The 72,089-nt window shown below is 35.5% G+C and overlaps 1 long non-coding RNA gene across 1 annotated transcript; it reads right to left on the bottom strand.

Moving 5' to 3' along the window:
- Positions 1 to 35,083: 35,083 nt before the first annotated feature.
- Positions 35,084 to 63,272, bottom strand: Gm42264. Its single transcript, XR_881171.1, has 3 exons — positions 63,136 to 63,272; positions 56,703 to 56,758; positions 35,084 to 35,243 (listed from the first exon to the last, which is right to left on the bottom strand). It is a non-coding gene; the product is annotated as a predicted gene, 42264 (long non-coding RNA).
- Positions 63,273 to 72,089: the final 8,817 nt, after the last annotated feature.

Here is a 72,089-nt window from a genome sequence, read left to right as displayed (position 1 = left end):
GTATACTTTCTATCAAATTATCTGAGTAAATTATGAATGTGTATACATATAGAATATTTATTCCATATTAGATTTCTTTTATGTATATGATTTTAAGATTGATCACTTATTTTTCACACTTTCCAAAATTATGTAGTTTGAAAATTATATAATAGTCTTTCCTTGTTTGTATTAGTTGCTTGATAAAGGAAAGTCCTTTTCTGAATAAAAAGAAGACCTTTGGACAGACACAGAAATTCTCTATTTGGAAGACAAAGGTTCATCTCTAGACATACAGAAGAAGACTTTTCTCTAGACAGGGAAATGATTCTGTATATAGAGGGTAATTTTCTAGATAAATAGGGAAACTTCTCTTATTATGGGAAAGCATTTGTCTCTCAGTAAACACAGAGAAGCTCTTCTCCACTGACAGTTGAAGCTTAGCTAAAATTCTGAAAGAAACAAACAGAAAAAAATTACATCCACTAGTAATGACTATAGAGAGTAATCATCTACTTCCTGATGAGTATAGGAGTATAGTATTTCATAATGAATTTGCTCATTCTTTGCAGTCAGTAAATGTAAGTATTCAAATATATATTAAGTTTAATAAGTAAAACAATAGTGAAAGGGAATTCAAAAGTATCAAATTCCCAACCTAGGAATGTCATTACTGAAATAAGCACATATAATAGAGCTGTAGGTCAAAGATGTCCTATGGTAAACCCCCCCTTCCTCGAATATTGGTGGAAATATGATTATTTGATGTGGCATTTCCTTTTAGTCCTGAAATGCTTAGTTACTCTGTATAATGTGGTTCCATATAAAAAGGCTGAGGCAAATATATAGAAGAAAGCTTTGCCTGCACAACATTTAAGAAGAATTTAAAATCACATTTGACTTCCAGCGATCTCTTTAAATATTGCCTTAAAATGGTATCCATAGAACATACAGGAGTGCTAGAATCTTTTATCTTTCTACATATCATATGGGTAAAAATCCTGTATGGTTAGCAAATTGGAAGGTCAATAACATGTAAAATAAAATCTTAGTTGACAGTTAGTTACATGCCGTTTATTATGCATCTGACTGCTGATAAAGAAAACCACAGACATATTCATCAACACTCATCCTGAGGAAACAGAAAAGCATTAAAACTGTGTGGGTGACATAGAAGAACATTACTGCCAGACTTTTCTGTGGTCTGCTAAATTGTTTCTTCCCCAAGGTTAATGTATAAAATCTGTCTGCCTATCTTGTTCTTCTTTCAGTTTTATAAATCAGGTGCCTCACAGACAATGTGGTATAGTCACAATTACTCCAAAACTTTCATATGATAAGGACTTCATTTTCAAGCTCTGATTGTTTAGGGAAATTAGTGCTTAGACTAGGCACCCAGGGTCTGAAGAATCAGAAATCAGAACTTCGTAACAAGCTGTAATTGAAGTTGCTACACTTCCATTTCCTCCTGTATGTTATCTATTCTGTTTGTTTTGCATAATTACCTTGTAGATACTGAAGCTTTCTAAGATGATTTATATATTCTACTTTTTGAGAGAAAATGTTCTTACATATTAGTTAGTCTATAGTAAGTTTTTAAGGCATCTTTTTGTTTGTTTGTTTTTTGTTTTTTGTTTTTCGAGACAGGGTTTCTCTGTATAGCCCTGGCTGTCCTGGAACTCACTCTGTAGACCAGGCTGGCCTCAAACTCAGAAATTCGCCTGCCTCTGCCTCCCGAGTGCTGGGATTAAAGGCGTGTGCCACCACGCCCGGCTCTTAAGGCATTTTTTATTAGATATTTTCTTTATCTACATTTCAAATGCTATCTCCAAATCCTGCTATACCCTCTCCCCCTCTGCTAGTAAGTTTTAACATAGCTTTATAAATAATAGTTTCATTTTTAAGTGGCAATTATTATATAGTATGCATTGACCGTATCCAACCACCACTGTTTCTATAGCCTCGTTATGTACCCCACCTCATTTCCACCTGAGATTTATGTCTCCTTTTAACTTTTTATTTTAGTTACTAGTTGCCTTTCAAATCTTACTTATTAAACCCACATGCACATAAGTGCTTGGCTATCCATTAGGGCATGGGCACCATGAGTAGCCATAGCCTGAAAGACAGTAATACACTGAGACATGGAAATTCTTAATTTTAAGTGAAATATCTATTTTTCCAAGTTTCTGTTAGCTCCAAGGAGTTTAGTACATATTAAAATAATGTATCACATAATAAATAATGACAAACTTATATTCTGAAAGACAAATAACTTCTCTCTGTATTGCTAGGAAGGTTGAAAAATGTATCTAGCATGTCCTACATGCACATGACCTGTAGAAACCTGGAATTTTTACTGACACATTGAGAAGATATGCAAATCTGTGAAACTCTCAGGTTTCCCAGGGAGCCCATGAATAACCCACATGTTCTAAGGACACACTACAAGGATTAATGACAATTGTTCCTTGAATGATTGCCTAATGTAAATTGGCTAGATCTTCCAAACCACTAACTCACCGGCAAAGACTTTAGTTTGTTTTTCTTGAAAAGTAAAATTTAGTTAAAGGTTTTTGGAAATAATATAAGGTTTTAATTATTTATTTAATTCACTGTATGTGTATCATCATATCATAGAAGATTCCTCAATATCAGCTTATAACTACGTATAGCTGTAATACATATCAAAGGAAGTTTTAAATGACATAATTTAAAATCTAAACCTGATATTGACAGCAAATCAAAGCTTAAAGCCTATACCAAATGGGCAATATGCTTATATATGCTCACCACTGCTAATTTACTAACCACTCCTCTCCCCCAACAAAGTAGTAAGGGAAGACAAAACCAGTCTATTTCCTAGTATATTTATTTTAGTAATTTATATAATCACTCATTATGTTCTTAGTCTGTCTGCTTTTATCAGAAACTTTTTTCTAGGGAAATGAAGCAGAACTTCATACAATATTGAGACAGTAGAATTTCTAAATAACTTTGTCTTCTCTGCTAATATTTTAACCTTGAATTCTAGTCGTCAATTTATGTGCTCTTGGTTTGTTTTGGTGTAATTGTGACTGGGCTGCTTTTCTCAGTCCATGTACTTAACATTTCTACATACCTTTAGTTCTCAGCCCAATGTCCTACTTCCCTCTTCTTCATTTATTCCTGTATGTGGTGGTTTGAAAGAAAATGGCTATCCTATGTCTATAAGGAGTAGCTCTATTACAAGGTATGGCCTTGTAGGAGGAAGTGTGTCACAAGGGGGTACCTGTTGAAACCAGGTCTAGTGTAGTATTTACTTCTTACTTCCTGTGGATGAAGACGTAGAATTCTCAGCTCCTTCTCTAGCAGCATGTCTATCTGTGTGTCATTCTATGATATGATGATACCTTCCTGCCATGAAGATATTGGACTAAACTTAAGAACTATAAGCCAGCCACAATTAAATGTTTTCCTTTGTAAGAGTTGTTGTAGTCATGGTGTCTCTTCACAGCAACAAAGTATTAACTAAGACAATGTGTTTATTTTGTGTTTAATTTCTCTTAGAGGAGTTTTCTTTCCTTCTTCCATGATTCCAAAAACAGAGCTGTTAGTCTTACCTGGAGTTAAGGGGAAAACAGTGAGTTGAGAAGATAAAATACTCCCAAGTTCTCATTTCTTCTGCTTTATTTTGCTAAGAAGTCTAAATTAATTTCCCCAGTCTTATGTTTATTTGATATAAGAATTATAATTATAAGACAACAATGATAGACTAATACCAGTTTAATAATTTCAAAGCTTTTCTCCTTTACTCAGAAAAACATTATACATTATATGGTGTAAGTGATTCTTTATACAGTAAAAGAACTTTCTTCACTAGCTTTGTAGCATAAAATATAATTCTTTGATCTTTTTTGAAAGCATGCCTACAAGTACTTGTTCTATATAAAACCCATTAGTTTTATAAATATGTAAAAACCAAATGATAGTGCAGTCTTTTAAAGTAGCTTTAATGTCAAGTTTTATAAAACACACAGAAATCTAAATTTGTATAAGAAAACTTTAGAAAATTTGAAGGGTTTTGCACAAAGTATAAACCAGTTATATGTCCTACAATTAATTAGCTAATAGTAATTCAATGTGCATTATAACAAATTGATTTTCTTTTAACAAAGCACTTCAGTAAAAAAAATCTTTAGATTGAACTAACATGTGTGGTGTTACCATATATAAGCCAACAGTTTGAATATATCATTTATGCAATTACAGGCAATTCTTTAGAACATTGCAATTCTTTATGTGAGTATTTTGTACAACATTTCACCTATCAGCTAATAAAACTATTGAAGAAGCCTGTACGATACAAGAGACACATAAGCAAGAAAGATAAAAGGAGAGGTTAACACTTCTTCGACATCTGTCAACACTGTCTCCTATTACATTTGATCAACTCTCAAATAAATGCAAACACATGATATCATTTACAGTAATAAAAGCAAATGCCACATAGCAGTTAATTTGCTTTTATCTTCTCTGTACAGCACTCATCACAGAGCATCAGAGGCAAGGCTGATGCAGCTTAGCAGCATATCCTGGCCAGCCAGCAAAGCACTTTGGTTCAGGATGCAAAACTGGCCATTTATCCAGTAATCTATAGTTCTCTATTTTCATGTGTTTTCTGTATGAAACCTGGAAAAAGAATGGGATTAGAGAAACTACAAATTTGAAAGCAAGTGGGGTCTCCTGGAACAGGTTGAAGGGAAGTAATAAAGAGATAAATTGTTTTCCATAATATTATGGTCTTAAAAATAAAACAATCATTATAAAAGGTAATAAAAAATGTGGGAATTTTTTTCTTTCATGCATATTCATGTATTTTTGGTTTGCTTTGTGACTTATGAGGTTTAACTAAGGATCTCTGCCTGCCTCTGATTAATAGGTACAAAATTGAGGACTATGGACAGTTCTCTCATAGAATCAAACATTTTGTCAATATTTCAGAAGAGATAGGTAAAGTCCTTGTGTTCCTGTCGTTAGTCCATGACAGACTGATGTCATGCCCAGTCTTCTGAAGGGCAAGTAGAGATAATCCTAGTGCCTGGAGGATTATGAGTGTAATACCAAGAAATTCCCCAAAGATAGCATTTCATAGCTCTACACCTGAGCCTATATAGCTTTCTGACATCACTTCTGCAAGATTCTTTAAGCCTTACAAATATTGATGAAAATAATCTGTTTAGGGCTGGGCATTCAACTTTCACAAATTCTTAGCATCTATCATAGCCATGAATTTCTGACATCATTACTGGACACTATTAAAAGATCTTCTGTAATTAATGCTAAGAAATGTCTATAGATATATTATTTAAGAGAAAATTTGAGACCATATACTCTAAAATAATAAGTTCACATTTTTGGCTTAAGAGCTCTTCAGCCATGATTTTTATTATCTAGGATTTCAGTAACCAGTCATGAATTACCTACCATGTATCAGGCCTCTAATACAATCAGAGAAAGCTTGGATACTCCCATAACAGCCTGCCATAATTGCACAAGTGGATTCATCTTACCTGGCAAGTTGGCACTGCAAATTTTGTGTCCACAGCTAATTAATATCATTGTTGCCATTTGTATTCCACCAGTTTGTTTGGCATCTCTCTTGACAATAAAAGTCAGGAGAGGAGCTTTCAACTTTGGTTCAAGTCCTGGTTTGATTCATCTTGTCCGGAAATAAAATATTGTGGTGTCTTCTGAAAGAGTAACTTATCATTCAGTTCTGGTAAGCATTCAGAGACTTGACAAGAGACAGCCCTTTTCATATGAACGTTTGGGTCTTCTGTGTTCAGCCGATCATAAGATGGTGTCCCAAAGCTCATTTCCTTTTTCCTTCCCCTCCCTTCCCTTCCCCCTCCCCCTCCCCTCCCCCTCCCCTCCCCCTCCCCTCCCCCTCCCCCTCCCCTCCCCCTCCCCCTCCCCCTTCCCTTCCCTTCCCTTCCCTTATTTTTGTAATGTTAAAATTTTATAAACAGTAATATGTAGGTTCTTATGGTTTTTTCTCTTCTAACACTTTTTAAACTTATATAAAAACCTCTAAGTAATTTTAACTTGCATTTGCTTGAGAGCTAATGATTTTTAAGAACTTTTAAAAATGTTTATTTGTCATGTGTATTTCTTCCTTTAAGAGCTCTCTTCCCAGTTTTATCCTTTTTTTTTAATAGAATGGGTTTTTTTTAATGTTTTGAGTTTTTCATTTTTTAAAAAATATATTCCAAATATTAGTTCTCTGACAGAGACTTTTTCTTCTAAATATCAGAATACACTTTGGTGGATTGACTATTTAATTTACTGAGCAGACCTTTCTTCATTGCTTCTTTACTGTTTGATCAAGATCCAGAGAATATTGTTTTGTCATGAAGTCACACCTGTCAATAGTCAGCCTAATTTCTAGAAGGATTGGAATCTGATTTAGAAAGTCTCTACCCATATCAATATCATGTAATGTACATGTACCTATCTTGCTTCACTCCTAGGAGTTTCAGACTTTTGCAATTAAGTTCTCAGTCTTTAATGCACGTGAGGTTGTTTATTGAACAGGGTGAAACTTAAGAATTTAGTTTCATTTTGTAGGTTAATTTCAATAACTATTCCATTGTAGTCAGTATAGGATACATCAAGCTAATTTAACTTTCCTAAATTAGTTGATATTGGTTTGTATTTCAATATAATGTATATTTTAGAGAAATGTTTATAGGTTGCTGAGAAAACGTCTGTCCTGTAGTGTTTGGGTAAAATGTCCAATGGATATTTGTTACAGCTATTTGGTGTATACTGTTATTTGTCCCCAATGTTTATCTCTTTAGTGGTTTGTCTAGATGACATGTCCATTAGTAAAGGTTTAGTATTAAAATTATTTACTCTTTCTTTCATGGGTGGAATATGTGACTTCATGATGATATCATTTATTTTATAAAATTTGGTGGGTCTGTGTATGATGCTTGTATATTTATAATTGTTTTCCCTTCTTGGTGGACTGCTTTCCTTTGACCTTTGTTTAAGCAATGAAAGAATAGCAGCATCTACCAGTCTCCTGTCCTATTTGCAGCAATGCATTCTTCCCATCTTTCAACTATAAGAGAGTGTGTATCTTTGAAGTTGCAGTACATTTTCTGTACACAACAAACATGGCTCCTGTTTTTCAATGCAATTGATTAGTTTGTTTCTTTTGATTGGGAAATTGAGAATATAATGTTTAGAATTATTATTGAATAATATGTATTAATTGCTCTCATTTTATTTGTATGGTGATGTTCGGTCTTTTGGTTCGATCTTGAATAACAGTGTAAGTGTGATTCTGCTTTTCTTCATAATGAAGTTTTCTTCCCAGTCATCCCCTAAAGGCGGAATTGGTGCTCATTTGTTATTTAGCTTTGACATTTTCATGGAATGTTGTTCTTCCTCCTTAAATTATAATGGGTACTTGTTACAGAAAAAGTAGTCTGGAAAAGTATTTATGTTCTTTCACAACTTGAAGCAATCATTTTTGGTTTAATAGAAATCAGTTACTACTGTGTTAAGTCTCCCTTATGTGTAACTTTAACTATCTTTCTCTACCTACCTATAGGTATCTTTCAAGACTTTCTTTTATGTTACAATAGTTAATTAATTAAACCATAATATTTCATTGGGTGATTCTTTCCCATTATTGTCTATTTGGTGTTCTGTCTTCTTCTGCTTATAAATCTTTTTTATTAGATTAAAAAAAATCTAGTTTTATAAAAAATATTTTCTAAGCCATTAACCAGGATTTTTTTATTTCCTCAATGAAAAAAAAATCATATAGTTGTTCTTTACTTGGGTTTACAATAGTTTTGATGTATCCTACATATGAGTTTCATTTCTAATTTTATTGTTTTCAATGATTTAATGGACACATTTCTATTTTGTCTTCAAGCATTGATACTCTTCTTTTTAATTATCCATTCTGTTTATGAAATTTCCACTATGCATTATATTATATTCACTGAATTTTAAATTTCTACTTTAATTTAGTTTGGGTTTTCTTCAGTATTTCTGCCTCTTTACTGAATTCAATTTTCTTATCCTGATGTTTCCTCACTACTTCATTCAGCCATTTATTCGCAGTTTATTTCTTCAGTCCTAATAATTGTTATTTTTCTTTGAATCTCTGAGCAAAATTTTAATAATTCTTTTAAATTGTGTGTCTTGAATTTATCTAAGCTATTCTTGTTCTGAATAATGACTATGGATTGACATTCATGGGGGCATGTTTATCTTGGCATTGTGCCTATGATTTTGTTGCAGGACCTACATATGTGGTGAAATATTGTCGTTTTTGTGTTTTTCATGTCATTGTAGTCCACCGAACCAGAGTTTCAATAAGTTTAAAAGCGGGATGCCTTAGACATTCTTTAGGATGCAAGGACAAGGGGGACTGAACTAGTTAGTGGGTCTGGCTGTGTATAGTTGCTAGATGCATTCATTGAGATTGCGTAGAGTTTGCAGAGCTTATAGCATGAAGGCCTCTTTCAAGGTCTGGTTTCATGTACTACATGAAGATTGGAGTAGGATAGGCAGAATGCATAAAGATGCTAGCAAAGAAGTCCCAAAAATATTTCTAATCTGAGGTGTTCCAATAGATCAAAAATATTAATTTTATATTATTACTTTTAATTGAATTAAAACCTAAAAAACAAGCCAATACAACGAAAGGTATATTGCATATGAGTTCTGGAAAGCCTGGAGAGTTACAAAGCAAGCAGCAATGCTGTATGTGTTCCGAGAGTCTATTTGTGGTGAGAAGAGAATTTACAGCTGAAGAATGCACGGTTACAACGAGAGAAAGAACCCGAGATGCACAAAGTGTGAGTATGATATCTTTAGCTAATTGTGCTGTTTGAAAGCAGTTTTTAATGCAGTGGTGCAACCTGGACAAGCTGCAGGAGAGCATTCGTTGGAGTCCATAAATTTAATTGTAATTGATTATATGACTCTACTCTGAAAGCAATTAGAATGAAAATCTTTTACTCTAACTGAAATTACCAAGATAGCTTTATTTTATGAGACAGGATCTGACATTTCTTGAGCTGAAATTGAACTTGCTATGTAGCCAAAGATGACCCTGAATTTACACTTCTGTTATATCAGCTGCCTAACTACTAGGGTTATAGTTATGGACCACAAAATTTGGTTTATGTGGTGCTATGAATCAAACCTGAGGCTTTGTGTAGTTTATTTCTAAGCAAGTACTCTACACACGTTGCTTGCCTAGGTTGTCTTTCAAAAGTGCATGTGTTCTGAATTGGAACTCAAAATAAATGCTAGGAATTGCGTATAGATAGCAAATACTCTTTCTGACGAGGTCAGCATGTAGCACCATATCCGTTCTAAATTGTACACATTTTATTGACTTTTGTCAGCAATCATAATTTGAATTTCACATATTGTGGTGGGCTCTCTTGTAGGCTTCTGTGATAGAACAGCAAATTAAATTGAATTCTTATGATGAGGACTTTGGAATTTATCTGGAAAGACAGGCAATCAGGTTGATGTCTAGAACCTATACATTGTGTGTGGGGCTGACAAGGTCAGGCAAGACTGTGTGTAAGTATCTTAAAAGGGAGACATGTGGACAATGCTGGAATCTGAGGAAGGAGTGGGGAAAGTGTAAAATCTCAGGTTCTCTTCCACACATTGACCATTCAAGGCTATCATCGAACTCCCAAAGAATAGTAGCAAACACGAAACTGTTTTTATTAACATTATCACTCAAGGGGAGTAAAAACAAAACAAAACAAAACAAGCAGGGTTTCAGAAAAAAGGCAGAGATTTTGTAGCTTCTCCCAGCACAATATAATAACTTCTATTACATTCCTTTAACAAGAAGACAGAAATACAAGAAAATACATTGTTAAAATGTAAGTAAACACGCTAGGGTAAAACAGTATTAAGGGGGGGGGGTGAATGGTGCACAGCATTAAAATCGAACAAGCCTATGATATTAGAATTAAATCACGTGGAAGATGGGAAAAGCAAGATAAACTGAAGGATTCCATTGTACTTGAAGTAGTCAGGAAGGGTTAATGCATCTTAATGGACTTCAGGCATCAAGTCAAATCTATTGATAATATTTTTATATTTTCTGAGATAATGGCTATATTTACAATTATAAAGTCACAAGTCAACTACAAATCAAAAGAGAAAATAGTCAACTAGACAGTAGTGAGGATAAATCAGAGAATAAATATGGAAGCCGGAACATAACAAAACATGTCTGTTTCGTGATCTCATGGCTTTGTATTCACTCTATTCTCTAACTTTGTGTCTATAGAAATATTTTATAGTAACATAAATAATAAAAGAAAATATTGAGATACTATAAAACTAACTTTAAAACATGTTGCCATTACTTTTAATCGTTAATTAAAACCATACAATATAAAACTACAATTTTTATTTGATATTTTCTTTATTTACATTTCAAATGTTATCCCCTTTCCTAGTTTCTCCCTTTGAAAATCCCCTATCCTCCCCCCAATCCACCCACTCCTGCTTCATGGCCCTGACATTCCCCTATACTCGGGCATAGAACCTTCACAGGACCAAGGGCCTCTCCTCCCATTGATGACTGACTAGGCCATCTTCTGCTACATATGAAGCTAGAGCCATGAGTCACACCATGTGTTTCTTTGATTGGTGGTTTAGTCTCAGGGAGCTCTGAGGGTACTGTATAGTTCATACTGTTGTTCCTTCCCTGGGTTTGCTTCTTGGGTCCTTCAGCTTCTTGGGTCCTTTCTCTATCTCCTTCATTGGAAACCCTGTGCTCCGTTCAATGGATGACTGTGAGCATCTCCTTCTGTGTTTTTCAGGCATTGACAGAGCCTCTCAGGAGACAGCTATATCAGGCTCCTGTCTGCAAGCTCTTATTGGCATCTGCAATAGTTTCTGGATTTCATGGTTATTTATGGGATAGATCCCCAGGTGGGGCAGTCTCTGGATGGTCATTCCTTCGGTCTTAATGTGCATCTTATAGTACATTATTTTGTGATAATAGTGGACATAAGTGAATGTTCACAGGGTGCATTGATAAAAAAATGGGGGAATTATCTTGGAATATTTGAAAGTCTGTCCACAATATACATATGAATATGATGAGCATAGTCAGTAATTAATAACAAAAACAGGTTATGGAATGTTATGAAAAATATAACACATTTGCCTTAAAACTCATTATTTTAGTACATTCAGATTTCATTAGACATTAAAATAGAAAATCATGAGCCTGTTAGAAGGCCCAACAGGCTAACTGCTTGCTGCCAAATTGGTTTTACTCCCCAGGAACCACATAGAGGAATTAGAAAATTACAGTCCACACATTATCCTCTGTCCTCAATATGTATGCTATGTATGTTGTTGCAATGCACATGCCCACCTCTACCATATACACATAAAGTTACAATAAAAATAACAAAAATATATCAAAAGCTTAAATTAGGAATATATATGTAAAAAAGGATACATTTATATATGTGTGTGTAGACATGCACACACACAGACACACACACACATACACATGTGTATATATATAATTTCCATGAAAGAAGTGGCCATAAAAGTGAATGGACATGGATATATATATATATATATATATATATATATATATATATATATATATTCTGTTAGTGATGCAGCCTTTAAATTAAGTGTAGTCTAAAGCAGAAAAAAATATCTAACATCACTTGTACCATGCAAAATAATTTCTACATATCAACTGAAGCAGAGTTACATTCATTTCTACCATGGGTTGAATTTAAATTTATCTCTTAAAACTGAGAAGAAAAAAATAACCTTGTGTGGTTCCCTGTCCTTGGAGAACATTGTTAAGAATATAACACAATTATCTATTATTCTTTCAATTGGCCTCTTGGGCAAATATTGCAGTGTTTTGCTTCACGTTCTTTGTAGAACTGAGGCACCTAACAAAAAGAACAGTGGAATGAAAAACCTTCCCTAAGTATTCTTCAAGCCAAGTGAAAATGATTCCGTGGGCTGAACATTTGCAATTGCCTTCCGTTACAACCTCTGGAGAGCTCTTCCCTATCACTTGAATTAGGACTTTGGGCAAAGAGCCTGCTCAAACCGAGACTGCGATGATAGTTACTCTTGACCACGGTACATTGCTTTTTTGTCCCCAATGCCAGGCACTCCAGCAGTGTGAGCAGTCAGGGAGCACAGATAAAAATACAGATAATAAAACTGTGAGTGTTCCCTGAAGCAGATAAAAAGTACATGTGTTTTCTCCTTTTTAAGAATACAATATTAGAAAAAAGAGACGATAGCAGACCTTACAATATCTTTTTACATCAAAGATTTATCTGTAAATACCATATAGTTCTTGAACAAGACAATTTTCTTGCTGCTTTGTTGGTACATTTACCATTGAAGATAATTCGGGGACACATTTGAGAGTGTGACTGTTTATTTCGATCAATTCCATAAGTGTATCTTGATTACAGAGGTGGAGAACTGTGGCCAAGGCATTAATTTGAGGACAGGCTTGGGTACTTACAGTCACCATAGTGAACATCCTGTCATTATCTTTGTCTTTCCACAGCTACACCACTGAGAATGTGTATTAGGGGTTAAGGTTAAAAGCTAGGAAGTAGGTTTTCCTTTCTAAGTTTTATTTTAATTGCACACCAATTTTCACGGACTTTTCTCTCCAAAAGAAACTCTTTTCAGAGCAATCTAGGTCATGTATGGATTTAAAAATTGGACACCTATATATTGCATTTCTTAGATTGTAAATTCAAATTTATGTATAGCACATATCAAACATACCAGACATACAGCATCCATCGCTTGACAACCCAGTCCACATACGCAGGAACCATCTTCTCTGCTCTAGGGAGACATAGATCTAAATTATGCCATTACATAGCTGTCTTCTACCATACCTTTACAGACTCCATTATTCTCCCCAAATTCAATTGTGTTTTAAGTTTAATTATGTCTATATCAGTTTCCATTTGATTTTATTCATTCCTTGAATTCTTGGTGGTTAACTTCTTTTTTTTTTAATTAGGTATTTTCCTCGTTTACATTTCCAATGCTATCCCAAAAGTCCCCCATACCCACCTACCCAATCCCCTACCCACCCACTCCTCCTTTTTGGCCCTGGCGTTCCCCTGTACTGGGGCATATAAAGTTTGCAAGTCCAAAGGGCCTCTCTTTCCAGTGATGGCCGACTAGGCCATCTTCTGATACATATGCAGCTAGAGACAAGAGCTCCGGGGTACTGGTTAGTTCATATTGTTGTTCCACATATAGGGTTGCAGTACCCTTTAGCTCCTTGGAACTGCAACCCAACTACCCAAGGTGGTTAACTTCTAGAGTGAAGACATTAATTGTATGGACAGTAGGCAAAGGCACGTGCATATAAAATCTGAATCCAACATGTATTAAATGTGGAGGCATCAGAAGACACTTATTCTTTGGCTATTTCTTCAATAGTAAAACAAAATGTTGAAAAGCATTTTAAAGTAATAAATGTTTTATATTTGTCTCATAATTTTATAAAGGAAAACCTGTATGATCTATGAGTATTAACATTGATGAGCATCTATTATAAAAATTGTTCTTGTATATAAAATTATTAATGTATTTTATCTTACTCATTTTAATTGTTTTCTCCATGCACTTTAAGACACTGTTGTGTCATATTTTATTATGATTTAGTCCTGTCCCTAGTGCTTAGAGTAAATCCATCACAATATTTAAGACATCTATTTGGTTTATGGGTATAACAGTTTCCTTCTTCCCTCCAGGGTAATCATTCCACTGACTCTCTTCCACATCAGCAGGAAAGGATGCAGTTGTGCAGAGTCAGAGCATCAGCTCCCCCTGCCGGGTTGAGGTGGCATCTCGCAGCATCACAGCATCTCTCCCGTAGTTCTGTAGTGCATGGCACAAGTTCAAGACTTGGCAGGTGCTCACCCTTTTCTCCACTTACTCTCACCTCAGTTTAGCTTCTGGCAAAATAAAGCTCACACTTTGATTAGGTAAAGTAGAATAAGTAGGACAACATAGGTGATTTCCAAAGTATTATTATATGTGAAAAGTGACAGTCTCATAACATGAATTAGCATTGCTACTGAGTAGGATATTGGTTTTAGCTCTATGGAAGCACTACACAGGGCTACAGAGTAATTTTCTCCTCATTCTGTCCACTGGAGCTGTCATGACAGTCCTATCAAAAACTAATACTAAGAACGCCTGTTTCCAAAATCCACTTATCTTGAAGTATATCTGGACAAGAATTTCTTTAAAATCTTTTCTCAAATGACAATGCTGGGAAAATGAAATGGAAACCAATTCAGCTCAACATTTGAAACTGAACTACAATGAAGTATTTGGAAATTTCTGCTTTACTCTAGAACATTTTATATGCCTAAATACAGGAATAATCTGCCACTCCTAATTTATCATTCATCAGACTTGCTTACTGAGAAAACATGATCCATGCTTCAAGGAGCAAATAATGTAGACTCTATGAAGTCCTAGACGTGATCTATATATAAATGACATAAACTATTCATGCATTTTCATCGCTGTATTAAACAAATCTATTTATTGCTCCACACATGTAGAAGTTATATTATTTGAAATGTTCAAAGGCTGACTTACTTAAATAAATAAATAAATAAATAAATAAATATAGAATTGAAAGCATCAGATACTTAGCTAAGCTGATCTGTTATTTTAAAGTTTTACAAGAATTGATTAGTAACAATCATTTATTAGAACTTAGACTGGGACATTTGTGAAATATTAGTATTTTTCTACCCATAAAACTTTGTAAATATGTTATTTTACTACTACATCTCAAATATTAGTAAACTATAAAATTTATTTTCACTTTTTCATTTTTCTTTTTTATTGGATATTTTTTTAATTTCCATTTCAAATGTTTTCCTCTTTCCAGGTCTCCTCTTTGAAAACCCCCTATGCCACCCCTGACCTCCTGCCTATATGAGGATGCTCCTCAACCTACCCACTCCTGTCTTCCCACCCTAGCATTCCCCTAAACTGGGGCATCGAACATCCTTAGGCCCAAGGGCCTCTCCTCCCACTAATATCCAGGAAGGCCATTTGCTGCCACATATGTGGCCATGTGTATTCATTAGTTGGTGTAGTCATTATACACATATGTGGCTATGTGTATTCATTAGTTGGTGGTCCAGTTCCGGGAGCTCTAGGGTGGGTCTGGCCTGTTAACACTGTTTCTCCCTCCATGGGGCTGCAGACTCCCTCAGCTCCTTCGGTCCTTTCTCCAACTCATTTTAGCCCATATTTACTTCTGTCTAAAGAAAATACAGGGACAAAGAGTGGAGTAAAGACTAAAGAAAAGTCTAGCCAGAGACTGCCCTACCTAATGCCACCAAACTCAGACACTATTGCTGAGAAGTGCGTGCTGACAAGAGCCTGTTATAGCTGTCCTCTGAGATGCTGTACTATAGCCTGACCAATACAGATGAGGATACTTGCAGTCAACCATAAGGCTTAGCAGAAGGACCCCAATGGAGGAGTTAGGGGAAGAACTGAAGGAGTTGAAGGGGTTTGAAACCCCATAGGAAGAACAACAATATCAACCAACTAGACCTCCCCTGTAGAGCTCCCAAGAAGTAACTCATCAACCAAAGAGTGCAAATGGAGGGACCTATGGTCCCCGCTGCATGTGTAGCAGTGGATGGCCTAATCTGGCATCAATAGGAAAAGAGGCCCTTGGTCCTGTCAAGGCTGGATGCCCCAGTGTAGAGCAATGCGAGGGCAGGGAGGCAATAGTGCGTGAGAGAGCACTCTCAGAAGCAGGGGGAGGGGGAAGGGATAGGGGAGTTTTTGGAGGGGAAACTGGAAAAGAAGATAACATTTGAAATAAATAAATAACTAATAAAAAGAAAGAAAAATCTCAGCTCAGACAAGACAGAGACAAGAGTGCAAGAGTGTCTGTAGGCTGTCCTGCCTTTAGTTTATTCTATTTGGTGGATTCTAGGCCTAACAGAAACCTTTTCTTAAAAAAAAAAAAGTATTGAAAAGTATTGCCTCAAAGGAAAAATGTTATCCAATATTGTCCAAGCCTCCTCCACACACATAAACACATATATATATATGATTGAAGTAAAATTATATTTTTAAACTTCAAAAATTCCCTAAAGAGCAGTGGCCATTTTCAATCCTGTTCTGCTTCGTAGATTTTATCATTAATAAAATTGTAAAATCAACCCAGGATTTTCCATCTCTGCAATCTCTCTTTGCCAAAGATGTTACTTTAAAAATTTCCTGATTCATCTTCTGAATTTCGTTCTGTATGTTTACATAGATGAGGACTTCTGGCCACCCTGATATCTGTTTTAGGGTTATTATTGCTGTGATGAAATACTATGACTAAAGCAATCTGGGAGGATTTATCCCACTGTTTATAGTTGGAGGAAGTCAGGACAGGAACTCAAACAGAGCAATAATCTGGAGGCCATAGAGGGGTTCAGCTAACTGGCATATTCTTGTGGCTTGTTCAGTCTTCTTTCCTATAGAACTCAGAACCACCACTACAGAGAATATCACAACTACACTGGGCTGGGCCCACCGCACATCAATTACTAGTTAAGAAGGTGCCCCACAGGTTCACCTGAAGCCCCACCTTGTGGAGGCATATTCTTAATTGAGGTTCTCTCTTCATAAATGAATTTAGTTTGGGTCAAGTTGACATAAAACTATGCATCACAATATTAAATGAAACTGAGGAGAGGATATTCACTGTACCTCTATCTGCACGGATGCAGGAAACATAATTAATCTTTGAGACTCTCCTCTTGGAGTTACAAATGGGAAGAGCATCTCCGGCTTACTTTTAAACTGTGGACTCTAATACACATACCATGTGTTTTTAAAGCCACTTCTTTTCTTCAAGATTTGTTAATGAATATAAGAAAGGTTGAATGGTGGGAAAATTTTTTTGTTGCAAATGTTTTGTGTCCATTGTTATTATCAGAAAGCATGTGGATTATATTCTTTCCTATATTTCTTATGTGGGAATGGCTTACAGAATGATATAAACCCCACTTTCTTTGAGAGAAAATAATCTATTTTTAAAAAATTGATATGTAGCATGTTATCTGGAACCTACATAGTTTAGAAAACTGTCTGCTTCCACAAATTTGCTTTCAAGCTATTGTCTCGCTTAATGAATGACAAGATACCCTCCTTTTTCTAGGGGCTTAGATGGAAACTCTTTAAAAATGTCATGTGACTTAGAAATAAAATATTATTAGAGAGATTGAACAATTATATTAATATTCATAAACTCTTAAATATGTTATCTTCAAAAATGTTTATACCAAAAGTATTTGATGATCAGATTCCTTTCAGTTCATTATCTTGCTTTCAGCCTTTCATGGATTTTTGATGAACCTCATACCTGAGAAAACAGAACTTCTGTTGTGAATTCAATCTAAGAACCACACTGATGCAAACACACAAACACACACAAATAATAAGGTTAATCAGAAAAAAAGCTGCATTCAGATCTAAAATTACTGATTTGAATCTGTTTGTACTGATTAGTACACGGATTAATTCAGAAGCCAAGATGGCTTTGACTGTACTTTGTGTAAGAAGCTCAGTATTGAGAAATTATTTGTGAAGTGTCCTGAATCATACTTACTGTGAGTCAATTCTTCATCATTGCTTAAGGCCAAGCAAATGACCAGGATTCCCCTTCCCATGGAGAGTCATGATATTTTTGGTGCATTTATTCCATAGTTCCCCATACCATGCCACACCTAGACTTCCCACATTGCATAAGGATATTTACTATCTAACATTAATTTGCCATTGTAGTAATCTATCAGTATTCATTTTGAATTTAGTCTTAAAAGACATATCAGTTTTCTGCTTCACACAGACTTACCATAGTTCCTTTACCCCCTCTTAGTTAATTCCTCATTTCAGTGGTATTGTATAAAAAAAAAAGTTGACATTTCAGAAGAGTGTTTATCCAATAATTTCCTCAAAATTGCTTTTATAAAAGGCTTTCTGATTATACTTGCATTTTGCTACGAGATTGAAAGTGTTCACTAAGTGAACAGCGGTAACTAGATATGGCAGCACTGTTCCCACTTTAGTCTGAGTGTTCTACACCAGAATGTTATAGTCACCTTTTTAAAAATTTATTTCTATCAGATTCACAATGATATGAATTTAAAATGATTTTTCTTTAAAAAGAAAAATGATATCCTGGAGCAATGGAGCAATTTGTGTTGTTTCTTCCTGAGAAGATAGGATATATTTAATGTTCTCCAGTTGAAGAATAACTTGTTTTCAGTTTTATATTAGTCAGGGTTCTCTAGAGTCATAGAACTTATGGGTAGTCTCTATATAGGAAAGAAATTTGTTGATAACTTACAGTCTGCAATACAACTCCCAACAATGGTCAGCAGCAGCTGTGAATAGAAGTCCAAGTTTCTAACAGTTGCTCAGTTCCACGTGGCAAGTAGTCGAAGGAGAGAGAGATTCTTCCTTCTTCCAATGACCATATATATGTCTCTAGCAGAAGTTATAGCCCAGATTCAAGGTGTATACTACTACACCTTTAATTCCAGATGACCTTGAACTCGAAGATCTCCCTGTCTTAATCTTCTGGAATTCATAGTCATTATGCCTCAAGATCTCCACACCATGATCCAGTCTGAAACTTTTATCTCTCAGCCTACACATTAGGATCAATGGTGAGCCTTCCAATTCTGGATTCTAGTTCATTACAGATATAGTCAAGTTGACAACCAGGAATAGCCACTACAAGTTTTATGTTTGGAAAAATAAAAAAAAATAATAATAAAAATTAAAAAAAAAAGAATTCTCTATTGCTCTTGATTACTTGCCTTTTTAAGAATTCCATGTCACTCACTGACCACAGATAGTAGCACAACAGACTATGGTGAAGAAGCAAGGAGAAAGCTAGCATTTGGCATAGAATCTTCAGATCCATGAGAAGGGCCCCTACCTAGCAATTATGCAGAATTAAAAAAAAAAAAAAAACTTTAATTAACACAGCTGTCCTTAATGTTTTATACTCACATGGAGTCATGAAAACATATGAGGGTATTTTGCCAGTACAACGAGATCTGACATTTCAATAACAACTTGCAAAAGTGAGTTGAAAACAAAACACTATAGAAATAATTGCCCACGTGTAAAATAGAGGATTGGTGATTCAAAACAAATGTTTTGGTTCCACCCGCAGGCAAAGGGAAGTAATGGCTCTTCTCATTGTGGTGTTTGACTTTTCATCACCTGAAAGTCCTGGAACCCAGGTGGGTTCTGAATGCTGCAGCTGCCATGTCCTACTTTATCAATCCCAGACCATTATGGTGCTGAGCAAATGTGTTTGCTACATTTATCATTTCATTGTGCAAACACACTCAAAAGTTCTTTCTTGTGGCTTTGGAAAATGGATGTGTTGTTTTCCATAGTAAAATACTATGCAGTAACACAGTCTCTTCTCAGACAAAATGGTCCCATATGCATTCAGCAATATCTAGTCATATCCTACCTTAGAAAGAAGCAGAATGAGCATAATCCATAAAAATATCTTAAAGGTGCTTTGCTCCTGTATACACAAGGGAGGAAGCTTATAAACAAACCTGCTATCATCATAATTTGGCCAATAATTGTTCATTTGACAACACTAGGTATATTATTTTACTTCATCCAGAACACTTCTGTGACACAAATAAAGTGGATACCAAAATCAAGGATCACAGTGATGTGTTGAACTCAATATTTTATTTTTCAAATGTAGAAGGTATGGAAATCTTCACAGTCATTTCCATGCAAGAAATGAGTGGGTTTCATAGGGAATTTGAAAATATATAAACCATGTTTTTCTTTTTTCTTTTTGCCTGTCTGTGGCTTTACTACAGAAGAGTTTTCAGGTTCTCATGGATGCTACAGTGGCCTTCATATCAACACTCTTTATTATTTTTTTTAACTTATCAAGAAGTGGTATTCATATATTTTTGCATAACCTTAATAGTCAAAATAAAATAGACTGTCACTTTGAGAGTGATGGAACATGGAAGGTGTTGTGGGAGGGGAAGTAGGAGGAAGGAGGAAAAGGCAGGAAAAATAATGTGATTATATTAACACTAAAAATAAGTATTTTAAAATATACTTGTTTATTTTATTGAAAATAGATTCTTCTCTCATATAATATACCCCTACTACAGTTTCTGTTACCTCCAATCTTCCACGCCTTCCATCCCACCTCCCATCTATCTTATTCACTCCCCTGCTGTCTCCCATTAGAAAAGAACAGACCTCCAAGAGACAACAATTAAACAGGACCAAAAAGAAGAAAACAAACAAACAAAACACACAAAAGCCCTCATACCACAGCTAGACAAGGTAACCCAACAAGAGGAAGAGTCCCGAGACCAGGCAAAGAGTCACAGACAAACTTGCTCCCACAATTAGAAGACCCACAAAAATACCAAGCTAACAGGTATAATATAAAAGCAGAAAACCAGATCCAGACATAGACTGGCCCCATGCTTGCCTCTTCAGTCTCTGTGAGCCTCTATGTGCAATACTTAGTTGACTCAGTGGGCCCTGTTCTCCTGTGTCCTCCATCCACTCTGACTCCCACAATCTTTCTACCACCTCTTCCAAAGGAAGCTCTGTCAGAAAGCACACAGTAGATACCTACGATTTATACTCTCTCTGTATAATGTCTTTTTGAAGGTTTCTTCGTCCTCTCTGACTTGCTCCCAATGAAGCCTTTTTCATGATTACCAGTGCACCCTTATAGTTTGTGGAGAACAAACCTCTGTCTGAGCATCACCAGGGTGTTTTGGGATCTCCACAGTTTCCCTTTGCAAACAATTCAAATGAATACAAACCAGTCACTACACAGGAAGATTTGCCTAATTGCAAAAGATGGCCAGTTGGGACTCCATCTCCCCATTATTAGTATTCTTCATTCATATCAGCCTCACAGATTCCAACCTGTTTCCACTGCACTATATTCTCACACTCCTCCCCAAATACTCCCAAATTCCCATAGTTTATTCCTGAACTGTCTTCCCTGTTTTTTATCCTAACCTGAGATGTTGGTTTCTATACCCACCAGCCTGCAGTCCATCCACAAACTACTCTAATTCTCCCTTCTAGGGAGGTTCATGTATAAACCTTAGACAGCTCCTTTTTTACCTAACCTCCATGGGTCTAAGGATTGTAGCTTGGCTATCATCTAATATCCACGTATATGTGAATACATAAAATATTTGTCTTTCTGGGTCTGGGATACCACACCCAGGAGGATATTTTTCTATTTCATCCATTTGTCTGAGAATTTCATTATTCTACTTTTTATTAATTAATTATAGTATTTATTTACACTTCAATTGATGTATCCAGCCTCAGTACACCCTCCAAGAACTGCACATCCAATCTCCAGTCCCCTTTGCCTTTAAGAGGGTGCTCTCCCACCCGTCTCTTGAAGACAGTGGGGAAGAGGAATGGGAGGAGGAATTGTGGGAGGGCAGAATGGAAGGGGGTACCAACTAGACTGTAAAAAGTAAAAGTTAAAAAAAAAGATATGAGTTAACCATCAGAGCACTGATATGGGATGCTTGTTTTATAGACTCAAAATTTCTTAAATGGAGACAAAATAATTGGCAATAGGCTTTAAAATTACAACTGAAATAGAATTCACACAGCATAGTAATATGTTAAAGAGCACTTAATAGCATTTCTTGCTTTTGTGTCAGTTTTAAACTACTACCTCTGTCTAGTTTACTTTGTACATCACCATAAAGAGATCCAAATCTCATTATGTATTAATTTTCCTTTTGCCTCCCTAGCACTCATTTATATGATTTGTGTTGTTATTCTTTCTGGTGTTTGTTCTCTGTTCTTCTGAAAATGTAATGTTATAGTTGTGAACTGTGTGATCTTTTGGTCTGGCCACTCTGACTTGGAATAATGTCTTCAAGGTTCAATTTTGTCACACTTATCAGTACTAAATTCCTTTGAAAGGCTGAATTAAATTCTATTGCTGTTTATATGCACTCTATAGCCTCCTTGTCTTTATCTGTTTTTTGTTCTGTGTACCATTTATTTTTCACAAAAATTAACTTTAAGAACAGATATATTTTCTTAGTTTATTTGGAGTTATAGTATATCTCTTTACAGAGAATTCAGAACCCTTTAGCTTGAAAAACTAAAGATCGTGTATAGTGTAAAAAATAAGTAAAATTATCAAACCTTATATTCTGTTTGTACTTAAGGAAATATGAGAATTTATATTCAATCCTTTAAGCTCAAGTATTCATCCTAAATTGGCTTGATCAATACTAGAATACTGTAATAACTTGGTAAGATATTATACACAAATCTTATTCACTATCTGTATATGTAAATAAAATTTTGTTAGGACACACAAAAACATATTTATCTCTCTATATATTTTTCTGGTTGCTGAAGAAATTGCACATTTTAAATAGTGGTACTCCCAGAGTCAGTTTGCTTTCTTTTCTTTTTGTTCACCTTGTATATGTTTCATACTATATTGATTTTATCTATTCATTGATCATGCAGAAATGTTGGCAGTGTGCTTTACATTGTAAATATAAGCCCCAAGGTTCAAATTTTACTCTATTTTTTTTAAGTGAATAGGATAGACTTCTACACAGGTCATTTTATTTTCAGTTAGTCATTTTAATCTTCTTTGGGTATATATTTAATAGAGAGAGTGGATCCTGTTGTGGTCATTAAGTTAAATCCTGACTTTCTAGGAGTCCTCTTCCATGTCTGCATTTCTCAGGAATCTCATTTAACATATTTTCTTAATTATTAATTTTTAATTGTTACTTTAAAGTAGAATTTGGTATTAGAAATGTCCCTTCCTTCTAATTCATAGTCTTCCTGCTATCTTAGATGAAGCCTAAAACAGCCCTTTCCACTCTCACTGGACAAGAACTCTCAAATCTCCTCACATTTCACAAGCAATTCTCCTTCCTTTCAGCACACACTAGTTGTGTTTCTATTGGAACATGTGCAGGCCAGCTTTCAAAGACCTAAAAATAAATTCATCACAGTCTAATTCCTTTTGACTCCCTTTGTCTGGGCCTCAGTGTAGATCTTATATAGCAGCTGCTTCAGGTGCTTTCTCATCTGCTTGTCTTTTTTCACCTCAGAGGAACGATATATAATGCTTGGCTTGTATCATTCACGCTGGCAAAAACAAGTAGGGAACCTGTGCCACAGTTCCAGAGGTGTGGGGTATAGAGATCTCACACTGCAAGCTTGCATTTTGGGGGGAATTGCTGAGGGATTAATGCCTACAAATTGTCGTGCATATGTCAGTCTTTCTTTGAGTTTATATGATTTGAATTCTAATGGCACAACTCTTCTTGTCCCATTTATCCTATTATGTCTGATATGTGGAGATCACTTTGTGTATTATTTGGATTTTTTTTAATTTTACATTTTGATGTAACTATCAAGAACTGCATGTATTAGTAAAGAACTATAATTTTCTATACTTAATTGGAACTTCTTTTTAAATACAATTCATCTTAATTTAACTTGGAAATCTCATTAATTAGGTCATCTGTAGTAATTTTGTTTGTGTAGTATATTATTGAATTTGCAAAAATGTCTATTACAGAATATATTATATGTGATATGCATATAAAATATTGATACTTACATAATTATTTTATATATGCCTTATAAAATGTAAACTATGTATGTATTCATTTTTAATTATGCAATCTCCAATATTACAAATATATCTAGTTTGCAAACAAGTTTGCAATTTTCTCTTTATTGATTACAATAAAGTATTGATTCTTTGTGATGTTGATCCTAGATAAATATATTAATGTATATATTCACTAGTATGGCATGATAATAAAAAGCAAGTTTATTAGAAACTTAGAGCATTCTTTTTTTCATGTCAAGAAAATGTTAATTATGTTAATCCATATATTTGTTAAATGATCACTCAGGGTGGTTCTTAGGACTACAGCAAGGAATATGGGGACATATTGTTTTTCTTTCTTTTTTTCTTTCTTTTTTTTCTGGTTGGGGGTGAAAGGAGGATGAAGGGAAAATAGGCAAAAGGACTACAGGAGGAATACCTGTTGAGTTGTACATCCACTACACTCCATAAGTATCCCTGCTATTAGAGAGTTTCCCCATTTCTCTTTGCCAGACAGTGTGTGTAATAACCATTGAGCATGTCAGGTGAGCTAGTTCCTATGACTTTTTAGAGAATTTCACTATTGCCCTGAAGTTGATCACTGCCCATCTTTTTAAAGGAAGTGTATTTTTTCTTTGATGGAAAATGAAGTTTTTGTATCGTCTGTCATGATTCTGATTTGTTTCCGCTTTGCTCCTTTACATCCAGATCCACCTCATTTCTATCAATCATTAGAAAACAGTCAGCTTTCTCAGTGATAATTATAAAATAAAATGAGGTAAAACAGAAGCAAGAAGTCAAAATAGGACAAAACACGCCTGAGGAAAAAAGACACCCACCCCCACCTCCTCACCCCCCAATAAAGAAAGAAGCAAAGAAAACATCACAAGAAAAAGACAGAGCAGAGGCTTACTGGTTTATACACTTAGGATTTTCATAAAAACACAAACTCAGAAACCATAATGTATACACAGGAATTACTCTAGGAGAGAGAGAGAGAGAGGGAGAGAATGTAAAATCTAAAATTAAAAAGAAAGTCAGTGAAAGGATAAAACTTCAAGGATTCTGTGTAATTAGTTGTTGTCATTGATGATGGTGGTGGTGGTCGCAGTGGTGGTGGTAGTGGTTTTGGCTACCTAATGCTGGGCATGCAGGCTATCCTTAACCCTCAAGAATAATTTGTTTCCACAGTGTCCTACCCTAAGTAAAAACTAAATTTTTTATTTGCAAGTGACTATCAATTGGAAGTAAATTCTAGGAATGGAATGGGATATGTGTCTACTTCTCTTTTTAGTGCTTAGACCCTGTGAGGTGCAGACCTGTGCAGGCCCTGAGAATAATGTCTCCATCTATGTAAGTCAAATGTGTGTCAGTACTGTTGTGTTTAGAAAGCTTTGTTTCCTTCCTATCCTCTATATCCTCTATATACTTTGACTGTTAAAGCCATTTCTCTACCTCTTCTGCAGGGTTCTCTTAACCTGGCTTCAAAGGACTTGATGGTAGTATCCTGTTTAGGAGTGAGTGTTTCAAGGATTTTTATTCTGCATAACATCCAGCTGTTAGTCTCTGTACTTATTCCCATCTGCTATAGGAGGAAACATTTCTGATAAATTAACAAGACCTTGATCTGTGAACATAGTTGCATTTAATTGTGAATAATTTCCTTGCTATCTTCCTTTAGTAGGATAGTAGTGATATTTGGTTTTACTCCAGGTTTCTGGGCTATCTAGTCTCGGGCTCTTGATCATCCAAGCCACCATGAGTATAGAATCCACATCATGGGGTAGGCAGGCATTAAGTCAAATCAAATATTAACTGGTTACTTCCTCAAGCTTTCAGCAAACATTGCACTGGTATATCTTACAGGGAGGATGCCATCGTCTATCAAAGGGCTTTTAAAATGTTTTTTTGTTGTTGTTGTCATTCTGTTGTTCACATTTCTTCTTTGGTAGTATGAAGAGAACTGTCTAGCATCAAGAAACATTGCCATTGTGGCTATATATCTCACATCAACTTCTACCTCAATTTCTCCATGTTCAATTCAATGAGTTGTGTAGGCATTGTCTTCAATGGGTACTTGCTATCAATTTGCAGAAAATACTGCATAGTCTTAGCCATAGCCTTGCTTGTTTAGGGGTTCCCATGAGGCCCCTTTGAACAACAACTCAATCAGAAGTAACCTATTCCCAATACTAGAAAACTCACTTAGTGACAAGACATTACATTTTTTGTTGTTGTTGTTTTGGTTTGGTTTTTTGAGACAGGGTTTCTCTGAGTAGCCCTGGCTGTCCTGGAACTCACTCTGTAGATCAGGCTGTCCTTGAACTCAGAAATCTGCCTGCCTCTGCCTCCCAAGTACTGGGATTAAAGGCATGCAACACCACTGCCCAGCAGGCGATTACATTTAAATCATCTTGATATATGAATATATTTTAGGAAGCTTCTATTATATTAGATTTTCATACTACTCCTCAAATGGCCTTTAGTTTTATCTGTGTCTTCCATATTTCCCTTCATCTCTTTCTTTCCTCCCTGTCCCCACTTGATGGTCTTATTCCATTCCATCCATTAACCTAATTCACTATATAACAAACTCAAGGAAAGAAATCATATAATCATCTCATTAGATGCTGAAAAAGCATTTGACAAAATAAAATACCCCTTTGTCCTACCAAAAGATCCCTACAGATTCAATGCAATCTCCATCAAGATACTAACACAGTTCTTCACAGACATGGAAAGAGACTAAATGTCATACAGGAAATCCAAAAAATCCAGGATAGCTAAAACAATTCTTAACAATAAAAGAACTTCTGGGGGAATCACCATATAATCATCCACAAACCAAACCTCAACAGATATAAGAAGATTGAAATAGTCTCATGCAACCTATCAGATCACCATAGACTAAAAATAGACTTCAATAACAACAACAAGAACAACAAGAATAAGAACAACAACAAGAACAGAAATCTCACATACCCATGGAAACTGAACAACTGTTTACTCAATGATAATTTGGTCAGGGAAGAAATAAAGAAAACAAATTAAAGACTTTCTAGATTTCAATTGAAAAAACACAGCATATCCAAACTAATGAGACACAATAAAATCACTACTAGGAGGAAAATTCATTGCACTAAGTGCCCTCCTAAAGAAACTGGAGAGATCCCACACTAGCAACTGTTAAGACAGCACACCTGGAAGCACTAGAACAAAAAGAAGCAAACACACCCAAGAGGAAGAGATTGGAGGAAATAATCAAACTTGGGGCAGAAATCAACCAATTAGAAACAGAGATTGATACAAAGAATCCACAAAACCATAAGCTAATTCTTTGAGAAAATCAACAAGATAGATAATCCCTTAGCCAAACATAACTTTAAACATGGTGCAGTGAATATTCTTTTTTAAATTAATTTTATTTTGTTTAATAGAATAGGTTAAAATCTTTTTTGAAGGATTCTTTTCATTCACTCTCTCTTGTGCAGTAATTATTAATTTTGCCTAAGAAAGTTTGGCTCCTAATCAAATGATGTGCTCAAGCCATAGTTTATGGGGTGTTTTCATTTTAAATTTATTTAGGTTTACTCTCAACTTCATCTCAGTGAGAAAAGCCTCAGCCAGCAATGTCTATTTACAGTGCCATATGGGTTAAAAGGGAGTCCGTGTATGAAAATGAAGAATTCAGCCAATTTATCTTCACTCCGAGCAAAATCAAATGGCTTGTCTTGCCCTGGGCAACTCAGTCATATAGCTGTAAAATAAAAATGATGCCACATTTAAACTTGTACATAAATATTGCTGTATAAATTTCTGGGCATTTTGATTCATTTGCTTTAACTCTAAAAGATATTTTTCTGTTCACTGCAATGACAGCAGTTTTATTACAAATCCACTCCACGAACACCAATACCAGCTCTAATCTCTCAACATTTATTTGCTCCTACGGGCTGTACAAGTGGGAATATAACTCTGTAAAAGTATAGCCATGGTATCCATCTTAGTATCAATAGGAACAACACCTTATACGTAGAACAATGGTAAGTGCACTGCCTGAAGACCTCATATTTAGAGCAACGTTAAGTACAATATCTTGTTTTTAATCTCTCCCCTACCCCAGAACCAGAAGCTGAAGCTACAGAATGTTGTTACAATATTGAACATTAAATGTCACTTAACGTTTTCAGGTCCAAAACTTGATCCACACTCTTTGAAAGAATGCATTGTCCATCATTTTATGAGATAAAGAATAAAATTCACTGACAGTGAATTTTTCCCCCATTGCGATCCCTACCTAATTTTAGAATATGAAGAAGGAAAATGTGATCTTAAAACTATGTTGTTCAAATAAAATGGAAAGTAAATCCATATTTATATCCTGTTCAGAAGACTAGCAAAAATGTCAGAATTGCTTCCTATATCTTAGGAAAACCTAGAGCTCATTGTTGAGGGAAAAGGTGGTTGTTCATAACAGCCTTTGTTTCTCTTCTCTTTGAAGAGGAATAAAGATGGCTACCTGTGTTTGAGAGATTTATCATCTAAATGGCAGTGCTTGACAATGAATTGATACATAAAGATCACTCTTAATTTCATTAAACATATCAAGATATATTAATAATTAATGGGAGAAAAACTTAGGGTTAGAATTATTAGTAGCAAATTGCAAGGCAAAGTCACACTAAGATATGAGAGTGAAATAAACAAAAGAAATAATACTTATGCACAGAGGAAGAATAAGAGGCACAAATGTCTGAAGGTCTGAAGGATAGAAAAAAACATAAATTAACACTGCCTATGAGAAAAGGAGTTAGAAATACATAACAAGCCATTACAAATGTTAATCAACTTAGAAAACTATGATCTTACTAAGGGTATGTTCAACCTAGAATCCATGATTTCAGTAAAGATGAAAGAAATTGGTCTCAATTATGAACTCCTGTATTCATGCTCTAGTGTGAATTATTGTTGTTCTGATAAAGACCTTGACCAAAAGCAACAAGGGGGGAGGGAAAAATGGCTATTTTAGATCATAAGTTATAGTCAATCTTCAAAGGGGACAAAAGGAGGAATCAAGAGAGGAACTGAAGTACAGTCCATGGAACCATACTTCTTACTGGCTTACTCAGCATGTCTTTCTTATAGAATGCAGAATTATACATCCAGGCATAGGCCAATAAAATGCCCATAGGCAAATCTGATAAATGCATTTACTCAATTGATAGAACTTGGTCTCTGTTCCAAGGTGGATCTAATCTCTGTCAAGTTGACAAACTTAGCAGTATATGTTCCTTCTTATAGATCATTTATTTTATGTCCACTTGTAATTTCTGTCTCTCATTTGTTGTGGCTATTCTGCTAAATTGTGCAAGTATGAAATATGCGCACACTATTTCTTCCATTTATAATCCTTAACAGAGAAAGCAGTCTTTCTCCATCTCTGTGGCAGGTGCCAAGCTGCCATTGATAAAAGTCATAGGCAATAATCAAATTCACAGAGGTTAGCTAGTGTCTTATCTCTACCTCCATGTGAGGGTTCAAACGAAAGTTAATTTCAGAGTAACTAAGTTCAACTGATTTCTGTGACTTCACTAATATTCAAAGTAGTTTAACAGATTTTTCTGCAACTTTATTTCCACTGGATTGTGTGATTGATCTACACATCTTTCTGTATGGAGGCACCACCTCTCTTTGGGCACTGTTTTTATGAAATACTGCTGACCTCTGATTTTTAATTTCCCTTAACTTCTATTTCAGTGGTTTTCAAACTTGGCTCAATCATCTGAACATTGATAAATGGTTGAAAATAATTTTGGGTAAGATTCTGGAAATATAGCAAACAAAATAAAAACAAAAAGTAAACAGGGTTATAACACACGAACATCACTTTATCCTGCCAGAAAGAAAGAAAAAAAGAGAGGGGTGCAGAGGAAGGAAGGAAGGAAGGAAGGAAGGAAGGAAGGAAGGAAGGAAGGAAGGAAGGGAGAAAGAAAGAAAGAAAGAAAGAAAGAAAGAAAGAAAGAAAGAAAGAAAGAAAGAAAGAAAGAAAGAAAGAGAGAAAGAAAGAGAGAAAGAAAGAGAGAGAAAGAAAGAGAGATTTTGATACATATGCATCTAGAGTCAAGAGCTCCCGGGTACTGGTAGTTCATAATGTTGTTCCACCTATAGGATTGCAGATCCCTTTAGCTCCTTGGGTACTTTCTCTAGCTCCTCCATTGGGGGCCCTGTGATCCATTTAATAGCTGAATGTGAGCATCCACTTCTATGTTTGCTGGGCCCCTGCATAGTCTCACAAGAGACAGCTATTATCTGGGTCCTTTCAGCAAAATCTTGCTAGTATATGCAATGGTGTCAGCGTTTGGAAGCTGATTATGGGACGGATCCCCGGATATGGCAGTCTCTAGATAGTCCATCCTTTGTCACAGCTCCAAACTTTGTCTCTGTAACTCCTTCCATGGGTGTTTTGTTCCCAATTCTAAGAATTTTAAGGGGGCTGGTGAGATGGCTCAGTGGTTAGGAGCGCTGACTGCTCTTCTGAGAGTCCTGAGTTCGGATCCCAGCAACCACATGGTGGCTCACAACCATCTGTAACGAGATCTGACGCCCTCTTCTGGAGCATCTGAGGACAGCTATTGTGTACTTGCACATAATAAACAAATTTCACTTAACAATAACAAATAGGTCAGTCACATTACTAGAGTATATGGAAGTTTTTACTTTAAAATTTATTTTTACTCTGTTGCATGAGGAGCACATGAATACCTTGGTATGTGTGTGAGGTTCAAAGGACAACTGTGGGAATCCATTCTCTGCTTTAACCATGTGGGTACTGGGTTTCAAACTCAGGCCTCCACATTGGCATGAATGGTCTTCACAAGCGAAACCATGCTTCTGGCCTTGAGCATGGTATTTGCCAATACTAAAAATAATTTTCTGGAGAAACTTTTTTGTTGTTGTTTTTTTACAAACCATTCTTCTTAACATATAAGCAATATTGATCAAATTATTCTCTCCAAAATAAAGTGGCGTTGTTGGATGTCTGGAGTAGCTGTAGAGGTTTCTTATTTTTGATGAAGGGCTTCTTAAAATTTTCAAGTAAGAACATAGCACAGGCCTCAAGAATGTGTATTGCAAAAGCTGGATATAGTTCACTATACTTGTATTGGTTATTAAACCTTACATATGATTTTAACTTCTGACTCATGGCTGATTTATCACCATGATCTTCACCAAACTGTTTCAGATTTACTGAGATGTTCTAATCTCTGCAGCTTCATCCTGTACTTTGATATTTATCAAGTATTTTCCACACATGACAGGATGCGAATCTCATAGAGCCTGAAAGAAATGCAAATAACTCTTTCCCATGTAGAAAATCAAAAGGAACATTGCATGAATTAGAAAGTTCTCATGAATATCAACACTTTGCATACATCCTTTGACCTCTAGTGGAGATATAAGGCTGTTTCTTAGTTTGCTGCAAATACTAACTTATAGAAAAGAAGGCAATCTGTTTCTGTCTCCTGGGGTAAACATGCAGTCACTTGGCCATGAAGACTATATCCACAAACTTTAAAAATTTTTTGGCACAGCTTTTACATTAGTGATTGTTATTCAATTAATTCATTAAGAAAGTATCAGTTAACATTCTAATTAAGGATTATTCTTCCTTAACTTTTATTATACATCGTCAGAAAATAAGATTATTTTCTTTCAGTATTTCATAAACTTCTATTTTAATACTTTTCAAAGTCATTTTGCTTATGACTATTTTATAATTGTAATGGACACTTTTTGTTTCCTTTTATTTTTGTTTTATTTCATTTTTGTTCATTTGTTTGTTTTGTATCATGACTCTAGCCATTAACTCTGGGTTTTTCCTTTGGTCCTTTTCTTTTTAATTACCTCTTTCCCTTTTAGTTTTATTTTGTTTGTTTTAAACTTCTTTGAGAATCTAATACATGTTTTTATTTTTAATCTCGAAATTCCCCAAGTTCACCTGCTTTTCCGTACCACCAACTCTGTCTATTTTTTATATTCATGTAACTCTAATTTGTGTTGCCTCTATATTCTGGTATGTGTTCCTTTTTCTGGAGCACAGTGCTCCGTGTGTCAGCTATTGCTTAGCAATATTTCCTCAATTAGGCATGGGATTTTATGACTGATGCCTCTCTACATATTAAGGGTTGAGCTTGCACAAATCTTGCACATACTTTTACAATCACTGAAGCTGCCCTATTTTGTCCAGAGAACATTGTACCTTTATAGTTATCTACAATTTCTAGCCAAGCCACTCCATTTTACATAAAGATCCCAGAGCCTTGGAAAAAACAACCTATGATATAGTGATCTCATTTAGGGCTGAGAATTATATATCATCTTACGTTTTGCACTTTGACCCTTTATGATTCTCTATGCTGTTTATCATCTACTACAGATAAGTAATTCACTGATGATGCACGATAGAGATACATTAACTTTTGGGAAACACAGTAAGTCATTAGAGACTTGGCTAGATGTTGGTGCTGCGTTTGGCAGAGCAGGACATAGAACATTGCAGAAAGTGATCAGTTACTCACATGATAGCCACACCACTTTTGCATCATGAACCTTGCCAGACCAATTTGCATTGTAGGTTACTCTTTCTACACATGAGTGAGATCGGTGACTAGCTTTCTTTTCTGGTAGCATCCATAGTATTTTCTAACTCCATAGAAAACTTCAAGCCAGTAGGCATGAAGTTTCCAGATTAGGACAAGCTTGTTTCTTTTTGTTCTCTATATTATTTTTACTGACTAAGTATGCAAAGATGGGTATTATCAGCAACATGATCTGACCACCAAGTTCTGGAAGGTAGGCAACAGTTCTGATAACATCCTGTGATATTTTGGGTCTATGGGAACTCACTGATCAATGCTCCAAAGGAGGTAACCTTTTTTTTTTTTTTAATTTTATTGCATAGTCTCTAGTGTATAATAGAGACATTGTCAACAAGTTCTGGGATGATTATTTCTCTAGTGTTTCTCTCTGACTCAATCTCTCTGTGTGTTCTCTCTCTCTCTCTCTCTCTCTCTCTCTCTCTCTCTCTCTCTCTCTCTCCCTCTCCCTCTCCCTCTCCCTCTCCCCCCTCTCTCTTTGTGTTCTTCCACAATAGTAGATTTTCATATGACCTTTTTGAAGGATGTTTAGTTTTAGTTATTTCTAGCTTTATTCATTCCTCTAACCTGGCCTAACCTGACATTCAACATTGAACCCTTCCTCTTCTGCTTTCCCCATAAGTAGTTATATCATTTAATTCCTTAAACTTCCCCCAAATTTCTTGATATCTATGAATCTCTCAAGTGAAGTACACATATATGAAGCTTCAAAGGTAATATCCACAAGAAAATATACAATGTTTGTTTTCCTGGATCTAAGTTAACCTCACTAAGAGTGACTCTGTCTAACTCTACTTATCTGTGATTTTATAATTTAATTTCTTAATGGTTCTAATATTCCATTTGTCAAACAACTTTATTTTCATTATCCATTTATCAATATATGATCATGTAGGTCATGTCAATTTGCTGTTTATCATGACTAGAATAGCCATGTGTATAGATAAGCCGGTACTTTTAAAGCACTGTATAGATTCACTTGTGCATTTTCCTGTATTAGTCACTAATTTGTTGTTCCAAGGACTCATCATGGCAAACACAACTTACAAGATAAAGCATTTAATTAGTGGTCTGTTTATAATTTCAGAACATTAGTTTGCTATAATCATGGTGGTAGTTATGGCAGTAGACATGCAATATGGTACTGGGAATGTCAACCTGCCTGTGTTCATTTTAATCAGAATGACCCCAAACTTAATGACCAATTAAAATGCACTGAGCATCTGAAACTCGAAGCAAAACCACAGTTAAATGCGTTCCCTTATAAGAATTGTAGTGCTAATGATGTCTCTTCACCACAATGGAACAATGACTAAGACACTGGCCAACATACAAATCCTTTCCATACAGTTCCACTGAGGATCAAGTATTAAAACATAGGGGCGGCACTCTAACTCAAATCACCACAATGACCAAGAGTAGTAGAGCTAGGTAATCCAATAGATAAAAATATGTACTTTTAACTTTTGAATAAACCTCCACACTGATTTCCAGTTTAAATAACCACTAGCAATGAATAAAGTGTGTTTTTTCCATAACTATATTATCTCTATTTATCATTTTACTAATGTAATCATAATCATTTGTCTTTGGTAAGATGAAATTTCAAGGTAAATATAGTTTCTACTTCCATGATGGCTAATTATGTTGAAATTTAAAAACATTTCTCAGAAATTTCTGCACCATCTGCTGAGAAATCTCTGTTTAATTTCATAACCCATTTTTATTTCATAGTTATTTTCTTAGTGTTTTATTTTGCAAATGATTTTTCTATTATCGATACTAAATTTCTCTAAGTTGTTTAGTCTTTTTTTTTTTAATTTTGTATGCATCCTCCTAGCTCAATGATGATGTCCCTCCCACACAGAAATTTCACTCCAGGTTTCTAGACCCTATTGGACCCAGGCTTACTGGCCCTGCCTTCCTGTATTGCAGATATCATATTTTGAAAAAACTTTTCTACCCTGAATGCCCACTCTTCATAAATCAGTGTACTCCTTAAAAACATCCTGTTAATTTGGTATAGTTCTTCAATTTCAAATACCCTTTCTGAAACTCTGTCTAGTGAATCTCAGTTCATAAATCTCCAATTTCTAAATTTCTATTTCAGACCTTCCACACAAAAAGTCAAGATACACCTGTAAATAGTGCTATCATTACATACAATTATGTTAGGAACATATTCATGTCTTAGGCTTCCATAGAAAATAAAAATAAATATACATATTTCTTCCCTGCGGCATTTTTATTACCCTTTATTCACTCTACTACACATTAGTCTTGGACCTCCTTAATGGAAGCAATTTACATACTCTTGCTTACCTTGTCATCCTCTTTGATTTTTCTTTTCCTCATTGGCATAACCACTATTGGCGGTATTACTAGATTAGGCTTGTTTTGCTTTTCACTACTTCTAACATGAGATATTAATTCTACCAATATTATATCTTTCAATTCTATGTAGTTTCAAAACTTTTCCTGATAATAAATTTGAGTACAAACTGTTTATTTTTCAGAGTGTCTATTTAAAATAGAAATTAGTACCTTGTAGAAACCAACGCTTAATAACTACAAAAGGCTACCCATCAATTAGCATGAGATGGTATTTTTAAACCCAACTTTCTAGCCCCATCCAGCCACAGTACATCTTTCCTGAAGCAGCACTAACCTTTCCTGCATTCTCCAGGTGAACTCGAATTTGTGTTGCTCTGATGCTCAGCTCTCCTGCGATTCAAAACCCTTCAATTAGCTTCGCATTTGGTGTGCTGCTCTTCAAGTTATGCAGTGGCTCTTGGTGCTCATTAGTGTAAATTTCTACTCAAATGGATCTATGTATTCTTGCAATTCTGATATAAGAAAAAGAAATCACATGTTTAATTCTCAATCTCTGTCTCTCTCTACTTTTACTGTTTTTAATTTGGAATAAATGTTTCATTAAAGTAACATACAATCATAATTGGAAGAGTCCAACATGGTAAGATCAAAACATGAAATGTGAGGAATGAGTGTATGGGAATAACCTAGTTTGGATCAAAATTTGAAGATTTGCTGGATAACAAATATATATATTTTCTTTTTTATTAGATATTTTCTTTATTTACATATCAAATGTTTCCCCTTTCCTAGTTTTGCCTCCAAAATCCCCTATCCCCTCTCCTCCTCCCACTGCTCCCCAACCCACACCCTCCTGCTTCCCAGCCCTTGCATTCCCCTAAACTGGGGCATAGAACTTTCACAGGGCCTCTCCTCCCATTGATGACTGACTAGGCCATTCTCTCCAACTTACGCAGTTAGAGTCATGAGTCCCACCATGCATTTTCTTTGATTGGTGGTTTAGTCCCAGGGAACTCTGGGGGTATTGGTTATTTCATATTGTTGTTCCTCCTACAGGGCTGCAATCCCCTTCAACTCCTTGGGTACTTTCTCTACTGCCCATGCTTCTTCCAATGGATGGCTGTGAGCATCCACTTTTGTATTAGTTAGGCACTGGCAGAGCCTCTTAGGAGACAGCTTTATCAGGCTCCTGTCAGCTAGCTTTTGTTGGCATCTGCAATAGTGTCTGGGTTTGGTGGTTGTTTATGGGATGGATTCCCAGGTGAGGCAGTCTCTGGATGGTCATTCTTTCAGTTTCTGTTATGAACTTTATATCTATAACTCCTTCCATGGGAATTTTGTTCCACCTTCTAAGAAGGATAGAAGTATCCACACTTTGGTCTTCCTTCTTCTTGAGTTTCATGTGTTTTGCAAATGGTATCTTGGATAATGTGAGCTTCTGGACTAATATCCACTTATCAGTGAGTGTATATCATGTATGTTCTTTTGTGATTGGGTTATCTCATTTAGGAGGATATCCTCCAGATTCATCCATTTGTCTAAGAATTTCATAAATTCATTGTTTTTAATAGCTACAGAGTACTATAGTTTATAAATGTAAAACATTTTCTGTTTCCATTCCTCTGTTGAGGGACATCTGAGTTCTTTCCAGCTTCTGGCTATTATACGTAAGTCTGCTATGAACATAATGGACAGTGATGGACAGGTAGATCAATGGAATAGAATTGAAGAACCAAAAATGAACCCACACACCTATGGTCACTAGGTATTTGAAAAAGGAAATAAAACCATCCAGTGGAAAAAAGACAGCATTTTTGACAAATGGTGCTGGCTCAACTGGTGGTTATCATGTAGAAAAATGCAAATTGATCCATTCTTATTTCATTTTACAAAGCTTAAGTCTAGGTGGATCAAGAAACTCCACATAAAACAAGATACACTGAAATGTATAGAGGAGAAAGTGAGGAAGAGCCTCGAGGATATAGGCACAGGGTAAAAAAAATCCTGAACAGAACACCAATCACTTGTGCTGTAAGATCAAGAATCAACAAATGGGACCTCATACAATTGCAAAGGTTCAGTAAGGCAAAGGACACTGTCAATAATAGCAAAAGGCAACCAACAGACTTGGAAAATATCTTTTCCAATCCTAAGTCTGATAGAGGGCTAATATCCAATGTAAACAAAGAAGTCAAGAAGTTAGACTCCAGAAAACCAAATAACCCTATTAAAAAATGGGCTAAACAAAGAATTTTCAACTGAGGGATGCCAAGTGGCTGAGAAGCACCTAAAAAAAATGCTCAACTAAGAAGTAACATACTCCAAATAATATCTATCTTCCTGCTTGATGGTTTATAATCAAAGTCTTATTTCCAGTTACAGCATATGGTATAGCTGAAAGAAAATCACTGTATTGCAAAGAACTATGTAGACTTGCATCAGGCAGAATCATGTTACATGCCCAATATCCTTCCCTTGAAGGTAAACCAGGAAAACCTGGAGTCCAAGCACATGCCAATTTCTCCTACATTTATACTGGGTTTGAGACAGAGAGACAGAAAGATAACTAGCAAGATAACTAGCATGTGCACACAATGAAAGGAATAAGTGATGAAAAGGAAGAATTAATCTAAAGGGCTGAAATGGAAAGAAGAAAGGCTAATGGTACACATGGATCATGAAGAATTTGAGAGCCACAAGGATGGGGGAGGAAAGAATTGGAGTTTGTTTTGGAGAGAATAAAAACAACGTACAATAACGTTTATGAATGAAAATGCCATGGTACACTCCATTTCTTTGTACACTAAATTTAAAAAAAATAAAATGAAAAAAATCACAGGTTAATGAAGTAAACTTTTAAACAGTCAGTGTCAATATTTAAGTGTAAGAAGTCTACTTTAGCTAGTGCAAGAACTACTGAGAAACAAGGAATCAATCCTTGACTAACTGCATAGCACTGACGAGAGAAACATGAGATCATAATGCAGGAGCATTATGGGCAAGAGGTGAGGTCATCCCTAAGGCTAAACAGTGAGTCCAAATATAATGGCCCTGAATGTTATCTCAGAAGACACATGCTTGTAAAATTACATGTAGTTCTCTGCATATACTCATGCTGATGCACAGAAGCAAGAAGGTCATAACTCTCAGATTATGTTCAGTGTTTTTTCTTAATTTTCTATATATCCTGAACTTGCTCATGTTCAACTTCAATTAAAAATAAAATACAACAGTTAAATTTAAAAAATATTTTGTATATTCTCCCTTCATTTCCTGTGAAAATATACCCTAATATTCAACCATTTCTGCTAGAAAGGGATAAATTCCTACACATGCTCATTTATTGAAGAATCTGACAAGCAGCCATTGAATTGTGGAGGTCTTTTCCTTTCCACTCATAAAACACTAGCAAAGTCTATCACCTCAGGAGACAGCAAACAAAGTCAGAAGAAAGATTTCTAATCTACTTCTGGCCTCTAGCTGCAACTCCTATTCTGTTTCCATGGAAATAGAAATAAGATACATAAAATAATAATAAAAGGAAGTGCTTTTGCTTGTGAATTTTTAAAGCTTTTGAATATTTTTCTGTAAAAATATATGGTGACTATTTTCTAGTTAAAATATCAAATAAATAGCAATTAATTTTTAAACTATTTTCATTGTAGAGATGAAATATTTAAAAAAGCATACATGTCTTTTGAAGTTAAAAATTGTGTCATTTATTTCTCAACACAGCCATCAGTTTTAGTGTATTATTTGCAAAGGAACAAAACAGTCACACTGATTTTGGAGATGATATAGACTCAGGACTGAGACAGCATAGATCGTAGATTGGGTAGGAGATGAAGTGATTCTTCTGAAGACAGTGGAACTGCTAAGTAGAACAAGAGAAAGATCATATTTCAGTACAAAGTGAGTCTAAAATGTACAATGGTACCTAAAGCACCGAAGTAAGGAATTTAGAAGCCAGTAGAGGTCTCTGATTGCATTGAGTTGTGCATGCCCTCATCCCATGGCTAAAATATGCCTGGTGTTCTGTTTTGTTTCTTTTTGCATGGTTGTAGAAGAACCATTTGGCATATGATTCCAAGTCTTTCTAGTTCCAGAATGGTTTCTTTTATTTTTCCAAGTCTGTATGACTCATTAAAATCTATGTGATTGTACCAGCTTGCAATCCCACTAGCAATGGAGTAGTGTTCCTCTTTCTCCACATCCTCGCAAGCATCTGCTGTCACCTGAATTTTTGATCTTAGCTATTCTGACGGGTCAGTTACTACCAGAAGATTCAGCAATACCTATTGTAGACATATACCCAGATGTTCTAACTTGTAATAAGGACACATGCTCCACTATGTTCATAGAGGCCTTATTTATAATAGCCAGAAACTGGAAAGAACCCAGATGTCCCTCAACAGAAAAATGGATACAAAAAATGCTGTACATTTATAAAGTATAATACTCTGCAGCTATTAAAAACAATGAATTTATGAAATTCTTAGGCAAATGGTGGATCTGGAGGATATCATCCGGAGTGAGGTAACCCAATCACAAAATAACACACATGATATGCATTCACTGATAAGTGGGTGTTAGTCCAGAAGCTCAGAATACCCAAGATACAATTCACAGACCAAATTAAGGTCAAGAACCACAAAGACCAAAGTGTGGATACTTCAATCCTTCTTATAAGGGGGAACAAACTTCTCATGGAAGGAGTTACAGAAACAAAGTTTGGAGCTGAGATGCAAGTAAAGACTATCCAGAGACTGCCCCACCCAGGGATCCTTCCCATATACAACCACCAAACCCAGACACTATTTCATAGGCCAACAAGATTTTGCTGAAAGGACCCTGATGTAGCTGTCTCTTGTGAGGCTATTCCAGTGCCTGGCAAATACAGAAGTGGATGCTCACAGTCATCTATTGGATGGAACACAGAACCCCCAATGCAGAATCTAGGGAATGTACCCAAGGAGCTAAAGGGGTCTACAACCCTATAGGAGGAACAAAAATATGAACTAACTAGTACCCCCCAGAGCTGTGTCCCTAGTTGCATATGTAGCAGAGGCCTAGTCAACCATCAATGGGATGAGAGGCCCTTGGTCTTGAAAAGATTACAAGTCCCAGTACAGAGGAATGCTAGGAAGCAGGAGTGGGTTGTTGGGGAGCAGGTCTGGGGGAGGGATTAGGGGACTTTTAGGATAGCATTTGAAATGTAAATGTGTTGGGAACAAAATAAAAAGGGGGAGCCCTGGGTCCCTGGAAAAAAAATGGAAGGAAAAAGATGCCCACACCCAGATTTTCCCTATTCTCTGGTCAGTCAGGCGTGGGAGGGTTGCTATCTATCTACCCTATCCACTCATCCCTGGGTGGGCATTTTTCTATTCCACTCTTCAGGGGGTGGTCAAGGGGCAGCCCTGCCTGAGAACCCCACCTCCACCCCTGAGCTACCTTGCTAAAGCCACCAGGGTTGTGGGAAATAGGGAAGAAGTTCCAAACATTGGCCAGAGTGTGCAGTGGAACTTGAAGGAGCAGAGCAGAGATTCTATGGTCTTAGAACTTTATTATAGAAATGCAGGGGAAGGAGAGAAGGTAGAAAGGAGGAAGAGAGAGAGAGAGAGAGAGAGAGAGAGAGAGAGAGAGAGAGAGAGAGAGAGAGAGGAAAGAAGAAGACAAAGAGAAAGGGAAGAGGAGAGAGAAGTGAGAGGAGAGGTGAGAGGACAAAGGAATAAGAGAGTGAGGTATGGGCTGAGCAGTCCTTTTTATGGTCTTCACTGTTGCTAGGTAACTGGGGAGGAGTTTAGCCTGAAGTTCAGAAGCTTGGGCCATTGCTTACATGACTACTGACCATGATTCTCTTGTGGGGGCTGTGGGAGGTGATACCTTAGGCAAGGGCTGGAGTTCCAGGAGCATGAGGGAACGCCTACTGTTTCATGTAGGTGAAATTATGACCATCTGGGTTTAGACCTCAGCTCGACTGGAGACCAGCCTGCAATTCCCCACATAAATAAAGAAAATATCTAATAAAAATGAACATTAAAAAAAAGAAAGAAAAAAGATATCTATGTGAGGAATGTAACAGTTTGCCTATAACAAATAATGCCCAATCCTGTTATTAAACTTTCTTTCTTACAGTATCTTATTCCATCAGATAAAAGCTATAATACTTTTCCTTAATAGGATTGATGCACAGATATAACTAATTACAATAAATGTATAAATATGTATCATAGGTTCCAGATATTGAACAAATCGGATAGTAGAGTTTGCAGTAGCCATGAATTGTAACAATTTAAATAAAGCACAGTGACATTGTATAGAAAGGAACTAAAATAATAATAATAATAATAATGATGATGATGATGATGATGATGATGATAATATTGTGGTACTTAGGTTTTCTCTACAATTACCTTAGGAAACATAAACAGAGGACAATTGGGCTCATATTTCAGAAGACCAGTGTTGGCTTTGCTAATTTTGTGTCTGTGGTGAAGAATATCATGATGGTAATCAGGACATATGACAGAGGCATGGTGGGTAGGAATCAGAGATGGATGCTAATAACTTAAATACTTAGGCATTCTTCTCATACTCAGTCCGATATGTGAGCGTTCATGATTTTAAAGGTCTTTTCTCTAAGTTGATCATCTATTACAACCACTATGGGTTCTATTGTCAATCTAGGTACTGCTAATTCCAATAGATTTCACCAAATTTACTATTAAATAAAAATCTGACATATGATGCAGCATATGGAAAATGGCTGTGCTATTTTGGAGGATCTATATAGTAGAGCATACTTGATTTTGAATATTTGTCTAAATATTTTGAATTTATGAATATACATAACAGTTATGTACTCAATAGAATTTAATATCTACTTGAATTTTGAGTTTTGATCCTTAGGTTAGCAAGTGGTATAGTTGTATCATATGGTATGACACTGGATTCTGGAGAGTGACTGTGTTCTACAGCTTTTGTTAGGCTCATGATCACAGCCATGTATTTCCCAGCTGTGATTTGATAAGTCTGGTGTATCAAAACACATTTCCAACTTAGGAAAGTCTCAATTTAGTATCAGTTTTATCTAGACATGATATCATTTTCTAGGTGTAATTCAAAGCTATATTTAAATTTAAATGTTGTCCTTGCTTTTAAAGTCCTTATTGAAAAATACATTATATATGATGTATCAGAAAGTAATAAAATTTTAGGAAAAACATTTTCCTTAGAGTTCTTAGATACTCTCCTTCTTTAATGGGCTTCTCCTTGTTTTACTATGCCTGGTATTGATTACAATATTGTAAAGGCTATTTACATTTTATTTAATATAAGTATATATATGATTTGTTTTTCTCTGCTGTACCGTATCTTTGTAAGTCCCTTTCATCTTGACAAATTGACTCCAGTTTAATTGATTCATAATATTAACTTTATATAGGATTCTGCCAGTTATTAATGATTTTCTAGTGGTATCAAACTTTTTGTAGGCTGTTTTTTTTTTTTCAATGCTGTTGTGTATGGGCTTCCACAACTTTCTATATCATGTGTCGCAGAACATATAGGTATTGACCAAGTAGTAGATGATTCAGTTATTATAAGATGATGCTTACCTCCACACAGCTAGATAATTTTAAGCCATATTCAAATTTATGAGATCAATGGATTTTGAAATATTGACTGTTTATATCTTCCCAATGAGTATCAAACTTCATTTATTCTCCCTGCTAGGCACAATGAAGACAAATCAAATTATTTGTACTTGTATTTCCATAATATGCACTTCTAGTTATTGAGCACTCCATTCATCACAGGAGTCCCTTTTCATCATGTGAGCATCCTCTAGAGTTGTGCTGATCCACTGTCAGCAGTGTAATGACTGTACATCATATATCTTTTTCTTTTCTTTTTATCTTAAATATACTCGGTGTATATTACAAGTATATATTTTCTTCTTGATTCTTGTAAAGTTATGGATTTACAAGTAGTATACATATCTTGATATTCACTAAAGTATCATGCCTCTTACCCTTATATGCATTTAATGTCTCTAATTAATACTCCTTTTCACTCTAACATTAAAAAGATGTTTTAAAATATTTGCTTAATTTATGAATTTGTAATTCATATTATATCTGAAGTCTTTCTAAAACTGATAGTTATCTAAGATTTTAGGTCAGAAAGAATGTACATGTTCCCTAATAAGGAAATGCTATCTACTTATGTTCTTTTTATCAAAATGATGGTTGTTTTATACAGATTACTGCATTTAATCTGTACTTAATATAATTCAAGTAGTGTAATAGAAGGATGGGTTGAAATTTTTTAATTGGATATTTGAATACCTTCATATTGAAACCTTTAAAATAATTTTTTGGCTTTTTATTGTTGTCTTTTAATATGTTCTCATGACTGCTCATTTTCATTTTAGTACCCTCTTTTCTATGGATATTATTTGAATCATACATACCTATACATATATATGCATGTTTTATAATGTATTAAGGAATTATGCTGTTTTAGCAAAATTCTAGTAGTATCTTGTTTTCTAATATTCAAGCCTTCACTACTCCCAGAAGGCTGGGAAGTTTTTTAGTATGAAGTATGATTTCATTCCAGTTGAGTGGGCCATGTGTCGAACAATCAGCTGTTGGTTTTGACCAACATGTGAGCATCGCTTACTTCAACTTTATAAATTTTCTTGCAATTCTGATATTGCCATGGTTCCTGTGTATTTCAGCTGGGTAGTACTTTGTAATGCTTTCCTTCCTTGGCACCCTGAATACCATTTTCTGGAACCATGGAAGTCAGTCTACAAGGAGGAAGATCTCATATAAGATCCAGCTTGAATCATCCTGTATTTTATGTAAGCAGCGTCTTTGTTCTTAGACAGCTCTTCAGAGTGTTCGACTAAACACGTCAGAGCTAACCTAGGTTAAACGTAAGTCTGAGGCTTTGTACATTTGTTAAACATGATAATAATATAGATAGGAGGGTTCCTTATGTTTGCTTGGATTTCCAATATAACACCCCTATACTTAATGTTCAGCTGTTCTTTAATCTTTAAAGCTTTTAAGATAAATCTTTAAAATTTGGTGAAAGATCTCTTCTTTGATTGAGTAGGTAAATCTTCAATGCATTTCACCACAAAAACTTTGTGTCTTTTCAAATCTATTGCATACCTAAGATGAAAATGAAATTCACAGAAATATATTTACACTGGATTTTTTTTTGTAATAAGCCATGGAAAACAAGATGTAGACATAGAAATAAACTTTAATTAAAATTGAAACCCATACAAAGCAATGGTTTTAAGTCCAGTAGTTTAGCATAGCCACATATTTGAAATACTTTAACTTCAAGACACAAGAATTAAAAATCGAAGCCAGGTTGTTTGCATATCAGTATCTGGTTGTTTTCCTTTACTAGAGAAAATAGACTTTTTCTGAAATGTGGATTTTAAGCTTTCAACTTGTAGGTTTGAAATTCAGGCTACCACAAATCAGAAAGAACCAATTACCATGAAACAGAAGCATGTATAATATTTCCACTAACTTCATTTCTCTTGCTGCTCCTAGTTGCTACAATTGCTGGCCAAGATCTAACTGACTGTCAGTCTCCCATTTCACTCACTAATTTCAAGGTCTGCTGAAGAGCATTGCTGTGAGGCTTCAATGACAGGATAAATGTGAAATGTTTAGTAGCAGCCTGAGACAAAGTAGAGTAGTCTGATAGAAACATGTGGACATAGATAATTAATGCAATCCTGTCAACTGATAGAAGAGAATAGACAAATGTCCCCCTTTCCTTCTTCCTTCCCTTCTTTCCATTCTCTCTCCCTTCATTTTCTATTTTCTTCTTTCCTTCACCCTTATTCTAACTTTATTTTGCTTTTGGTCTGATTTCACTTAAACTAAGATAAATGAAAAGAGAGAAAGTAGTGTTGTGAGAAAATATATGGTTGAAATATTAGTCCACATGTTAGAAAATTAAATAACAAATTTTGCATTACTCTACTTTGAGAAAATAAATGCTATTTCCCAATGTCTTTTTGCAACTTCCCTTAATGATGTCTGTGTATCCTTTTGCATTTATGTCTATTCTATTAAGAAAAAACTAAGTGTAAAATTTTTACTTCCTCACTCAGAATTTCTTCTAAATATGCTTGGTCAGACATAAAAACACAATGTAGGTTCTGAACTCTGGGAACAAGCATAGAATTTTATAAGAGGCAAGGAATTTTAAAGACTCTGAGACACAGCCAGATAGACTTTTAAATATTTTTATCTCTACAATTGGTAAATATTTTAGAGGATAAATTTATTTAATCTTATTGAAATATATGAAATATGAATATTTGTGGATTATCACATGCTATCCTATTAATGATTTATGGCTCAGATATTAAGACAAATTATACAATTCAAATCAAGAGTTTAATTCAAATCATGAGTAAGAAAATACATTTATAATATTTAATTTTATAAAAATTATCGAACTAGAGAAATAATTCAGTGGATAAGAACAGTGATTGCTCTTTCATATGATATGGATGTGGTGCACAGCTTCTGCATGGTAACTTACAACCATCTTTAACTCCAGTCATAGGGAATCTGTATCATACACTGGTCTCTTCAGGAACCAGATATTAACTTTCTACACAGACTCATATGAAAGCAAAATGCTTATAGGCATTAAAGAAAATACAGAAATTTAAAACTTAAAAATGCATATGCTTTGTGTAAGTGTAAAGTGTTATAACTTCAACAAAACAACTATTTCAGTCTGGTTTTGAAGCAATTTTATTCAAAAGCTATAGATTCAACCACACTCCCATGCACACACAGGTGCTCATGTGCAGGTGTACTTTCCATATGCACATGCATACACATTCACACACACAAATATGTATATCATATGTGTATGTATGATACATTATGATTACTGTCAACTTACATTGTTATCCTCCCTACCTTCAAGTCAATTTTTTTAAAATTAGGATGAAAGTGTTAAGCTATGATATTTTTGAACACATCCTCTGCCCACATTTTCCCTGACTTTCTGCTCCCTTTGTTCCCACCTTGTAGCCCCCAAGTGTCTTTTCCTGTTCCATGTTTCATGTGCCCAATTACATACTCTCATACCTCTCTGACAATTGTTATTTTGTCCCATTTTAACCTCAAATACGACACTTACACTTGTTTTTCATGTGTACATTGAAATACAAAGCTTTAATTTTTAATTTATTTTAATATATTGTCATCATATTTTCCCCTCCTCAAGAACTTCCCAGTAATTCCTACCTCATGGCCACCAACTTAATTCTCTCTCTCTCTCTCTCTCTCTCTCTCTCTCTCTCTCTCTCTCTCTCTCTCTCTCTCTGTGTGTGTGTGTGTGTGTCCCTCTCCCTCCCCTCCCTCCCCTCCCCCTCTCCTTCTTCCTCTCCCCCTCCCTTTCTCTCTCTCAATAAACAAGCTGACAGAAAACCAAAAATTAGAACAAATAACAGATACATAAACCGCAATAACCTTTAAAAGCCCAAAACAAAACAAAATGAAAATCTTCCCAACACAGACATATACACAATGGAGTTTCTTTGTGTTAATCAGATATGCTGTTGTTAAACAAGAACTTGTTTAACTTAATACTTGGAGAGTATAAAGGTCATTATAAATTTGTCTGTCTTTGTCTTCTTTTCTACCTGTCTTCTTTCCTTTTTATCTCCACACATATCTGTGTATTGTAACATGTTTGATATTTTCTCATTTGCATCCTGCTTTGCAGTAGATCAGAGAACAATCCTGGCAGGCTTGCCTTTGGATCTTTTGTTTTGTTTTGGCTTAACACTTTTTCACTTTTTATAAATAAATAGAATCTTTTGTAATGTATTTTAGCCCAATTGCAGTTTCCTTTCCCTCTATACTTCCCAGAAACTTCCCACATTCCCTCCTCTATTGATACATTCACTTTTTGTTTCTTGGAAATATATAAGTGGGCCTATATCCCATAAGATGGCATTGGCACAGGAGCTGTGCCCCACTGTCAATACTCAAGTCAATTCCCTGTACTTTGCCTAGGCAAAACAGTAGAACTAGCCCTGGTAGTGTGGGCACAGGTAACAGGCCTGAGTTGAGCAGTAGACCTTGCCTCTCCACCTCTTGCTGGCTACTACAAGGGTATGAAGGGATATTGGCCAATTGATCAACTTAGCTTCTAAGCAGATCCAGATATAGGGCTTTGTGTTGGCACACCTCAACATCGACACTATCAGTGAACTGCTAAACCAAGTGAAGAGGCAGATCCTGCATATACCAAGCTGCATGATCTCCATGACACAGGACAGCAGAATATCTGAGAGGAGTCCTGGTTGAGCATCCAGTATTGACAGTGTAGAAGAAACCAGAGTCCTCAAAGCAGACCAGCATTGTAATGAACATTTGCAAGTAAAGATGTTTAAAGAGAAGAGTATACTTTGTGACACACTGAATCTTCCATGGAGAGATATTATTATTATTGGTTTGTTTGTTTGTTTGTTGATTTGTTTCCTTTTGGGGTAGGTTCACAGGGGAAGAGCAGAAGGTGGATGTGAAGGGATGGGTAGATTAAGGAAATTGGAATACATGATCCTAAATTCACAAAGAATAAATAAAATGTTAAGAGAAAAAGTAACATGCAGCCTTCCAAGTGGTAACAATAAACATATAAAATATAAACAAAATATAACAAGAAAATAAAATATAACAGAACAGTAAAACCAACATATCAAACTTGGAAAGGTGACCCCAAAGAAGGAAAAGTGCCTTAGGTTAAGGCCCAGGTTTTGGAGAACTACTTGTTCTTACATTCTAGGGTCCCATAAAAATACTAAGATAAAAGCTATCTATAGTATACAGGCAGAAAGATCTGGACCAGACCTGCGTAGGTCTTGTGCTTGCTGCTTCAGTTTCTCTGAGTTGTTTAGAACTTTGCTCAGTTGATTTAGAGGGCTTTGTTCTTCTGGTGCCCTTCATATCATCTGGCTCTTATATTATTTCTGCCTTCTCTTTCATGGGGTTCCCTGAGCTCTGAGGCAAAGGATTTGATGGAGACATCAATTTAAATACTTTGTTTGAAAATGTCTGGCTAGGGTTTTCTGCATCTGATTCTAAATACTGCTGGATAAAGCTTCTCTGATTATGACTTAATAAGGCACTGACTTATTTGTACAATAGAATATCAATAGGAGTCATTTCATTGATACTCCTTTTTAATGAGCAGTACTGTTTTATATTAGGTTTCTCGGCTATCTACATATCTGCATACTTTGCAGCTGAATAGATTGTAGGTCAAAGGTTTTGTGGCTGGTGTACACATTTATCTTTCATAGCTGGGAGAATACATTCTGACACACAGTCTAGAACATAGAGGTGATGGATCCACATAGGAACAAGCCTGACTTTTCTGTGTTCAGTGATTCCTCTGAGTGTTGTCCTCATCTGTGCAGGTCTGCTGCCAGTTTGTGAAAAGACAGATTGAGTTGAGTGGCAATTGATGGATGGTATGGAAATGTATTGCATTGGATACTCTCTAAAACATAGGAATATCCAAAATGGTCCTTAAATAATGGGGATATAAAGTTGGAACTGGCCATCTCTTGTCACCAAGAAAGACTCCAGTAGGGGGACTGAATTATATTGGATTGAATTATTAACAAAGTGGGATTGATGGAAATTCCCAAGTAACTCAGGCTGTTGATAAGACAGTTGGTTGCATTCCTTTGTATCTTTTTTTTTTCTGCAGATTTTTTTTTTTAATCATGTGAAGCATTCCCATACATGTTAGCAAATAGGGAAATTCCTATTTTGTGCTCTTTTTCTATTTTACCAAATATGTTGTAGAAATAGCTTACAGGCTACATCCAGAGTACTGTTCTAGTAGCATCAATTCTGTGCCAATAACAAGGATGAAAAATGGAGCATTGTGCTAGGAAACAGAATATTAGATCTCTCATTCTCTTATGCCTATGCTCCTGTGTCAGCATTCTAATGTACTTTCTTTTCTGGAGGGTCAAGTATGTAAGGACTTAGCTACCACAAAATATATTATAAAATTATTCTAAAAATCCCAATAGTCTATAAGCTACTTTACTAAAAGTTAGATCCATAATTTGGACATTATGTTTTAATAGAAGACATTAAAAAATACCAAACATGTCTGCGAAGTCTAGGTTAGGTTAAAATAATTGAAATTTTGATGTAATTTTACTTTCATTATTCAAACATTAGCTTCACAAAATAAGTGCCAAGTTACACAGTGAGATTGTGGGTTTTGTGATACCCTGCATGTTTGTAAGTTCTTCACAAGAGAAACGAAGCAGACCAAAAAGGCAGGCTTAACTGGATCAATGTTCTTTTATTATCATGTGTAAATTAGAGCTAAACTGGTTGTAGAACACAAGATTACCTACCAACAAGATTTCATTTATCAGAAATTTACATTTTACTTTCCATATTTGTGATCATATTTGTATATATTACCTACATTATACTTTAAAACATCTAAAATATAATTACCATACAAAGATTGCAATAAAATCTTGGGATTATTCTACTTAAAAGTTTAGAATATTTTTCAAATTTCTCTAGCTCATATAATAGATTCCATTTTGAAAAATAAAATCTGTTTTCACAATATGCTTGTCTCTAATTTAAGTACTAGAATCCTTTCATTTTTTTTTCCTTTTTGAAACTATGATGCCAGTAAAAACAAGATGAAAACATGTCACAGCTTCACTTAGGGTAATATTTCAAGATATTTATGTACTTCTTCAAATTATATTTAGATGCTAAAATAACTTATTATTAAGAAACAGTAATATTTTAATAATTCATTATACATGTATTTGAACTTGCAGAATATTTTGCTCATATTTAAAGGCAAACAAGATTCTTAAATGTAGAGAATCTTTAATGATCCACATAGTATAGTCTAACAATGTGGGCTGTTTTTCATACCTAACCTCATAGTAGACAATATGAAAGTGTCAGAATTTACTTCCTTCATAATATATTATCTGATGTGATGAATACAGCTAATGGTATTATTTAATATAATGTAGAAAATATTATTATATTTACTGATAATATTATAGAAGTACAGTTACACTTTTCGGGGATTTCTTCTTTGAGAATCAGATTTGTATTCAAATGTTTAAAAATTCTGTTCACTTCTACATTCACTTCAGTTCATTTTACAGAGCTAAAGGAAGACAAAAAGCAAAAAAAAAAGGAAACAAAATTAAGTTTTATAGAAATTAAAAATGAGATGCCCTTCAACTTGTTAAAGAGCTCATTTTTCCTTTAGTTAAAAAGGAACACTTGAATATAACACATAAATATTAAAAAGGCAATTATACTTTTTACCAAGACAACAGAAATTGAAACACATGATAAAATAATGAGAATAATTTACAGCTCAGTGGGACAACCATGGATACAATAATCTAATGGAAGAGCCATATTTATTTAAAATGAAAATATCATCTCTTATCTAAATTCATCTTTAATTTCAACATTTGTATGTTGAATGGTAGAATAGAAGCCTGCGTATCTTTTTTTTTCAGATATTTCAGTAATTCATGAACAATTAGGAAATAACTACTTTACTGCAAAGAGTGTCTCCTTGCTATACTCCTATTTCAACTCTGAAGGAAGAAACATCTTTGTTTTCTTAGGGAAGTCTGTGTTCTCTTACAAGCAATGGATCAATGAACAGTTTCCAGATCACAGAGAGATAAAGCAATTTCTAAGTTTAATTTTTAAGTTTCAAATACATAGTTTGAACACACAGACCTAACTGTCTCTAATTTGAGTTCTAGAAATTGTTAAATATTTTCAATCTACACACCAAAGTACATTAAAAATAGCTTAATATGTGATCTTGTGATAATAGCCAGTAAATATTTTGAATGATAATGGTGTAAGTCCTCATAATTAATGACACATTGAGTATGATAAATAAACTACCCATAAGAATGTCATCATTTATATTTATTATTTAGTAAACTATGTAAATCTACATTGACTTCTAATATTTTAAGATATTTTTCAGTAATTATATAATAGAATTTAATATGGTCAAATATTGTTAAGTAGTCATAGTCTTAGGGGAAAATAATAAAATTCTTGACTTGGATAATTTATACAAGTCTGAAACTATGTATTGAGATCAGAACAGAAGCAAGTCATCATGTTTTTATAAATTAGACAATCAATTGCCTTCTGATTAGAGATGAGCAGGCACACACTTGTCTAGGCATTCTGAATCTATTACTAAGGGAGCAAGCCAGAAACCAATGGGGTTCACAAGTAGGACACATACTAAGATTGGCACAAAGGAAGATTTCTATTTTAGTAATGATGCTCGTCAGATTGGTTTTTGGCTCATTTTTTGACTTCCTGCAGAGAAAACAGCAGGTAAAATGAAAAGCTCTTAAACATGACAATTTACAGAAATTAGCAATAAATGAATAAACAAATAAATAACAAATAAAGAAATAAGTGCTGTATTTTATATGTGAGTAATGTATACCTGCCTGCATCTTTAGGATGGAGTTAGAAATAATTGAGTTTACTGACAGTTCACTGTTAACTTCTATAAAAGCATTCTCTCAATACTGCAGAGAAAAAGAAGGTAACTGATGTGAGCAGGTTGTTTGAGAATCTATCTTCTTAAACAATGACAGAGAGGACTTAGGACAGGTGACAACTCATGGTAGTAATAGAAAAAATATAGAGTAAAAGCTTTAAGGAGAACACATGTAATACTGTGGACCTAACTAAAGCAGACAGGAAATCCTTACATAGCAAGAGCTTAGTGTTTAAAATGGAGCCTGCCAACATTACAAATTAACTGCATATTCATTGCAGAATGAGCAGAAAAAAAGCTGTAAGAGATTTTTGAGTATTTTAAGGGAACTTTCTTCTTAAGCATTCTAATGCTTGATCAATGTTAAATATTTAGATAACCTTCACTAATTCACAAATAGAATTTACTAGGGATAAACATGATTTATAATAAATGACTGCAATGTGTGTCATTATATTTAGTCTATATAATTACACCTGTAACTTGTAACTCTATATTCTCTTTTGAAGCCAGGAGCTCAGGTCATCTATTTTGATCAGACACAGTTTGTCACTATGTTTTACCATATAGCCATACATATACCTAGAACAAATTTCATCAGCAATTCCAAAATCAATATTCCTATTCCACCTGTATGTATAGGTAAAACATAAAGTAAAAAAAAAATTACTTTCTAAGAAATACTTGTGTTTTCTTCTTTTAATATTTTCTCATGAAAAGGTAAAGTGCGAAAATAGCTAACTCAATCCTGGATGACTTCAAGATAGTCTATGATCATTTTGAGACTTGATTTTCATGAATAAAGAACCAGTTTGGTTTTGGGGGGTTTTTGTTTGTTTGTTTGTTTGTTTTTTTAAAAAAGCAACAAGCAAGCACCGATGCAAACAACTGCCTCCCTTCCCTTTGGAGGCTGTCATTTCACTTCTTTGCCAGTTTATAAACATCACTGCTAAATGGAAAGCAGAGATAATTCATTCAGTTCACTTAGGAAAACCTTGAACTTCAGGTCACCTAAACTAAATCTCTTTAAATCTCAGACGTAATGAGAGAGCAAACATAAAATTATAGAAAATTCTAATGCTATTTTCATCCCAGAGAGTTCAGAATTACATTATGCAGGGAGTATAATTAACTCCACTGAATTCCCCCTAAGTAGCATGTTAGAAGTGAAGGACTTATTATTAGCCCAAATGGAAAAAAAAAAAAAAGCACAGATCTGAAATAAAGTATCTGCAACACAGCCATCAATGACCACTGATTCTGAACACATCTCACAAGGAAATGACAGATGATTAAGAGTCAAAGGAGGGGTGAAAGCTATATTTAAGACCATGAACTATGCGTAAAAGGAGTGCATACTTCAGTCCATTTAGGACTTGAGTGAAAGAGCCGTGATAGCAACCTAAATTAAAAAGTTCTTAACTGTTTTCTTACAAGGCTCAGGATAGATAGAGCTCAGAAAGCTTCCATCAAAGAAGATTCAGAGAGTCTCCATCCTTTGCTGATTCTTTTCTTGCCACAGACTGTACTCAGTGGGCCCCTCAATCCACAGGAGAATCAGGATCCCGGTACAGATAGGCAGTGAGTAGGCAAAAAAGTGACAAACAGATGCGAACCCAAGGGAGTGTTGTATCTGAATGTAATTTCTGAAAGTGAGCATCAGGCTTATATTACAAAAGGAGACAAGAATGTTCAGTGATACTCTGAGATCATCCAAGGTACTTTGAAGTTATATGATGCAAAGTGACTTTTACAACAAAACAGAGGAATACTAACAGAAACCAACTGGGATAAAAATCAATGTTAACAACTGGGATCAAAAGCAGCCCCACCAAATGTCAGCTTAGAAGTGAGGGGCAAGGGCTTCATGCTCTTGCCATAGTTCCAATTCTAGTCTCTTGTACAGTCCACCTTCCCCGTAGGCCATTGTAAATTCCTGTGTATGGGAGTGATTCAGCTATTGTCCTAAGTATACTATGTAGACTAGCTCTGAGATTACTAGCTCTATTCTAGTAGAATGTAATGCCTGATTTCCATCACTGTCTATCAACACTGGAGGCATTTTCATCTCAATGAGTAACATTTTTACAAAAATTAAAGCCCAAGGTTGGCTCAACAATTTCCTAGGACATTGGAACACTGGTGAAGGTTAATCTAACTTAGCTATATGCCAAAATCAATCCTTACAGGCACTTATAATAAACTAAAGCAAGGACAGATTTGGAGCATTAGTTTTACAGGATGCCATGGTTCCAGGAGACCAAGTTTCCGTGAACTTTTACCTTGAGACTGCATCCACGCTTTTTGGGCCTGTCACACAAGTCACTACTGGAGTGGGTGTGGCATTTTCTTATTCATTGGCTAATTACTAGTCTGAATTTAAACTTCCTAAATTTCTCTTTTTGTTTGTTTGTTTGTTTATTTGTTTGTTTTTCGAGACAGGGTTTCTCTGTGTAGCTCTGGCTGTCCTGGAACTCACTTTGTAGACCAGGCTGGCCTCGAACTCAGAAATCCTCCTGTCTCTGCCTCCCAAGTGCTGGGATTAAAGGCATGCACTACCACCGCCCGGCTAAATTTCTCTTTTACCATTCTAGATTCCTATCAACCCTTTTCACCACACATATATAGACTTTTTTAGATAGATAGATAGATAGATAGATAGATAGATAGATAGATAGATAGATAGATAGAGATAGATTGATCCATGATAGATAGGTAGATAGATAAACTGATAGATAAATAGTTGGAATCATAGATAGATACATAGGTAAATAGCTATATATTAACTGTTTATTATGATATAGTTTTTTTTTTTATATTATCCAAAGACCTGCGGGATGATATGGTCTGTGCAGCTGCCAGGAAAGTGGGTTGAGTAGAAATGAGTTGCTTCTCAGTCTAACCTAATACTCCCTACAGTGAGTTTGGATTAGTCAGGGGGGAAGTTATGGTATTGTGTGCCCTGTCCATTAATTGTATATGATATAAATATTTTGTTAATTTTTTTGAATTTTCATCCAATATATTGTAATTTATGTGCTAACAAAGTTATCTTTTCAAGTGAGATCATATTCAGGACATGTGAATACTTTTGTCACTGTTGAGGAGCCACTAATGTAGCTTACAGTTTTTAGTTTTGTTCATGCTATAAATTTTAATATAACAAAACCTGTATTTCTGATTTCCATTAAGCTTTGTGAGACTGTAAAAATTCAACTTACCTAATGATCCTTAATGTGGTTGTACTTTCATCTATTGCTAAAAATGTAATATTCCAAAGCAACTAGATGACTATGTTGGCCCATGACTTTAGATCCAACTATTAAGACTGGATTATGGGAATATCTTGAGTCCAGGGTGTTGAATGGAGTCTGGACAACAAAGGAAGATGCTATCTCCAGGTAAATAAATAAGAGAAATCCATACAATATACTTTGAGTATTCATTTTCCTATATTTATAATTTGAAATATATTTCAACTGCTTTTCTCTAATTTTCATTTACAATTTTATGAACAGAGTATCCAATCTCATTCTGGCAAAGTAAGATTGAGAATTAGAAGCCAACTTTCTTCCATTCAATCCACTTTTAAAGTAGCTGGCCACTTCATATTGTCTCTCAGGTCTTTGGATACTACAAAATACTTCTTAACCGTATTAAAGTTTCAATCATGTTTTTGATTTAAAATAATAAGTATTCACTTGCGTTTTGTAACATTGAATTAGTAGCCTTTTAAAATTCTATGATATAGTATCATTTTCCTGCAAAATTTCCCTGTGTAAAGTGAAGATATTGATACATAATTAGACTAAATCCTCTAGAAAGTTAGAGAGAACAATTGAGATTGTTTTCCCTGAATTGAAATGTGTTTCTCATTGCTGTGCTCAACTATTTACTAGAAGGAGCTAAAACCACTTGAGGAAAGAGTTTGTTTTGTTTTACACTTGCTATAAGAATGAGGTAGAAGGTGATATTACACCCAATGTCAGGAAAAAAAAAAGATATAAACACTGATGCTTACATCATTTCCCTCCCTATTCAGTATAGGAAGCCAGTTCATTAAATAAGTCCACATTTAGGGTGCCTCCTTCCTTTTTGCAGACATTTGCCCAGAAATATGTTCTATGTTCATTCTAAACTCAGTAAGTTCACAATTAAAATTAACTACTAATCTCTACCTATTGCCCATCTGACATCCAAACCTTAAATCATAGCGTTTCATCCTAGAGTACCAAAGTCTTATTTGTATTTCATAATTCAAAATAGGTATACCCTATCCCTAAAAGTCAGCAACTTCTTCTTAAGAGTATCTACACTGTCAGAAATTGAAAGTTTGTCTTGATATTCAAGGCAATCCCTTACCTGTGAACCAATGTTACATACTTTCTATATACACAGAGTAAACACACAGTAAAACACAATGTAAACCTTCCATTTTAAAAGGGAAACATTTAGGCATATCAGAAAAGGATTTGGCCAAACCAAGACCAGATCTTAACCTGACCACACATGGAGGGATCTATGGACCCAGCTGCACTATAGCAGAGGATTGCTGAATGTGGCATCAGTGGGAAGGGAGGCCCTTGGTCCTATGGAGGCTCGATGCCCCAGTGTAGAGGAATGATAGGAGGCTAAGGTGGAAGTGGGTGAGTGGATGGGGAGCACCCTCATAGAAGCAGTTGGGATGGGGGCGGAGATAAGTGTGTGTGGAGGGAAATCTGAGAAGAGTGATAACAATTGAAATGTAAATAAATTTCATAACCAATAAAAAATCCAAAAACATATATTGTTAGTGTATGTAAGGTCTTTGGGCCAGGGATGGAATCACTGAAATCTTCAAAAGACATTTGACTCTGTCATTCTACCATTCTGTTGCTTATACACAGTATAAAACATCTCTTTATTGGGTCAGCCCATCTCTGTGCCTGTGGATTTTGTTGTAAGATATCCCATAGTCATGGAATCACTGATATCCTGTAATCCCCACTGTAGCTTACCTCCTACTTTCCAGTTCCATGCAACTGTCCTACAGGTCTTTGTAAGGAATCAAACTGTAATGCAGATTGCATAACTTCAGCAGCCTTGCCTCTGCTTTCCATATAAATCTAGAACCACAAGGACAAAGGCTGCCAACATCTGTTGTCACTTTAAAACATGGACTCTCTTCCTAGCCTATCTTGGCTCAACCCCTGTGTGTTTTCCAAGTCACCTTGGGAAAACAGTGCTCTATGGTTCATTTGAACCACATAAATTTAGAAGGTATTTTTAAGTATAGCCTCTGTTTACAAGTCATTTTCAGGTTTCAGAAGACAGAGCCTTTTGAAAAGATGGTGCATTCTTACCCATTGGGTTACTTGATTGTAGAGATAACAGACTTCCACTTTAGTTATGTTTATCTCTGGAATTACAAACATGTATTAGTACCACTCCAGACCACAACTTTGAAATGTGCTGAAACTTCCTTCTATTTAAATTTTATATTTTTCCATAGCTGTCTGTTTACTATAACTGTAGATCTGAAAACGGAAACCACGAGTATCTATATCATAGTCTGAAGGCAATGCTATTTTGGAATTTCTTCCATCATAAAACTACTCCATTACTTCTAAATTAAGAGGCAGAATGTTCACAGGGCAAGGACAGAATGAAGCCAGATTCTGTCCAGTGGTAAAAGGTGAAGAGCTTCTAGGTTTGTTTCTGATGGCATCTGTCCTTGACTGCATCTTAACATCATGAGCTTAAGACTCTGCTATCTGCAGTTTTCTAGGGATCTGTTTACAAAATTATAAATAAAATCCTTCATCATACTCTGCTAACAGAACTTATGGCTCCTCTAGTCCACAGTTTCAAACTCTTCCATGTTCATCTTGTGACCCAATTGAAAGACCTAAAAATAGCTTGTTTATTTTTATCATAGGACCAACCCTACTCTTTTGTCCTTATTTCCTGTCTACTGTTATAAGAACAAAACGACTTTTGTTTCTTGTATATCTCAGAAATAATTGCACAGTGGACTGTACCAATGCACATCAATAATTAACCAAGAATATCATTCACAGACTTGCCTACAGGCAAACTGATAGAGGCATTTTCTCTATTGGGGTTCCCCTCTAGCTAGTGTCAACTTGACAAAACGTAAAATTAAAATAAACCAGGTATATCCTTAGTAACATTTTACCATATTTGTTACTTTTTTCATTGTCTGAAAAGAAGAAACTTGAGGGAAGGAGGAAAATCTAGTTGAGAGTTACAGTCTATCATGGCAAAAAATGTAAGGCAGTGTACATAAGAGATGGTTGGTCACACTGTAATTTAATAAGGAAATAGAACAAGATATATTCTATTGCTAAGAATACTTTCTCCTGTTTATTCACTCGAGATCACAGACATCTGGATGATACCACACACCTTTCCTCTTCAGGTAAACCTATATAAAAGCACCATCCTAGAGGATACTCCTATGCACAGAATGATGCTTTCAAATTCAGCACAGCTGCAATAAACAGTAAGCATCATATTTCCTACCCACAGGACTCAAATTAAATACTTAGATCACTTAATTTGTGATTTTCTGTCTTAGTGTTATGAGGGACTTGGTATTCAGAGAGGCCTATCAGTATAGACCAAACATTTAATACTGCTAGATTGAATGTTTCTACCAAACATGATCACAAGTAGAAAACACACATCCACACACACATTCATACAGGTGCACACACATTTCCATAACCTGGAACAGGAATGAGAGAGTGGGTAAAGAGCATATCAGTATTTGTAGGTCCAGTATTACATTTTATTCAGAAAGAAACTTATGATACAGAATTGGAATGGAAAGAGGTATTACAGGACCCAACAACACACAGTCCAATAAGCTGCACCAGAACTTCAAAGTCCAGAGAGTAGAATCGGGAAACTCTAACATAGCTGAATTCCAAACAGATGTAATGATGGGCGTTATGTCCACAGGAGAAGTACAGTAGTAAGAATACTCCTTTCTGCAATGCTGTGACACTATGTAAGTCATTTCAACCCAGTGTTTAACTCAACTATAGAGAAAAGGAATTGTTTTTTCTAAGCACTATTTTCTACTCAAGAGTTAGAAATGAAGAAAGTTGAAAACGTTTTTGTTAGAGAAGATTCTTGTATATTGTATGCAATTGAACCTCTTAGATGTTTTCTTATCTATAATATAAATAAAAAGTCAATATAACAAGTCAATAGTATTTGTTACCATATCATTAATAATAGAAATAAAATATAAAAAGTAGGTCCAATAGCCTAATTTCCTTTTGTTTCTTAGCAATATCTATATCACTTATTTCTGATGCACTGCAGAAGCTCATTCACACACTAAACTTGAAGTTATTTTTAAAAATATGATTTTAATATTCAATTTTTTATATGCCATGTTGATGATTGTATATTTCTGTATGTTTGTATCCATGTATCTCTCTGTGTATAAACATATATCTATAAGCTAATGAGTTTAATATGATCTTAGATATGTGATTGCTCCACAGAAAGAGAAATTGGATTATGTTTGAACAATTAATGACACACTAAACTAACCTGAAAGAAGTTCAGCATAATAGCCATTCCAATCATAATAGTGTGACCGACTATTATGTACACAGTCATGTACACAGCTGGAATATTAAGCTTCACTGTGTACAAATGAGTAAACATGCTTCTTGACTTATCAAAACTTTAAGTAATCAGTTTCTTATAACCTGAATCAAATTTTTATAAGTTAACTGGTCTGAGTAAGTTAAGGGTAAAAAGAAATCTAAAGTGTATGCATCCACTTAATTTAAAATATACAGTTTATACAGCAATTGAAAATTACTTGGCATGAGCATAAAGAAACTTGGCTGAAATATTTTCCTCCCTCAACCCAAAGCTTTTGACAAAGTCCAACTCTAATATAAAAAAATTACTCACATGTTTAACTGTGAATTGGCAAAATAGTCAAATAATAATTAGAGAAAAATACATAAAAATGAATATGAAACACATTTACTTTTCAAATGAGTTTAAAGACAGGCTTATATGCCTTTCCTCTAAGAATCGAGTGTAGATTTTTTTTCAGTGAATAGCTTTCTGCCATTGACTTTATCTGTAGTGATTCCATATCGCTACTGCTTTAATTCTAGCAGTATGCTGCAGAGTCTGAGCACTGGTTGTCTTTCACCTTCTGGTGGGATCATGGTAGGAGCGTGAGCACACTCATGCAAACATACACAGAAAATCGTTTTCTCACAGCAAAAACTTAGAAGACATCACATTATTTATTTTCCCTTTTTCATAAATATTTGGGATATATTTATGAGGATAAAAGTTATCCCCCCCCAAAAAAAGTATGAAAGAGAACTCACTGAATGTACTCTATTTATTTCTCGATTTGAAATCCCTGCTCAAAATATATTTTAGTAAATAGATATTAAAAGAAATATTTCAAGTAGGAACCAGTTCTTTAATTCCTGCGATGCAAACATACTCTTAAGTTCTAGAAAGCTAAGGGAACTCGTCTCCCAAAACTTAGCTGCCATGTAGAAAACTCATGGTTTAGAATATTACAGGCTTCTGTTAAAGTACATTCATAATAAAAATAACAGGTTTTTTAAAATGTCACCGTGAAGTACTCAAAACGAAAATAATACAAACATCATGACCACTTACATAATGCCAACACTTTAGGAATTAGAAAATAATGTGAGATTATTTCAAACACATAATTATAACCTCAACATCCTTATAACTTTCAATAACATCCTTTTTTACTTTTAATAACATTTAACCAGAATGTGATATGAATTAAACTCCAACACATACTATGCACAATGTCCAGCACAGTACACCATCAGTGTCAGTAAAGGACATGGAAAAGGGAAGTTAGGAAGGGAATGCAGGGATGAGAAAAACAATAGAGGAAGAGTTGGGAAAAGGTGGAATTCCTCAAGACAGACTAGTGTTTTATCACTTCTAAAAACACCTTGTTTTAGTGGATTTAGTGTTTAAGAGTTAAATGAAAGAAATATTCCCACAAGATACAAACAAGCATTTTTCTCCTATTTTCCATTGCTCCTTTCAAAGATAGCCACTTTAAGTAAGAATATGAATGAAAACATGTAAAAATTACCCACTAAATTTCCTGGAAGAGAAATCTCTTAAAAATCAATTTAAAAAAAAATTCACTACTTTGCCAAAAGCAAATATCTATGCCAAAATGTTTAGGGAATAAATATCATGAGAATTTTAAGACACAAGTTTCTAGGTGTTTCAAAAAGAAAGGTTCACTGAGTAAATATCTATGCAATATTCATCGAAGATTTAAAAGTACAGATGTAACAGTGTTTGCTTTAATACAGACGACTTGGAATGGAGTGTTGACTTTAGTATCAGTGCAAAGGTCATCACAATAGCTGGCAAGAACAAGGCTTCACTCTCATTACATTTTTCCAGTAGGTGAAACAGTTCTGAATATTTGGTTTCCTTTCGCCAGGAGTAGTACTCAAGCAATAGGCTAAAAAACCCACAAGAGATTTATATACCATATGGATTTTTAATAAATACAGAAATGGGCTTTTAGGAATTTGGATATTAAAGACTCTGTAAAGTTTGGCAGAATCAAAAGCATCCTTGTAAGAATTATACAGCACAAAGATTTCTTCCTTTGCCTCAAATTAAATATGTGACATAAATTCTTTCATAGACGTTTGTATGAGAGAGGACTAACAGGACAACATATTAGACCCAAAGTTCTTCTGTTTTGTGCTTTGGCCAGTTACCCCTAATTGGGAACCTAGACTTAGTGGTAAATTCATATTACAAAAATATTAGTATTATGTAAGTTTCTAATTTTTTAGCAGAATGACTTTATAATATGTGAATATCATGTATAATTCATTTAAAATTAAGAAATATAAAATGCATTTGCATGTTACAATTTATATTTATAAAATCATTTACATTCTCATTGATATGTTTTTTTGAAGGAAAAGGTATCAGAAATGCCTCTAATTTGTTTCTGGTCAGATGTACTATAATATTAACTGATATATTAAATAATACTTCCTTAAAATAAATATGTATTTTATTTACAAGTATGACATGCAATATCTTGACCACTGAGGACAAAAAGAAATTAGATAAAATTAAAGTATAAATAAATGCATCCTTTGTTTAAGGAAGTATAAATAAATGCATCTTTTGTTTAAGGACAAAATTGTAATGTCTAAAATAATCTTTAAATTCAGAACAAAATATTGTGATAGACAGCAGAAATCTGAAAATATTTTTTCCAATTTAAATTTTATTTATAAAAAATGACTCTATACTTTAAGGGATGGGGAAGTCAATACTCTTGTCTTATTTTCCTGTTTTCCTTTTCATAATTTTCTGCTTTTTGTGAAATATCATAAATATCATACTACATATTCCTTTTTTTTCAACTGTAAGCATATTCAAGCTCGGTAGTATACAATGAGATCATCATTGCTTCTCATTTGTCACTGTTCGTTTTCAGTCATTCTCACTAACTTTACATTTATTTATATTCTACATGTGCTTATTGCTACTAAGATGGTGATGGTGGTTATAAAGTTTTGGTGCAAATCCTTACCCACATGTTGAGTGTAGGAGAATTTTATCAGAGGAACTTTAGTGAATGGTTCCTCATGAGTTGTTCTGTATCTATTAGCAACTATCGTCTGCATTTCCACGTATAAATTACCTTTTAATATGAGTTAAAATTTAACTGTGTTTTATATGTTTTTTTCTTCTGGGTATTTGTAGATTTCCTTTCATTTTCTTCAGAGACTTAATCTAAACAGGGAATTTTTGCCCTCTGCGACTGAAAGATTCCTTAGCAACCTCTTAGATAATATTCTCAGTGAGCTCCTTCTTCATGTACAGCATTTTGTGTCAATCTACATAAGACATGGTATAGGTGCTAAATATCTTCAAAATCACTTATTTATTTCATAGCAATATTTTCTCTAAGATAATGATTTCAGTTCGTTTAGTGTATCTTTATTACCTTAATGTCTTTGTTGCTTCTCCCTACTGAATTACAAGGCCAAACTCCAGCCTTCCTTCTGTCAGAGCTCAGATTGTTGTCCATACAACTCTGTATAATACTGCTTCCTTCTAGTTCATTTATGTAACCAGTCAATGGTGGCAATTTAACCCTTGATATAGATTTTCTTTTCAAAAATTTACTATGTTTTATTCATGTATGTGTGTGTGTGTGTGTATGTGTGTGTGTGCATGTTTGTAAGTAGGTATGCACACATGAGTACAGGTGTTCATAGACAACAGAAATGGAGTTTTCAGGTGATGATAAACTACCTAATGTCAATGTTGAAAACCAAGCATGGGTCCTCTGCAAGAGTAGTACCATTCCGTGAGCATTGTGTCATATCTCCAGTGATATCAATATATTTTTCTCTTTATATTTATTCATTCATGTATTGTTTGCTTGCTTTTATTTATTTATTTTTCTTTTTTAAAATTTTATTTAATCATTTTTTACAGTCCAGATTGTATCCCCCTTCTGGTCTACCCTCTGTCTAGTCGATATCTCATAACTCCTCCCCATGTCTCCATGAGGATGTCCTCCCCCCCACGCCCCCCCCCCTGCCTTCAACCTCACCAGACCTCCCCAATTCCGGGAGCCTCCAGTCTCTTGAGGGTTAGGTGCATCTTGTCTGACTGAGTCCAGCAGTCCTCTGCTGTATATGTTTTGGGGGCCTCATATCAGCCGGTATATGCTACCTTGTTGGTGGCCGAGTGTCTGAGAGATCTCAGAGGTCCAGGTTAGTTGGGACTGCTGTTCCTACTAAAGTGTCACCCCCTTCCAGCTTTTCCCAAATTCAACCACATGGGTCAGCAGCTTCTGTCCATTGGTTGGGTGTAAATATCTGCATCTGACTCTTTCACCTGCTTGTTGAGTCTTTCAGAGGACAGCCATAATAGGTCCTCTTTTGTGAGTGCACAATAGCCTCAGTAATAATGTCGGCCTTAGTACCTCCCCTTGAGGTGGATCCCACTTTGGGTCTGTCACTGGTCCTTGTTTTCCTCAGGCTCCTCTCCATTTCCATCCCTGCAGTTCTTTCAGATAGGAACAATTATAGGTCAGAGTTTTGATTGTGGAATGGCAACCCCATCTCTGACTACATGCCCTGTCTTTCACCTAGAATTGGGCTCTACAAGTCCCCTTTCCCCACTGTAGGCTTTTCATCTAAGATATCCCCCTTTTAGCCCTGATAGTCTCTTACCTCCCAGGTCTCTGGAATATTCTAGAGGATCCCCCTATATCCAACCTCCTGAGATTGACAACTTAGATTCTTTCTGCTGGGCCTCAAGGCTTCAGTCCTGTTCCCCTCCACCCAATACCTGATCATGTCCCCGTCTTCCCCTCCCTGTTCTCTTTCCAACCCAGGTCCCTCCCTCCCTTCTCCTGTGATTTCTTTCTTGTCCTTCCCAAGTGGGATTGAGGTGTCCTCCTCACATGTGCCCTTCAACTTGTTAATCGTTTTGAGATCTGTTTGGTCTTTCAAAAACGTGTTTCCTTTTGTTCCTTTGGCTATCCTAGAACTCATTCTTCAGACCATATTGGCCTCAAACTCAAAAATCTTCCTGCCCCTGTCTCCAGAGTGCTAGTATTAAAGACACAAACTACCACTACCCAACTTTTCCCTTTTCACTAGTCATAGTTATTTTTTCTCATACAATATCTTGTGAATACAATTTCTCTTCCATCTTCTCCTGTATGTCCTTTCCCATTGACTTTTCCATCCAGATTTACTCCATATTCTGTCTCTCTTTTAAAAAGAACAAGCAGCCTGGTAGTGGTGGCACACACCTTTAATTCCAGCAATTGGGAGGCAGAGGCAGGCGAATTTATGAGTTTGAGGCCAGCCTGGTCTACAAAGTGAGTTCCAGGATAACCAGGGCTACACAGAGAAACCCTGTCTGGAAAGGAAAAAAAAATGCTTCCAGGAAATAAGAACAAAACATAAAAAGAAAACATAATAAAAGGAAACAAACAAACAAACAAAAACTATCACATTGAAGTAGGTCAAGATACTAGAAAAATAAAAGATCCCTACGGGAATTCGGGAATGCATAGGAATCAAGGCACACATATTTACATATCCAGGTATCTGATAAAGTACTTAATTAAAGTGCTAGTGTATAAACAAAGGATCTGGTGCAGACCCATGTAGTCTTTTGATTATGGCTTCTATTTCTGTAAGTTGACAAAAACTTTCCTGGCTTTGCTGGAGCACCTGGGGGAGCCATCTTGTTTCCCAGATCCCTTAGAGACTGGTCTGCACAGGTGAGAGTGTGGACTACAGAGCTGACATCTTCTGGGATGGGCAGAGGCCACACAGCTTCTGGGGAAGACCCCATTTTGGGCTCCAGATATCTGGGTACCTTCCCTGCCAGAGGAGAGGTGTCTGCCCCACCATAGAGGGCTTTGCTGGAGTACCTGAGGGAGCCATCTCTGGCCTGGATCTCTCAGAGACTAGACTGTATAGGTGAGAGTGCTGACTACAGAAGCTGCACAGCATCTGGAACAGACAGAAGTGGCACAGCTTCTGGGATAGGCCTTGTTTCAGGCACACATCTTCTGTTAGGAGGCTGCTCCAAAGGCAAGATATCTGGGCACCTTCCCTGCAAGTGGAGAGCTTACCTGCAGAGAGTACTTTTACCACTGAAACTCAGGAGAGATCTAGTCTCCCAGGTCTGCTGATAGAGGCTAACAGAGTCATGGAAGGAACAAGCTCTAAACAGAGACAACTATAACAACTAACTCCAGCGATTACCAGATGGCTAGATGCAAACATAAGAATCTTACTAACAGAAACCAAGACCACTCACCATCATCAGAACCCAGTACTCCCATGTCAGCCAGTCCTGGATACCACAACACACCCGAAAACCTAGACCCGGATTTAAAAGCATATCTCATGATGATGGTAGAGGACATCAAGAAGGACTTTAATAACTCACTTAAAGAAATAAAGGAGAACACTGCTAAAGAGGTACAAGTCCTTAAAGAAAAACAGGAAAACACAACCAAACAGGTGATGGAATTGAACAAAACCATACAAGACCTAAAAAGGGAAGTAGACACAATAAAGAAAACCCTAAGTGAGGCAATGCTGGAGATAGAAACCATAGGAAAGAAATCTAGAACCATAGATGTGAGCATCAGCAACAGAATTCAAGAGATGGAAGAGAAAATCTCAGGTGCAGAAGATTCCAAAGAGAACATGGGCACAACAATAAAAAAAAAAAATGCAAAATGCAAAAAGATCCTAACTCAAAACAGCCAGGAAATCCAGGACACAATGAGAAGACCAAACATACAGAGTAGATGAGAATGAATATTTTCAACTTAAAGGGCCAGCAAACATCTTCAACAAAATTATAGAAGAAAACTTCCCAAACCTAAAGAAAGAGATGACCATGAAGATACAAGAAGCCTACAGAACTACAAATAGACAGAACCAGAAAAGAAATTTGTCCCAACACATAATAATCAGAAAAACAAAAGCACTAAATAAAGATAGAATATTAAAAGCAGTAAGGGGAAAAGGTCAAATAACATATAAAGGCAGTCCTATCAGAATTACACCAGACTTATCACCAGAGACTATGAAAGCCAGAAGAACCTGGACAGATGTTACATGGACACTAAGAGAACACAAAGGCCAGTCCAGGCTAAGATACCCAGGCAAACTTTCAATTACCATAGATGGAGAAACCAAAGTATTCCATGACAAAACCAAATTCACACATTATCTTTCCATGAATCTAGCCATTCAAAGGATAATGACAGAAAAAAAGAAACAAACAAAAAACAAAACAAAACAAAACAAAACAAAAAAACAACAACAAAACAATACAAGCACGGAAACTATGCCCTAGAAAAAGAAAGAAAGTAATCCTTCAACAAAATTAAAAGAAGAGAGCCACAAAAACAGAATGCCAACTCTAACAACAAAAATAATAGGAAGCAACAATTACTTTTTCTTAATATCTCTTAATATCAGTGGACTCAGTTCCCCAATAAAAAGACATAGACTAGCAGACTGGCTACACAAACAGGACCCAAGATTCTGCTGCTTACAGGAAACCCATCTCAGGGAAAAAGACAGACACTACCTCAGAGTGAAAAGCTGGAAAACAATTTTCCAAGCAAATGGTCTGAAGAAACAAGCTGGAGTAGCCATTCTAGTATCGAATAAAATCGACTTCCAACCCAAAGTCATCAGAAAGAATATAAGGAGGGACACTTCATACTCATCAAAAGTAAAATCTTCCAAGAGGAACTCTCAATTCTGAATATCTATGCCCCAAATGCAAGGGCAGCCACATTCATTAAAGAAACTTTAGTAAAGCTCAAAGCACACATTCTACCTCACACAATAATAGTCGGAGATTTCAACACAATACTTTCATAAATAGACAGATCATGGAAAGAGAAACTAAACAGTGACACAGTGAAACTAACAGAAGTTATGAAACAAATGGATTTAACAGATATCTACAGGACATTTTATCCTAAAACAAAACGATATACTTCTTCTCAGCAAGTCATGGTACCTTCTCCAAAATAGACCATATAATTGGTTACAAAACTGGCCTCGACAGATACAAAAATATTGAAATTGTCCCATGTATCCTATCAGATCACCATGGCTAAGGCTGATCTTCAACAACAACATAAATAATAGAAAGACAACATTCACGTGGAAACTAAACAACACTCTACTCAATGATTTCTTGGCCAAGGAAGGAATAAAGAAAGAAATTAAAGACTTTTTAGAGTTTAATGAAAATGAAGCCACAACATACCCAAATTGATGGGACACAATGAAAACATTTCTAAGAGGAAAACTCATAGCTATGAGTGCCTCCTAAAAGAAACTAGAGAGAGAGAGCACACACTAGCAGCTTGACAACACAACTAAAAGCTCTAGAACAAAAGGAAGCAAATTCACCCAAGAGGAGTAGAAGGCAGGAAATGATCAAACTCAGGGGCAAAAACAACCAAGTGGATACAAGAAGAACTATTCAAAGAATCAACCAAAAGAGGAGCTGGTTCTTTGAGAAAATCAAAAAGATAAATAAACCCTTAGCCAGACTCACTAGAGGGCACAGGGACAGCTTCCTAATTAACAAAATCAGAAATGAAAAGGGAGACATAACAACACATCCTGAAGAAATCCAAAACACCATCAGATCCTTCTACAAAAGGCTATATTCAACAGAACTGGAAAATCTGGATGAAATGGACAAATATCTAGAAAGATACTGGGTGCTAAAGTTAAATCAGAATGAGATTAATGATCTAAACAGTCCTATATCCCATAAGAAATAGAAGCAGTTACTAATAGTCTCTGCCCCCCCTCGCAAAAAAACAAACAAACAAACAAACAAACAAACAAACAAACACCAAAAAAAGTCCAGGACCAGATGGGTTTAGTGCAGAGTTCTATCAGACCTTCAAAGAAGATCTAATTCCAGTTCTTGACAAACTTTTACACAAAATAGAAGCAGAAGGTACTCTACCAATTCATTCTATGAAGCCACAAGTACTCTGATACCTAAACCACCGAAAAACCCAACAAAGATAAAGTACTTCAGACCAATTTCCCTTATGAATATCAATGCAAAAATACTCAATAAAATTCTCACTAACTGAATCAAAGAACACATCAAAACGATCATCCATTGGTAGCCTTCATTCCAGGAATGCAGGGATGATTTAATATGTGTAATTCCATCAATGTAATCCACTATGTAAACAAACTCAAATAAAAAAACCAAATGATCATCTTGCTAGATGCAGAGAAAGAATTTGACAAAATCCAGCACCCATTCATGATAAAAGTCTTGGAAAGATCAGGAATTCGAGCCCCATACCTAAACATGATAAAAGCAATCTACAGCAAACCAGTAGCCAACATCAACGTAAATGGTGAGAACCTGGAAGCAATCCCACTAAAATCAGGGACTAGACAAGGCTGCCCACTTTCTCCTTACCTATTCAACATAGTACTTGTAGTCCTAGCCAGAGCAATTCAACAAAAAAAGGAGATCAAGGGAGTACAAATTGGAAAGGAAGAAGGCAAAATATCACTTTTGGCAGATGATATGAAACTATATACAAGTGACCCTAAAAATTCCACCAGAGAACTCCTAAACCTGATAAGCAGCTTCAGTGAAGTAGCTGGATATAAAATTAAATCAAACAAGTGAATGGCCTTTATCTACACAGAGGATAAACAGGCTGAGAAAGAAATTAGGGAAACAACACCCTTCACAATAGTCAAAAATATTATAAAATAACTTGGCGTTACTCTAACTAAGGAAGTGAAAGATCTGTATGATAAGAATTTGAAGTCTCTGAAGAAAGGCATTAAAGAAGATCTCAGAAGATGGAAAGATCTCCCATGCTCATGGATAGGCAGGATCAATATAGTAAAAATGGCTATCTTGCCAAAAGCAATCTACAGATTCAATGCAATCCCCATCAAAATTCCAACTCTATTCTTCAAGAACTAGAAAGGGCAATTTACAAATTCATCTGGAATAACAAAAAACCTAGGATAGCAAAACCTCTTCTCAATGATAAAAGAACCTCTGGTGGAAACACCATGCCTGACCTAAAGCTTTACTACAGAGCAATTGTGATAAAAACTGCATGGTTCTGGTATAGCCACAGACAAGTAGAACAATGGAATAGAATTGAAGACCCAGAAATGAGCCCACACACCTATGGTCACTTGATCTTTGACAAGGGAGCTAACCATCCAGTGCAAAAAAGACAGCATTTTCAACAAATGGTGCTGGCACAACTGGCAGTTATCATGTAGAAGAATGAGAATTGATCCATTCCTATCTCCTTGTACTAAGGTCAAATATAAGTGGATCAAGGAACTCCACATAAAACTCGATACAGTGAAACTTATAGAGGAGAAAGTGGGGGAAAGCCTCAAAGATATGGGCACAGGGGAAAAATTCCTGAAGAGAACAGCAATGGCTTGTGCTGTAAGATCAAGAATCAACAAATGGGACCTCATAAAATTGCAAAGCTTCTGTAAGACAAAAGACACCATCAATAAGATAAAAAGGCCACCAACAGATTGGAAAAGTATCTTTACCTATCCTATATCGGATAGCGGACTAATATCCAATATATAGAAAGAACTCAAGAAGGTGGACTCCAGAAAATCAAATAAGCCCGTTAAAAAATGGGGCTCAGAGATAAACAATGAATTCTAACCTGAGGAATACCAAATGGCTGAGAAGCACCTGAAAAAATATTCAGCATCCTTAATCATCAGGGAAATGCAAATCAAAACAACCCTGAGATTCTATCTCACACCAGTCAGAATGGCTTAGATCAATAATTCAGGTCACAGCAGATGCTGTTGAGGATGTGGAGAAAGAGGAACACTCCTCCATTGTTGATGGGATTGCAAGCTTGTACAACCACTCTGAAAATCAGTCTGGCAGTTCCTCAGAAAATTGGACATAGTACTACTGGAGGATCCCGCAATACCTCTCCTGGGCATGTATCCAGAAGATGTTCCAACTGGTAAGAAGGACAAATGCTCCACTATGTTCATAGCAACCTTATTTATAATAGCTAGAAGCTGGAAAGAACCCAGATGCCCCCAACAGAGGAATGGATACAGAAAATGTGTTACATTTACAAAATGGAGTACTACTCAGGTATTAAAAAGAATGAATTTATGAAATTCTTAGGCAAATGGATGGACCTGGAGGGCATCATCCTGAGTGAGGTAACCCAATCACAAAAGAACTTACATGATATGTACTCACTGATAAGTGGATATTAGCCCAGAAACTTAGAATACTCAAGATACAAGATACAATTTGCAAACCCATGAAAATCAAGAAGAATGAAGACCAAAGTGTGGACACTTTGTAACTTCTTAGAATTGGGAACAAACCACCCATGGAAGGAGTTACAGAGACAAAATTTGGAGCTGAGACAAATGGATGGACCATCTAGAGACTGCCATACTTGGGGATCCATCCCATAATCAGCCTCCAAACGCTACACCAATGCATACACTAGCAATATTTTCCTGAATGGACCCTGATATAGCTGTCTATTGTGAGGCTACTTCGGGGCCTAGCAAACACAGAAGTGGATGCTCACATCAGCTTTTGGATGGATCACATGGCCCCCAATGTAGGAGCTAGAGAAAGTACCGAAGGAGTTGAAGGGGTCTGCAACCCTATAGTTGGAACTACAATATGAACTAACCAGTACCCCCGGGACTTGTTTCTCTAGCTGCATATGTATCCGAAGATGGCCTAGTCGGCCATCGTTGGGAAAAGAGGCCCCTTAGTCTTGGAAACTTTATATGCCTCAGTACAGTGGAAATCCAGGGCTAAGAAGTGGGAGTGAGTGGGTAGGGGAGCAGGGCAGGGGGAGGGTATAGGGGACTGTTGGGATAGCATTTGAAATGTAAATGAAGAAAATACCTAATAAAGAAAGAAAGAAAATAAAAGAATGAAAAAGAAAGAAAGAAAGAGAGAGAGAGAGAGGGAGGGAGGGAAGAAAGAAAGAAAGAAAGAAAGAAAGAAAGAAAGAAAGAAAGAAAGAAAGAAAGAAAAACTTTCCTAAGTTGTTTTAAAGGGAAAAAAAGTTGTTTCCTTCTCATGGTTCTCTTCATCCCCTGTTTCCCTAATTCCTTCTTTTCCCTCTCTTATGGGGTTCCCTGGGATCTGAAGGGAATATTTGATAGAGACATTTTGTTTAGAGCTCTGTGTTTGTAGGTCTCTCTGTATAATGTCTGGGTCTGGGTTCCTGTATTTGTTCCTATTTGCTACAGAAGGAACCCTTTTTTGATGAAGGCTGAATAACAAACCTATCTATAGATAAATCATTAAGAGTCATGTTCTTGTTACTTTCTTTTAGACCAGTAGTATTTTCCATATTAACATTTCTATGGGTGTTATAGTTCTTTGTGTATTTTTTGAGGCAGCCTTATTATTTACATATTATGGGCAAAGGTCTTCTAATACTTAAGGAAACATAATCTCACAGTAGATTTTTTGGTTCTTCTGGTTATTATAACATTTCATTCCCCTCTTCTCCGAAGGTTTTTGAGCTTTAGGTGCAAGAATTGTGTTGTAGATATATTATTGGATCTAGACACACCCCTATGTCTTCATCTCTATATTCTACCTAGTTATGGTTTCTTCCATTTTCTCCACCTGTTGCAAAACGAAGTTTCCTTGATGAAGGGTAAGATCTACATGTCTCTGTGGGAATAAGGATTATATTTAAAATGAAATTATAAATTATGTTGGTTCAGAAATGTGGTTGCAGTAGGTTATTCTCGTATAAAACCTTTTATACAGTTACAAATTTTAACAGCAATCTCTATTAAGATTTGAGCATGTTAGTGCATATTCGTATTGTATTCTGGATAGAAAGGAAAAACATTTCAGTTTGTATTAGTATAAGATTTTTCATCAGTGTGGAAAAATGTGAAATGGGTGCATTTTCTGACTTGCATATTTTCAAATTTTGTCACTGTGTCTGTCTTTCTCTGTCTTTGTCTTTCTGCCTCCTTCCTGCTACCTCTTTCCATATCTGTGCTTCTTAAGTCTTATACATGAGCTAAAACTACATTTCTTGAGGTTAATCTCCTTGTCTACAATGCTGC

Source organism: Mus musculus, chromosome 4, assembly GCF_000001635.26.
Source record: "Mus musculus strain C57BL/6J chromosome 4, GRCm38.p6 C57BL/6J".
Lineage (NCBI taxonomy): Eukaryota > Metazoa > Chordata > Mammalia > Rodentia > Muridae > Mus > Mus musculus.
This window is presented reverse-complemented; position numbering and strand designations above follow the sequence as displayed.